At 38.7% G+C, this 60,948-nt stretch overlaps 1 protein-coding gene and 2 long non-coding RNA genes across 10 annotated transcripts; 2 read left to right on the plus strand and 1 right to left on the minus strand.

The window, feature by feature from the left end:
* The first annotated feature begins 6,658 nt into the window (after nucleotides 1-6,658).
* Nucleotides 6,659-18,276, plus strand: LOC120434686 (Fc receptor-like B). Of its 2 annotated transcripts, XM_039602945.1 has the most exons (4): nucleotides 6,659-7,084; nucleotides 16,459-16,719; nucleotides 16,798-17,043; nucleotides 17,605-18,276. In XM_039602945.1, the coding sequence occupies exons 1-4, from the start codon at nucleotides 7,054-7,056 to the stop codon at nucleotides 17,748-17,750; spliced, it is 684 nt and encodes a 227-aa protein (XP_039458879.1). In that variant the 5' UTR covers nucleotides 6,659-7,053; the 3' UTR covers nucleotides 17,751-18,276. The 2 variants fall into 2 exon arrangements, with proteins under 2 accessions (XP_039458879.1, XP_039458875.1); XM_039602941.1 differs by having other exon boundaries at nucleotides 16,459-17,043.
* Nucleotides 18,277-25,684: 7,408 nt separating this feature from the next.
* On the plus strand, nucleotides 25,685-29,401 carry LOC120439048. Of its 4 annotated transcripts, none has more exons than XR_005612343.1 (5): nucleotides 25,685-25,740; nucleotides 26,897-27,008; nucleotides 27,748-27,905; nucleotides 28,350-28,405; nucleotides 29,363-29,401. It is a non-coding gene; the product is annotated as an uncharacterized LOC120439048 (long non-coding RNA). The 4 variants fall into 4 exon arrangements; XR_005612342.1 differs by lacking the exon at nucleotides 25,685-25,740 and adding an exon at nucleotides 26,661-26,799; XR_005612340.1 differs by lacking the exon at nucleotides 25,685-25,740 and having other exon boundaries at nucleotides 26,852-27,008.
* Nucleotides 29,402-32,252: 2,851 nt separating this feature from the next.
* LOC120436487 lies at nucleotides 32,253-37,322 on the minus strand. 4 transcript variants are annotated; one of them, XR_005610486.1, is made up of 8 exons: nucleotides 37,135-37,322; nucleotides 35,112-35,306; nucleotides 34,900-35,013; nucleotides 34,540-34,745; nucleotides 34,298-34,422; nucleotides 33,880-34,015; nucleotides 33,519-33,627; nucleotides 32,528-33,414 (listed from the first exon to the last, which is right to left on the minus strand). It is a non-coding gene; the product is annotated as an uncharacterized LOC120436487 (long non-coding RNA). The 4 variants fall into 4 exon arrangements; XR_005610485.1 differs by lacking the exons at nucleotides 34,900-35,013; nucleotides 35,112-35,306; nucleotides 37,135-37,322 and having other exon boundaries at nucleotides 32,254-33,150; nucleotides 33,270-33,414; nucleotides 34,540-34,893; XR_005610487.1 differs by lacking the exons at nucleotides 34,900-35,013; nucleotides 35,112-35,306; nucleotides 37,135-37,322 and having other exon boundaries at nucleotides 32,253-33,414; nucleotides 33,589-33,627; nucleotides 34,540-34,893.
* Nucleotides 37,323-60,948: the final 23,626 nt, after the last annotated feature.

Raw genomic sequence — 60,948 nt, forward strand, 5'->3', positions numbered from 1 at the left:
GTTACCCAGCAGCAGGGGGCAGGGATACTGGTCCCTATATTAGGGGACCAGAGGACGCCCGTAGTACGGTGTACATTTTAGGACATCGTCAGGTCTCAGGAAAAAAGTTGTCAGGTCTCAGGAAAAAAGTTGTCAGGTATCAGTCTCACACGAAAAATTGTCAGGTCTCAGGAAAAAAGTTGTCAGGTCTCAGGAAAAAAGTTGTCAGGTATCAGTCTCACACGAAAAATTGTCAGGTCTCAGAATCACACGAAAAAATGTCAGGTATCAGACTCACACGAAAAATTGTCAGGTCTCAGGAAAAAAGTTGTCAGGTCTCAGGAAAAAAGTTGTCAGGTATCAGTCTCACACGAAAAATTGTCAGGTCTCAGAATCACACGAAAAAATGTCAGGTATCAGAATCACACGAAAAAATGTCAGGTCTCAGACTCACACGAAAAATTGTCAGGTCTCAGAATCACACGAAAAAATGTCAGGTCTCAGACTCATACGAAAAATTGTCAGGTCTCAGAATCACACGAAAAAATGTCAGGTCTCAGACTCATACGAAAAATTGTCAGGTCTCAGAATCACACGAAAAAATGTCAGGTCTCAGACTCACACGAAAAATTGTCAGGTCTCAGGAAAAAAGTTGTCAAGTATCAGACTCACACGAAAAAATGTCAGGTCTCAGACTCACATGAAAAAACGTCAGGTATCAGACTCACACGAAAAATTGTCAGGTCTCAGGAAAAAAGTTGTCAAGTATCAGACTCACATGAAAAAACGTCAGGTATCAGACTCACATGAAAAAACGTCAGGTATCAGACTCACATGAAAAAACGTCAGGTCTCAGACTCACATGAAAAAACGTCAGGTATCAGACTCACATGAAAAAAACGTCAGGTATCAGACTCACATGAAAAACGTCAGGTATCAGACTCACATGAAAAAACGTCAGGTATCAGACTCACATGAAAAAACGTCAGGTCTCAGACTCACATGAAAAAACGTCAGGTATCAGACTCACATGAAAAAACGTCAGGTATCAGACTCACATGAAAAAACGTCAGGTATCAGACTCACATGAAAAAACGTCAGGTCTCAGACTCACATGAAAAAAAACGTCAGGTATCAGACTCACATGAAAAACGTCCAGGTATCAGACTCACATGAAAAAACGTCAGGTATCAGACTCACACGAAAAATTGTCAGGTCTCAGACTCACACGAAAAATTGTCAGGTCTCAGACTCACATGAAAAATTGTCAGGTATCAGACTCACATGAAAAAACGTCAGGTATCAGACTCACATGAAAAATTGTCAGGTATCAGACTCACATGAAAAAACGTCAGGTATCAGACTCACATGAAAAATTGTCAGGTCTCAGACTCACATGAAAAATTGTCAGGTATCAGACTCACACGGAAAATTGTCAGGTATCAGACTCACACGAAAAAACGTCAGGTCTCAGTCTCAGATGGAGGCTGCCATCTTGCAAATTTGGAGTAGTGACACCCGCTGGTGACCGCAAACACGCCCCCCTACACTTTTTACGTAGCCCGGCTGCTCGAGTGTTTTTGCTGGTTTACCACGACTGACAACTCGTTTAATTAAGGTAAATACAACCATGTCACTGTTATAAAAAAGACACACAGTTTATCGTCTTATAGTTCTAAAATCGCTCTGTTGTTAATTCGTTAGCTAGATTAGCCGCTAGCATACGCACTGTGTTGGAGGCTTGTTGCTAGCTAGTTAGCGATGCTACACACCTGCTACTCTAATAGTCTGTGTTATTGAAGCATTCAACACTCCTTAGGTTTTGTTATCCATTTTTAGACAGCGATGAGATCATCTGCACAGTCTACAGAGGCCCAGAGTTACTGTTAATATCAAAAATATAATGCTGTTCTTTGAGATTTTAACATAAGACTGTGAGTGTAATGGATCTAAGACTGTTTAAATCTTCAGAGCCCTCTACAGCCTGCTAACATGGAGACTTTAAAAACATCAGCAGAAGGTTTCAGTATTGTAATTTGTTCTTTTCATTTAATAATAGAGTCCATATTATATCAACAGCTACATTCACCCTGGAGAGAAACTAGTGAGGGAGACCATCAGGACCAAGCTGGGTTTCCTGGGTCCAGAGGTTTGGAGAAACTTCTTCCCTTTCTTTCATCACAGCTGTCCTGTGCCAGAAGTTCTGTTGACCCGCTGTAAGAGGCATCATTTAAGAAACACCAGGAAGACTGAAGCTCATCGCATTGATCAAGCAGGACTCATGATCTTCACCAGCAGCTCCCTCACAGGGAAATCTTCAGCACTCCTCCATAGGCCCGATCCAGGAGATGGATAAACCCAGCATTTCATGAACACTGTGATGGAGACCTTTGCTTTGTGTAATGTTATAAATACTCGGATTCTCCCCAGAGGCTCCAGACTTTTATATAAAGATATTATATTCAGTCCTGTAGAAAGTTATATATTTAAAAATATGTGATCCTCTCTGGTCACTCTGTTATGAATAACTCTGAATCACTTTATAGTAAATAACACACTATCTGCAAAAACTGTGAAAGAATTCCAGATGACAAGTTTGTAGTTCAACATACAAGTGACGACCTTACATTTTAGGACATCGTCAGGTCTCAGGAAAAAAGTTGTCAGGTCTCAGGAAAAAAGTTGTCAGGTATCAGTCTCACACGAAAAATTGTCAGGTCTCAGGAAAAAAGTTGTCAGGTATCAGTCTCACACGAAAAATTGTCAGGTCTCAGAATCACACGAAAAATTGTCAGGTCTCAGAATCACATGAAAAAATGTCAGGTCTCAGAATCACATGAAAAAATGTCAGGTCTCAGAATCACATGAAAAAATGTCAGGTCTCAGAATCACATGAAAAAATGTCAGGTATCAGACTCACACGAAAAATTGTCAGGTCTCAGGAAAAAAGTTGTCAGGTATCAGACTCACACGAAAAATTGTCAGGTCTCAGAATCACACGAAAAAATCTCAGGTCTCAGAATCACACGAAAAAACGTCAGGTCTCAGAATCACACGAAAAAACGTCAGGTATCAGACTCACACGGAAAATTGTCAGGTCTCAGAACACAAGCTATCAGACAGAGAGAAAATCTTCCTGCAGGTGGCGCTGTTGTCACGTCCCACCAATGACTGTAGTGACAGCTGCAGTCACGGAGAAACTTGCGTATCTCTGTTCGGGAATAGCAGATAGAACGTAGGCTCTGAGAGGAGGACCAGCGTTTACGCTTCGAAAACACGACCGAGTGTTTTAACCTGACAGCCTGAAGTGTTCTTCAGTAAACTGGACTACCCGACAGAAGGACCCGAGGCCCCGCTGCACTGTTTCGGTAAGTTAAACGTGTTTGTAAGCTACTCCGTAACTACCGTCCTTAGCTATGTCCAGAGACCTAGCTAGCTAAGATGTCAGGGTTCGTTTAGCTAATCTGGGTTCGTCAGCTCCTGTGCAGAGCTGAATATTAAAGATGTGCAAACAACAGCATGTTTTCAGGCTCTTGCCACATCTGTAAAGACAGTAACATTTTTTTAAAAGCTTGTACTTCAGTAACTCCTCATTAATCAGGAACTATGGATTAAAGTACTGTAGTGTACTGTAATACTGAAAAAATGTAAGAGAAGAACTTCAGATCCTGAGTGTGTGAGGACAGAAGAATCAGCTTTATTTTAATTTTGAGGGATACAATTCATATTTGAGTTTGTGATGGTTCTGTTCTCTTTGTGATTACAGGAGCTGCCCTCAGATTCAGACCTCAGCACCATCCAGTGACAGCAGACAGATCATCCAACATGTTCACATGTTAACTGCAAAATGAACTGATGAAAACAGTGCGAAGGTTACCACAATGTACCACACGTGCTGTAGTGAAAACTGCAGCTTTATTGATAAAGTTAAAGACAAAAAAACAAAAGGATTAATCACTCATGTAACTGTGTCACTATACATCAGTATTGACAGGACCTTAGTTTGTATCTCAGACCTGCACAGCTTCCGTTTTAAACACTTGATGTACTCAGCTGCATGAAGAGCATATGAGATTTTGTCTAACACACTTAAATAAAACCTGATGAAGGTCAAAGGTCGTCACTTGTATGTTGAACTACAAACTTGTCATCTGGAATTCTTTCACAGTTTTTGCAGATAGTGTGTTATTTACTATAAAGTGATTCAGAGTTATTCATAACAGAGTGACCAGAGAGGATCACATATTTTTAAATATATAACTTTCTACAGGACTGAATATAATATCTTTATATAAAAGTCTGGAGCCTCTGGGGAGAATCCGAGTATTTATAACATTACACAAAGCAAAGGTCTCCATCACAGTGTTCATGAAATGCTGGGTTTATCCATCTCCTGGATCGGGCCTATGGAGGAGTGCTGAAGATTTCCCTGTGAGGGAGCTGCTGGTGAAGATCATGAGTCCTGCTTGATCAATGCCATGAGCTTCAGTCTTCCTGGTGTTTCTTAAATGATGCCTCTTACAGCGGGTCAACAGAACTTCTGGCACAGGACAGCTGTGATGAAAGAAAGGGAAGAAGTTTCTCCCAACGTCTGGACCCAGGAAACCCAGCTTGGTCCTGATGGTCTCCCTCACTAGTTTCTCTCCAGGGTGAATGTAGCTGTTGATATAATATGGACTCTATTATTAAATGAAAAGAACAAATTACAATACTGAAACCTTCTGCTGATGTTTTTAAAGTCTCCATGTTAGCAGGCTGTAGAGGGCTCTGAAGATTTAAACAGTCTTAGATCCATTACACTCACAGTCTTATGTTAAAATCTCAAAGGACAGCATTATATTTTTGATATTAACAGTAACTCTGGGCCTCTGTAGACTGTGCAGATGATCTCATCGCTGTCTAAAATGGATAACAAAACCTAAGGAGTGTTGAATGCTTCAATAACACAGACTATTAGAGTAGCAGGTGTGTAGCATCGCTAACTAGCTAGCAACAAGCCTCCAACACAGTGCGTATGCTAGCGGCTAATCTAGCTAACGAATTAACAACAGAGCGATTTTAGAACTATAAGACGATAAACTGTGTGTCTTTTTTATAACAGTGACATGGTTGTATTTACCTTAATTAAACGAGTTGTCAGTCGTGGTAAACCAGCAAAACACTCGAGCAGCCGGGCTACGTAAAAGTGTAGGGGGCGTGTTTGCGGTCACCAGCGGGTGTCACTACTCCAAATTTGCAAGATGGCAGCCTCCATCTGAGACTGAGACCTGACGTTTTTTCGTGTGAGTCTGATACCTGACAATTTTTCGTGTGAGTCTGAGACCTGACAATTTTTCGTGTGAGTCTGAGACCTGACAATTTTTCGTGTGAGTCTGATACCTGACAATTTTTCATGTGAGTCTGATACCTGACGTTTTTTCATGTGAGTCTGATACCTGACGTTTTTTCATGTGAGTCTGAGACCTGACATCTTTTTTCCTGAGACCTGACGATGTCCTAAAATGTACACCGTACCCCAGAGCTCTTTTCCTCCTGCTGCTGCTTCCTGTCCGTCTCTGTGTCGCTCTGTTGTCTGTGCTTAAGGCTGTACACCCCGGGGTTTTGCTTAGCTTGCTTTCTGCTTTGTAATTTTCTTGCTAAATGTCTGTATGTATTTTTCCTGCTGTTCATATGATTCAGTGTATTAAACTCTGTTCCAAGACTTCTACTCTTTTACAGAGCATCTTTTTGAGTTTCTTGATTTTAATTGGATTTGGATCTCCACATCGTTGGTGGGAGAAGGTTATCAGAATGGCTTCAAAATTTGCGACCACAAAACCTTCCCTACGTAGTGTTGTCACAGTTTGTTAGTAAGGTCCAGTACCAGCAACGGGCAATATTTTATTTCAAGCCAACATGAAAACAAACGTTTAAAGAGACACTACGAACACATTTACTTCTAGGTTAATCGTTTCTGTGGCTTGCACCTCGCAGTGAATCCTTTGCATTTATCTTCACGTAGTCTTCTCTTTATTGTCCACTTGGATATCAATACACCTCCTGGAGAGTGTTGTTCACTTGGTTCGCCCTTGAAAAGTGGTTTCTCTGCACCATGGAAATTAATCTGTGATTAGACCTACTGTGAGGTCTTTTTGTCTTATTAAGTTCACCAGTGCTTACTTCCTCAGGATGTACATAACTGTAGATTTTGCCACTCCTAATATTGTAGCATTTTTGGATGGGTTTTTCCTGTTTCACAGCTTAAGGATGACTTATTTCACCTGCATGGAGAGCTCCGCATATTTTCGGTTCACAGCAAAATCTTCCAAATGCAAGGACTACACCTCAAATCAACTCCAGGCCTGTCATCAGCTTAAAAGAAAGTGACGTAGTGAAGGAATTGTTCACTCCTGCCCATGATATACGCTTTGAGTCAGCAGCCCGATTACTTTTGGTCCCATTAAAAATGGGGTGGCACATGTTAAGGAGCTGAAACTGCTAAACCCTTCATCCAGTTTGAATGGGGACATCATATTCAAATGAAAGCTGAGAGTCTACACATTATGTCCATGTCCATTATATAACTATGACTGGAATATGTTTAAGTGAACAGGTTAAAAAACAACTTGTGTCCGTGTCAAAACATATATTCACCTAAGTATATATCTTCAAAATAAGAGGTAAATCTGCGTAAAAATCATTATTTGAAATAAAAGTCCAGAATGTATTCTGCTACAAAGTTCTGGTTTACATTTGTATCTCTGTTTGATGTACTCACAGTCTCATACTTGCAAATCTTAGCTTCATTTTAAAACAGGTAAATTCACTGATAAGTGCAAGCACCTTCATCATATACAATGAACCCATTAGCAGTGCAATTTGTTTTTCCAGTGTTCAGACAATAGTGTCACTCTGGGTTTTGTGAAGCATTAGTTTGTTTTTTCCCTCCAGTGAGTGTGAACTGAAACACTGAGGCTTGACAACAACATCAGCGTCACTGCTTCTTTGAAAGCTATTTTTAAATGCTAAATATTGTTTCAGCAGCAGAAATGAGCCACACAGGAAGAGACTGTTGTTCACAATCAGCAAGACATTATGGAGGTCAGAGCCCTCTGCATCAAACTCAGTGAGTACTTTTTTTCATTCCCGCATTAAAACTAAAATATAAGGAATCTGTTTAAGATAGTAAAATTGTTAAACTACTGTGTTGTTTTAAAAGTTTCATGTCGGGAACCATAACAAACTGCCAAACAACAAATACATTTATCAGTAGGTTTACAAGTTTAGCCCTTTTTTGTCTTTTCAGTAATGAGTGTGATGATCCCATTTTGTGCACATGATCAGAGCGTTGGTGTAAGGAGTAAATATTTAAACAAGACATTCTTCAGGCGAAATAAAGACACTCAAGACAGTTTAGATGGTAACAACGTGCGCACGCTGGGTGAGCGCTGCTGTCTCAGGCTCACCACCAGCGTATGTGGCAGTTCTTTATTTATAGCGTTTCAGAGTATGTGTGTGTGTGTGAAGTTTATGATCTCAGAGTGTGTGTGTGTGATTCTGAAGAATGGGCCCCTCTTTGTATTTGGGAGTGTATAGATAAGAACGTCCTGCTCTCCCCTTCCTGGGAGTGAAACGGCTCGTAGAGAACCAGGTGCAGAGGAAATATACTGGGTGAATCATATCTGAGAACACTATGCTTTTGTCTTTCATTTAAGCTTCACTTCAGCGAAACAGTAAAACCATAAAATACGATTAAATGGAAAGAATAAATGGGTAAACAACTATTAACACTAAAATTAAAGATAAACTTTCAATAACGTACAAATGGCAGTGGAATAATACTTGAAACATTTGAAAATCTCTTAACATATCCCTCCTGTTGTTAATTTGTTTTACACATTTTAACTTTTATCAGCATACAGTCTCTGGACAGTGCATTTTTAACTGTTGCTTCATTATTAACAGGAGTGTCTTTTTCCTTTTAGTTACAGGTTGTTTCTTCATCTTCGTCGTCGGTGTTTGAGTTAGTGTCGGCGTGCTCCAGCAGTGTCATAATTTCTTTTTGGCCGACAGGGTCCGGTGTAATAGCTGTGGCTATCAGTCTGTTGATCATGGATCTTATGCAGGGAATACAGCAACAGCCACATAGGGTCAATATGGCTGCAAGAACAGCTATTGACACTAGGATTGATGACACTAGGCTGCGGTACTTTCCAAACATGTCCATCCAGCTGTCCCACATGGAAGTGTCCACTCCAGAATGTTCTTTCATTCTCTCGTTCAGGGTCTTCAGTCTTTCCAGGGCTCTGGTCAGACTGCCGTCAGCTGCAGTGTTGTTAGGTATGAAGGTCCAGCATTGTTCTCCACTTCTTTGTTTCTCGTTGCGTTGCGCGTTCTTCTGGGCATAGGCTGCAGCTTAAAAATGGTTCCCCTTTCAGGACACGTCACATTTGGAGCCTGCCGGTAAATCCTCGGGCAGTGTGGGTCACATGGGTTGCTGGTGCAGGCCGTGTTCATGCCTACCAGGGCCAGTGATAAGAATACTGTGAACACGAGCATGGAACACATCGTTGTGACAGTGGTCAGTTGGCATCCTCTTGTCCAGCATCGACGTCGTCTGTGCGGTTTCTCACCCTCAGGGGCATCCTGGTTTGCATTTAGTATTTCCATCTCCATCAGGTCTCCCTCTGTGAGCGTTTCTCCTCTTCTCGACCGTGGACACACCCTTGGCCTCCAATGAGTAGACACCCAGCAAGAGGAGCGAGTGTCTCAGTGTTGCCACTGATAGCCCTTCTCCCCACCGAGTGAACACCAGAGGTTAGAGCGGTCTGCAGTCTAGACTTTACTGCTCACTTTTCTATTCGGGAGATTGTGGTTCTCGGATTGGTTCATTAACATATGACATCTTATATAGGTATGCATGTGAACAAAGAATACCCTGAGTGTGTGTATCTATGTGTGTATGGGGTCAAGATGTAACCCCAGGCAGACTCCCCAAAGCTGGTGCCAGGAGTCTAGCGGTACATCTGAACAAAAGGCTCTTAGACTCAAACAGATATACGTGTGTTTGCTATACCATATATCAGCAGGAGAAGATACGACCTCTCCTAGGAGGTGTGTGATCTATGCCAGAACACTCTGAAGAGGAGTGAACGCACTCCCCTCTTCATGCTACACAGAGTTGTTACAGACCTCCTAGGATGAGACATTCTTTCAATCTACAAATGATTATATACTTCTAAGCATAAATGACAATCACAATACAAATCTAACATTTCCCCCCTTTTGGCAATTATGCTAGAAAAGTACCCAGTTATGATCCCGTCATGTCTGACAGTGTCAATGCAAACATTTTTATACTCAGCATATGTAAACGTACACAGTTTGACAAATATATTAGCAGTTATCCAAGTTCTCATTGATCTCATTCAATGGTAAACTGCATCCTACAAGCAAACAAATGAATTGTTAATGGTCATAAGAGAAATTAACATTTTCAAGATCACTCCAGCTTGGTGGTGCTCCTCTGCAAGACATGTAAATCACACGCCTCTGCAGAGTGGTTTAAGTTCTGCAGGGCGTCATAAATGTCTCTTCCAGTTGTTTCCATCACTGTTCATAGAACCAGAGTCCAAATGTATGTAGAATAGACATTCAGACATACCAGTTGAGTTTGCCGTTTGTCAACATGGGTCTCAGCTATTGTGAGAGCTGCAGACCTCTTCAGCACTCTAGTTTTATGGCCTCTGCCAACCCCCATCACCTCACTTCAGGCCTCTGTACTGTGGGGGATACATATGACTCCTCCATTGTCCATCCTCTGCAGGAAAACCCTCTGTGGAAAGGGTGCTGGATCCAGTTATCTTACTGCTGTTATGATCCCAGCAGTCTTCAGAGTGTCATCGTATGCACAGTACAGTGACACAGCATTAGGTGATGTTCATAGGAAACTGCTGTCATCACCACCATAGCTTCTGGCTCCTGTGCTTCTCACAGAATCATGATGCCATCCTTGAACTCTGCCTGCGTTGTCACTTTTGGAGCTTGGCACGCTCCCCTCATCCTTCAGGTGCCCGTCTGTTGTCCACAATCTCCTCTGTTGGCCTCTGAAAGGCCCCCTTGGCACAGCTCTCATTCCAACGCAGCTTCATGGTCCTTGCTGTGGCTCCAAAATCTGATCCCATGGTGGGCCCCAAACAGCTCGACCTTTGACCTCAGCCACTGCCTGGGCTGTCAGCTCTGCCTGGAATGGGTTCTCGCTTCTCACTGGGCCTCTGAAGATTTCTCAGGAGATTCCTTTCAGCAATACTCTGACTGCTGCACCTGTATTTCCTTGCTAGGAGGAGAAACTTCTATTTGGAGAGCATGTAAAGCATCATCAAACCACATTCTTTAGTTCAGTGAGCTTCATTTATGGACCATCAAAGCCTCATCTGAACACAGATGCACCACTTGCATAGGTTTAATACCCGTCTGAACTGTTAATCACAAAGATCACACAAAAATCATAAAAACATAGTTCAGAAAACATGGAAAAGATGGTTTCATGTAACTGTGTAATTCTGGACCCCTCCTCTTGACGCATGGACACTCCCATGAGTCAACTCATCAAAACCAGATTCCTGTCTGAAAGAAAAAGGTTAGCTAGATCATGTCCCAGGCAACATCAGGGCGTCTCCCCCTCTGGAGCAGCACCACCCCCGGACCTATAACCCTGCAATAAAAGCTGTTAGTGTGTTTTGCATAATAAGTTTGCTTCACATCTGGCTCCGCCTGGAGCCTGCATACACACCATCATGGCCTGGAAAACAAGATCTGGAAGTGAAATCAACCTTCACACTTATAAACAATTGTATCATAAGTAGCAATAAACTACTCAGCATCAACAGGACAAGTATCATGTGCAGGTTTCTCAAATCAGTAAACTACAATTATTGGCATAATTTGGCTCAGACATGGATCATCCCATGTCTCAGTTAACATTAGTGTAATCGGTGACTTCCCTTAAGCAAAGTCACTCCATGTATTTAACACTAGGAGCTCAGTAGTGGCCAGCTAATGAGCCCCATATTAAACTATTCCATAAACACTGCATCTCTTAGTTGCTTTCTCATGTTACTTGTCCGTCTCTGCTGAATCCTCTACATGCACTCTTAGACAAACAAACATTAGCAACACACATGGACAATCCTGGAGGTCAGGCACAAATTGACAGGTTCCAGAGGTGCTATAAAAAGACCATAAAGACCATAGCTGTGGACAAAAGTGACACTAGTTTCAACACAGGGAATGTTTTACATGTTATTCACATCGTCAAAGTAACCTTCACATGTCTCCAACAACACAGTGTAACAGCATCACCAACTCATAACCTGTAAACGCAGTTTTCTTCACACGTAAACCCAGAAATCCTGTAGTAGAAGACATCAACCAGCTATCCTGGTATAAATCACATGATCAAATCACATGAAGAACTGTAATGCTGTAGAAATGTTAGCGCTGCGCAGGTGTATACACACTTTCTCACAGCTACCTCTGTGAACAACACAAGGTAGTGAATGACACCCCCTGGTAGATGCACAGACACAGAGAGTGGCATTTAAAAGGTTAAATCATCACGCAACCTCGAATGTTGCTGTCCTCTTTCTGCTCCTGTAAAAAGAAACACACATAGATTCATCTGCACCTTTGTCAGGTGGGGTTAACCGCACAGTGATGTCAGTTAGTCTGTCAGCTTCTGTCCGCTTTTACCAGTCAGTCAGTTTTATTTTCTCTCAGTTATTCATTCATGCATTCATTCATTCTTTCTTTGCTGACAGTGGGAATTACCGTCGCATTTTCATTTCCACTTCTCAGCAAAATGACGTCATTTCAAAAAGAAAAGAATTTAGACTGGATTTTCTCGTTGAATCCTTTTGGACAGGAACTTATTTCCTAATTGTCCCAGATAAGTGACTTCCTCCTGAGCCCATTTTAATGTGGAGAAACTCACTTGCAACAATTTTCTCGACGTGTCGTATAGCGCTTCTGTTCTAATCGTGCAGATCTGCTCAAACAGAGATCATCAAACAAAACTTTCAGTGCACTATGAAAGTATCAAAATAAAAAAGGCCTCGTTAAGTCATGACACATGCTCCTCATCTCAGGAGGGTAAATCATGGCTAGCATGGTTTATCATACCATCATACTAATTGGCAGGCTCAACTTCACAACAAAAGAAAAATCATCAGCTAGATTAATTCAAAACCAACCATCAGCCGCACAACACACAACATAAGCCTCATGTCTCATTAGCTATGAATTTTAATCCCCAGGACTGTACTTTTCACTCATTTAGGCCACAGATTTTATTTAGTTTTCCTTTTTCCCGTCATCATAAAACATGTGACATGTCATCAGGTATTTCACAAAAAAAAACGTTTGTTCTTATGTATTCAAAGTTTTGTATTTGGGTGCAGGATTCACTCGCACATCACAACAGGAAACTCAGTGTTTTAGAGTCTCCACTCCAACACATCCCATTCACTCGTATTACTAGAATTCAGTCACCTTTCATTAATCTAAGAACCATCAACTAATTTGCATATCAGCTATTAACCCACTAAGATGACAGGACAACAGAAATGCATGTTCAAAATATTATCACAAAAATAGAATTTCCCTCATACAGTAAATTACTTGTGCTGCATCAATCAGGCAGAAAGCATCTCCCAATTTACTATATTAACAACTAAATTTATTGTCTGATCACTGGTTGGTCAAACCAGAATCTTTTTTTTTTTTTTTTTTCCCACAAAAGTTAAACTGTTGTCCTGCAACCTAGAGAGTTAACTGTCAGCACTGGATAAATTCAGCATTTGATAACAAGTCTCTGTTAAATTTACACTATTTTAGCACTGATGAGAGATAACAAGCTGATTTTCATTGCATGTGAGTTTGTGTTATTAGGCAGGTTTAATCAATGTCTCTGGAGTTGCATCTCCAGCAGGGCATGTTCTTAAAGCTGCCTTTCCTACACGCTTCTCTGCTATTAATTGATCATTTTTAACCAATGTGCTGTGAGTCCACTGGTCTTTGCATCACACTAAGTGACTTGGACAAAATGATAAACAGACTCACATGCATAAGATGTTGTCTAATCTTCATGGGCTCTCTTGTGTTTGTGTTAGTAGGGTTAATGCATGTTCTGCTTGTGTGTGTGATTTTGTATATGTTTCTTTTTGCAGTGTTTCAGATTCCTTCACAATTTTCCACTTAAGCAGTCAGTTTTCTTTTCCCCAGGTTTGCTAACCCAAATTTTGATTTCCCACATTAAACAACAGCTTTCCTCTGTGTTCTCACCTACTCTCACTCTGTTGTCCTCTCCCACTTAAACAGTCCAATAGCCGGCAGTTCTTCTTCAGCTTTGTCCTGTGTTCCACTGTCTCTTCTTGCCATTTTGCTCGAAAGTGGCAAATGTCAACCTCAACAGTCTCCTCAGTTCTCCTCAAACGTCCTTTTCACAAGCACAGTGACTTTGCAGCTTGTTGGAAACACAGTGTCATTCATCCAATCAGTCAGGATGATGGTTTGCTCTTCTTCTCCGATGCTGTTTGTCCACACTGCTGCTGCTTGCTGGGTCTCTTTGCTCAGGACTTCGCTGCTGTCTCTTTATCTGCCATGTTATTGCTCTTTGGAACTGCATTCCTTGTCTTCAGGGAGGAGTGAGAGCTCACTTGTGAGGATGAGGGACACATGGAGCTGTAAATAAGTTAGCCAAAAACTTGGCCTGAACATTTCCAATAGTGTTAAACTATAACTTTTTTCCGACCGCTGCATATGGGAAATTGATCCAGGTCTGCGTTTCATCTGAAAATGACAAAACTAGGACATTTCCATTATTATTCTCATTACTTAACCGACACACAGAACTCTCTCTCTGTTTTTTGTGCTCTCCTTTCTTGAAAGCAGAAAATGAGATTGTAGTTGTTCTTGGCTAATAAACACAAAACCTTTTTCCTATGATTTTTCATCTACAATGTAGATTTTGTCTCTTTTCTACTCTTTTTTCTCTTTACACTAGCTGGTGACCTGCAGAATCACCGCTCTCACAATTGGAGGCAATTACATTTACACAACGCACACACACACTGCGACGTCAGACACATTCACACTCACTTTTTTCATCTGCATAAATAAAACATATGGCTGATGATATGTGCCATGGTGATCCATAAGTATGATCACAAGTTTTATTTAATTATTTTTCAACCCAACAAAGCAAATAAACAAAAACATGATGCTGATGCTATGAACACTCTACACACATGAATCAAGATCCAGGAAAACTGCTGCGCATCTGAAAGAAGAAGCTGAACTCACGGATACGCTACATACTCGAGTTATCATAGTTCTCTTCCCTTTCTTTGATGAGTTCTCAGCCAGCTCCTGATCTGATAATGTGTAGCTTGCTCATCAGCTCAGAAGAGACAGCAACACAACCTCACACAGTGGTTGTGTGCTTTGCCCACAGTGGCAAAGACTTACATTTTCATATTCACTCAGCTTCTCCATCATGTAGTTTTCAGCTGTTTCACACAGGGTTCAGCATAATAGTTGTTTTCATAGGCGTATTCTATATCTCAACAATGGCTCATAATAAGATGACAGTTTTCAAACAGGTCAAGTGCCTCCATGCACGTCATTAGTTAAAATATTTGCCTATTTTTGGGCTTAGAGTTATCAATAATATTTTATTGTAAATTGCTTATAATTTTATTTTTCCTATATTTTATTTTGATTTATTGTATTTGGAAACACCTTGTTTTGCTTTTATTTATTAATACTGCCAACATACACTCTGTGTGACCTTCGCTGATATTAGAGTCGGGGGAGGTTATTAAGGCAGCCTTCTACCCTGGTCTAGACCCAGGGCGGCCTTAATTTTATGTGTTGATGCGCAACCTTTGACCCCTTCTCACCAGTACATCGGTCAACACAGGAAACAGTAAGAGTGGTGCAGAAACCTGTTGTTTCTATTCAAAAGGTCACTCACTCTTCAACAACACATAAACTTCACACGCGGTACTATAATCCTATTTTAGTTGACACGTTCTTTATTTTCATTCACTCGTGAGAGTGAGATCCCTTTATTTCATTCACTCGTGAGAGTGAGATCCCTTTATTTTCATTCACTCGTGAGAGTGAGATCCCTTTATTTTCATTCACTCGTGAGAGTGAGATCCCTTTATTTCATTCACTCGTGAGAGTGAGATCCCTTTATTTTCATTCACTCGTGAGAGTGAGATCCCTTTATTTCATTCACTCGTAAGAGTGAGATCCCTTTATTTTCATTCACTCGTAAGAGTGAGATCCCTTTATTTTCATTCACTCGTGAGAGTGAGATCCCTTTATTTTCATTCACTCGTGAGAGTGAGATCCCTTTATTTTCATTCACTCGTAAGAGTGAGATCCCTGACTTCCAACCTTTTAAACTGCGGAGTGACCCCACACAGGACCGTCAAACTCCGTCTTACAGGCGAGTCCTTTCACTCGTAAGAGTGAGATCCCTGACTTCCAGTCCTTAAAGGACGAGTCTTTTAAGAACCGTGTCAATCTAAAAACCGATTTTAGCCGCAATGTGTTCTTGAGTGTTTATATTCACCTGCTTCGGATGAAAATGCCGGTCAGAGAGAATCCTCCTCGCTCCCTGGGATCGTGGACCTCTTGCTAAAACGCTGGCCAACGGCGAATTCACGTAGTTGGTCTTTACTGTTTCACTAGAAACAGGCTGACAGACTTTGCAGCGTGGGTTCACGAATCCAGGAAACGACGAGGTCACTCTGTTGGCTCGAAGGACCAAATAAATGTGAGGAGTAAATATTTAAACAAGACATTCTTCAGGCGAAATAAAGACACTCAAGACAGTTTAGATGGTAACAACGTGCGCACGCTGGGTGAGCGCTGCTGTCTCAGGCTCACCACCAGCGTATGTGGCAGTTCTTTATTTATAGCGTTTCAGAGTATGTGTGTGTGTGTGAAGTTTATGATCTCAGAGTGTGTGTGTGTGATTCTGAAGAATGGGCCCCTCTTTGTATTTGGGAGTGTATAGATAAGAACGTCCTGCTCTCCCCTTCCTGGGAGTGAAACGGCTCGTAGAGAACCAGGTGCAGAGGAAATATACTGGGTGAATCATATCTGAGAACACTATGCTTTTGTCTTTCATTTAAGCTTCACTTCAGCGAAACAGTAAAACCATAAAATACGATTAAATGGAAAGAATAAATGGGTAAACAACTATTAACACTAAAATTAAAGATAAACTTTCAATAACGTACAAATGGCAGTGGGAATAATACTTGAAACATTTGAAAATCTCTTAACAGTTGGTAAGTACTGACTAGTTAAACTGACATTAACATTTATCAGTTATATCAGTTTGAGATTTCTTATTTTACCCTGTGCTCCCACATTTCAGTTATTGAAAAATAAAACTAATGTGAATCTTTTATTTTGTCTCAGGTGCAGTTTTTCTTCATGTTGTTCCAAACAGATCACAGTTCTTTGAATATGAGCCAGTAACTTTTTACTGTGAGGGCGTCTCTCATTATAATGTTGTACATAAGTTGAGAGGGAAAATAAAATCATGCAGCTACACTAATGAGAAAACAGCAACAGGATCGTCCTGCTCTATAAAAAATATTTATACAGAAGACAGTGGAGAGTTCATATGTGAGACTGGAGGAGGGGAGAAAAGCAACATTATCAACATCAGTGTTACTGGTAAGTTTCCATTTAGTAAGCAATATGCTGTCATAATCAAACACATCATTGAATCGATTTATACAAGTTGGTTCTCAGCTGGTTCTGTGATCCTGGAGAGTCCTGCTGTTCCTGTGATGGAGGGAGAAGATGTGACTATGAGCTGCAGAAACAAGACAACTTTCTCGAGCTTCACAGCTGAGTTCTACAAAGATGGACTCCCCATAAGGAACAGCTCCACAGGATACATGACCATCGGCAGAGTTTCAAAGTCTGATGAAGGACTTTACAAATGCAGCATTTCAGGAGCTGGAGAGTCACCAGAGAGCTGGCTGACTGTCACAGGTGAGACACTGAGGAAGTCAAAACTTTTTTTTTTCTTTTTTAATGCCAGGAGTATTGAAACTGCATCACTAAACACGCTCTTTCATTGTGAAATAATTCAGTATATTTTTGTCATTCACACATTTTTCTCTTCACATCAGACGCCAAAAGCCACCAAAAACACCCCAATTCTGTCATTGATAGTAAACACTAAACAGGCTAACAACATGATTATATCCCCCTCTCGCCTGTGGATTCAGTTATGAAAATACATAAAATAACCAGAGTTGATCTCAGAAACTGAAGGAAATTCTAAAAAAAAAAAAAAGAAGAAGAAGAAGCTAGAAACAACATTTTTATTCAAGTCCATAAAAATATTTCTTTAGTTGGCCATTAGTTCGGCATTTTAACAGTTTGGCAGTCTGTGGGGGTTTGTTCACCTTTGAACAACTCAAGTGGGAAATAGAGGAACTTTAGGTTCTGGCAGTTGTTGAGCCCTTTGCCTGTATGAAATGTAGATATTAATTAATTAAGTAATTAACCAAGGTGAACACAGCTAATTCATTTTTATCATCTATGCAGCCAATCACACAGAAAGTGAGACAGACCCCTCCTCACAGCCTGGATGTCATATTTACCTCATCTTACGGACCGTGTTCACCATCATGATGTTGGTTCTGCTGCTGCTGCTGGTGGGACTTCTTCACTGTGGGAAAATCAGCAACTAATTGTTAACCCAGATGTAAATGTAACTGTCATGATACTGGAAACTGTGCAGGATATGTGTAGCACAAATAGACAATAGAAGGTTTTAAGAAATAGACATTCTGGAAAAAATGCCTGTAAAATCCCACCATAACTCTGATAAACATCTCTGAAGTACCCACAACACTGCTTTTCTGTATAAAAGACTGTGGTGTATTTGAAGAAAAAAAAATATTGTAAATATCTGCAAACATCTGCAAATTCCACCACTTTGTATTGCATTTGTGGTTGTAGGTGACCTGCAACTTAATTGTACTGAAATATTTCCTTCAAACATCAAGTGTATTTTTTTATTATAATTTATTTCTTACAAATTTCCTGTTGTGGTGAGCAGGATATGTGTTGTAAATATTAATATTCAATAGTCATAGACTGCAAAGCTATTCATCTCTAAAATTTAGTTGTGTTATTTGTATCCTGTAAAAAAAAAAAAAAAAAACACTATCTGTAGGACAGTAAAAGTTTGAAAACAAGTAAATATGTGTAAAAATGTTCACTGCAAATAAAAAATTTAGGACTGCTGCCTGATCTGAAGTATTGGTTTGCATTTGTACCTCTGTTTCATGAACTCACATCACCACAAACAGTTGTGTTGTTGTTATTCTTGTCTTCAGTTTAAAATAAGTGTATTCACTGGTAACCACAAAGAGCGTCATTGCAGGTGTGTAGCTATATTCAGTTTTTTTTTCTTTAGCTTTATTGTTCCTGTTGTATATACTCCCTCTTCAGCACTTATTGAGCCCTTTTAAGGACATTTCTTATCACTGCTATGCAGATGATATTCAGTTTTATATCTCCTTTAAGCCTCAAGATTTTTCCAAACTACAGATTTTCCATAGGTGCATGGACTCCATTAGAGGTTGGATGGCTGGTAACTTTCTTGAAGTCCTTGTTTGTGCTCCTAACTTTTTTTTTTTACCTTGGGCTATGGAAAACTTAGGGCCAGTTGCTACATTTGCCAAATCTTCTATCAGGAACCTTGGTGTAACTTTTGACTCAGCTCTGACTTCGGACCATCATGCTAAATCTCTCGTCTGCTCCTGTTTTTATCACTTGAGAAATGCAATAGAATAGAATAGAATAGAATAGAATAGAATAGCTTTTTATTGTCACTGTTACAAGAAGAAGGAAAGGCTGTTTGGCATCTCTCCATGTGTGTGAAGTACACAATAGCGTAAGTATTTACACAATAACAGACAAATTTAGATTTACACAAGAAAGATATGTACAAGTTATACATACACCTGCAAAACATACACACACATACATACATATATGTATATATACATATATGCACCCATACATACATACACACACGTATTTCCACATACACGCTGGAAATATTGCTAAGCAGAGTTCCATTGTATCAGCTGCATTGTATTGGAAATTGTCATACAAGCATTTGTCTCATCTCGTCTGGATTATTGTAATTCTTTGTTCACTTGTTTATGTAAAGCCTCTTTGGAGCATCTGCAAGTTGTTCAGAACACTGCTGCAAAGCTTCTGCCCAAGTCTTCTATGTACTCCCATGCCTTATGACTCTGACATTCAGGGCTCTGCATGGACAAGCACCAACATATATCAGTGAGCTTTTCCATCCTGGTCCCTGAGGTCATGTGATCAGGGCTTGCTGGTTGTCCATCATATGAGGCTGAAAACAAAAGGCGACAGAGCTTTTGTAACAGTGGCCCGCAGACTGTGGAACTCTCTCCCTTTGAGCCTGAGATCTGTGGACTCAGTGGTCTCTTTAAAGAAACAGCTAAAAACTCATCTTTTTAAACTTGCTTTTGATTGATTTTGATTTTTACGTTTTAGCTTCTCTGTGAAGCACTTTGTGATTTTTAATTTGAAATGCTCCATACATACATTCTCCATACTTACTTAACATTTTTTTTCTGTTTGTGTAATTTTTATGCACACATGTGAACTGTGACCTCAGTTTCATGTAATTGATTGATTATTAAAAATGATGAAGAAAATGAAATGGTAATGTTATTTTTTACTTTTATTTAGTTAATTTTGCTGATTATTTTTTGTGTGTGTAATGTGAAATAAGACAGCATCTTCTAAAACTATTTTTAAATGTTTAGCGTCACTATATTTGCTGAAAAAAGCCACACAGGAAAAACCGCCATGCTCACTTTACACTTCAGTCTATAGCGAGACATCATGGAGGTCACAGCTCTGTGTAAAAGACTGTGTAACTACCTTTTCCATTTTATATTACAAAGAACTATAACTAGTTCAGTGAATTTAGTAATGAAGTTTAAACTGTAGAAATTTTGTTTGTTTGACATTTCATAATATTATTGTTTTTTTTTTTTGCAGATTTACTATTAGATGTAAAATTCTGTGGCAGCAGCTGTAGGAATCAACAACGTGGTTGTGTGATTTAGCTCTTTTTTTGTCTCTTCAGTGATGACTCTTGTGATCCTGCTGTGTGCACATGATCTGAAAGTTGGTGAGTTTCTGCCATTCCTGTAATAGAGGAAGGAAATGTGACTCTGTGGTGCAGAAACAAGACAGCTTCTTCCAACTTCACAACTGATTTCTATAAATATGGATGTCACATCCATAAAAGCTCAACTGGAAACATGACCATCCACAGAGTTTCTGATGAAGGACTTTACAAGTGCAGCATCTCAGGAGGTGGAGAATCACCACAGAGCTGACTCAGTGTCAGAGGTGATTTGCAGCTTTTATATTGTCTGATATAAGCAAATGAACCAGGTACACAAACTGTCCCCTCACAGTTTTAGAACCTTTTAATGCCAGTTGTGTAACATTTTAAACATTGGCTCAGTATAAAAGAGTTTGAAATAACATTTAGATATGTTTTCTTACCATTACAATTTTAAGATTTTAACACAACCTTTCAGCAACTAATCCAGACAGTTATAACGAGACGGGCCTTTTCTCCTCTGGTGCCACTGCTTGGATCATTTCCACTACTGTATTAAGTGTTTTGTTGTTGGTGGGACTGTATTACTTTGACAAAGCCTGCTGGGACAGAGGTAAAGAAAACCGTACACTTAATTTTGTGTTCATTGCTTTTGCCTTGCTGCATGACATGATCTGTTTTATTTAGCTGTAGAAAACTGTAATTATTACTACTTAAATATTGTTACGTAGAAAATGTGCTAATTCAATATATTTAGTGCATAATGTTTGAGCCAATTTCTCTTTCGCTGGCTACTTTTATTGTTTTCTTCTTCTCTTTGTGCTGCAGCATTGCCCTGTCTGTCAAAAAAGGTAGACAGTTCAGGTTCAACTGAGGATCAAACAGGTCAGAGCACAGACCCTCTGTCAGTATTGTTATCATATAATAAATTAGAAAAAACCTATTTGATCATTCTAATATTTAATCAAATTAAACTAATTTAATTTAAAAAAAAAAACAAAATTAAAAATTAATGGTTTACTGTATTTTCCAGCAGTAAGTAAGTAAGTAAAATTGTATTTATATAGCACATTTCTAGATAGAGATCACAAAGTGCTTTACAAGATATAACAGATTAAAAAAGACAAAATACAAACAAAGTTAGCAAAAGGCAATTTTAAAAAGATGTGTTTTTAGCTGTTTTTTAAAAGTAATCAATGAATCAGCGGATCGTAAGTCCTGAGGAAGGGAATTCCACAGTCTGGCGGCCACAGTAGCAAAAGCTCTATCACCCCTAGTTTTCAGTCTCGTATACTGGATGACAAGTAGGCCCTGACTACTCGACCTCAGAGACCTACTAGGGGCATAGGGCTGTAAAAGTTCAATAATATATGGTGGTGCTTGTTGTTGAAGAGCCTTAAAAGTTAAAACCAAAATCTTAAAATGGACTCTAAATTCGACGGGAAGCCAATGTAACTGCATAAGCAACGGTGTTATATGTGAATATTTAGAAGCTTTCGTCAAAAGTCTTGCTGCAGCATTCTGAACGATCTGCAGACGCTCCAAAGAACCTTTGTTTAGACAAGTATTTTCCAGCCTACATACAACTTTGTAAATCCAGGCAGAGAAATGTTCAATTCAATTCAGTTTTATTTATATAGCACAAAATCACAAAAACAGTTGCCTCAAGGTGCTTTATATTGTGAGATAAACATGATATACAATAATACAAAGCATACATTATTTTAAATAAAACAGGAAGAAAAAATATATTTTATAAACCCTTTTTGTCTCTTCTAAAGAGCTCAAAAATGATATCTTTGAATTCAGAGGCAGAAAAATGTGTTTCCTTTTCTTGTTGGTGTTGCCTGAACCTTCGTTTGTGTATGTGTGATACATAAATGTGATTACACTATTGTTGACTTAAGTGTCCTGAACATAACGCTTCCAACAATAAACACAAATAAAAACCACTTCTTCTTTAGAGATGCAACATGAGGTGAGTCTATCTATCTAATGCAAAGGTTTTGAGTTACAATGGTTAACTTCAGACATGCATATTCAGCTTCAAAATAAAATTTATATTGAAAATAACCATTTTCAAAAACAAAAACCACATATAAAAAGTTATCTAATCAATGATGTTGGTATTTCACAGTAAACAGAACAAATGAATCAAACTGAATAGAATAGAAAAGCCACTTTTTATACCATTTGTGTATGCCATTCAGAAAATATACCAGTTAGTGCACATCAGAACAAAATTTATGGCACTATTACTCATCATAGAAATACACAAAATACGAAGAAGAAAAAAAACTGAGAGGAAAAACAAAAATTATCTATAAAGTACTACAGGGTGGGCCATTTATATGGATACACCGTAATAAAATGGGAATGGTTGGTGATATTAAAGTCCTGTTTGTGGCACATTAGTATATGTGAGGGGGCAAACTCCTCAAGATGGGTGGTGACCATGGTGGCCATTTAGAAGTCGGCCATCTTGGATACAACTTTTGTTTTTTCAATAGGAAGAGGGTCATGTGACACATCAAACTTATTGGTAATGTCACAAGAAAAACAATGGTGTGCTTGGTTTCAACGTAACTTTATTCTTTCATGAGTTATGTACAAGTTTCTCTTTGTTCACAGCCATTGACATGTCGAAGAGGTTAACACGTGAGGAGCGGATCGAAATTGTTTTGATATCTGGTGAACGCAGTAACCGGGTCATTGCAGCAGATTTCAATGCAAGACACCCTATGAAACCACCCATCTCCCATGCTACAGTTACCTACAGTACCTACAGATACTGTAGGTTCAGTGAATGCTTAAATTGCACTGATTAGAATATTCTGGACATTCAAAGCTAAGATTCAGCGCACTGTGTTAGAGGCTGGGATTTGATGAATTCATCATATATACAACCTTTGATCATCGTTTATGTCCAGTTGAGAATGAATCTGTGCATTCACATATTAAATGAACTGAAATCAGTAGTGTGATCTCCAGTCTTGATATAAGGAATGAGAGAACTGATAGCTGTTATTTTAATCAGCCTGTCTCAGTTGTTTTAACTCTTAGTATCACAAAGTAATGTGGTAACATCTGGACTGACGAGTTTACTGTCAGCATTTTAATCGCTAGTTTAAAGGCTGTAGGTTGCAGCCATTGCTCTAACACTGTATAAATGTAACAGGCCTCAGTGCTGGTTCTAATAGTCTGAGCTGCTTCCAGCTTTACTTGTGAAGAGCACAGCAGCTTACAAAACACGTAGCTAGCTCGTACAGCTGCGACGTAAAATGTTCATAAGCTAAGATGACCTTAAAATAACGGGGCTACGTGCGGTGATGCTAGCGTTAGCCACGTTAGCCCCGTTACCTTCAACAGGTGGTCAGACTGCGTAAACAGGCACTCAGTCAGAGGTTGGGCTCTCCGTTTCGCTGCAGGGTCCCTTCATTCTTCACATATCCGTGTCGAGCCGAGTGTAAATCCCGAGGCTGAACGGCCTTTGTACAAGCACACACGCTTCTTAGCAGGGCGAAGCTATGAGCTAGAAAAATCCAGGCAGACAGCCTGTGTCTTTCCAACCAATCAGAGAGCTCCTTACATCCCATGGTGTGGCTAATTTGAATAGCCACACGATTTTTAAAATGAAGTTGTTAATCCAACTGCTAATCCATCAGCTAATCCAGAAGTTAATCCCTGAGCGAACAGGAAAGGGAAATGGATTTTGAAATGCAGTTTATTAAAGTGGAATTCGAAAAAGATTTTTGAAATGAAGATTTAAAAAGCATTTTAAAATCAGTTTATTAAATTGGAATTCAAAAATGAATTTACAAATGCAGATTTTATTCTACAATTCATTATTTAAGAACAGAATTGTTTATTTCGATGCGCGTGGCTCTTGTGGTCCTCCATAGTCCAAAGCCCTATCGTTGAGTCACTTCCGGTATTTCAGACAATCCCTTTCCGTCAAGAGCCAGTTGTTAATTTGTTGCAGAGTTGTTAATTTGTTGCGGACCTGTTGAAGTGTTTTCTGAAATGTTATTTTGTTGTCAAAATTTTTTTTTTTTTTTGTATGTAAAATGTTGTGGGCGATCGTGGCTCAAGAGTTGGCAGCTCGTCTTGTAATCAGAAGGTTGCCGGTTCAAACCCCGGCTCGGACAGTCTTGGTCGTTGTGTCCTTGGGAAAGACACTTCACCCATTGTGTCTTGCCCTACCAACACGTTCTCACTCCCAACTCGTCAAATGTGTGACGCATGGTCAGGCTTCCCCTGCTTCACTTATCGACGCGCAGGGTACCCCCCTCGCGTCGAGAATTGACGTGCAGGGTCCTCCTATTGAATACTATAGAGCTCCCTAAACGTTGTTTATTGACGACAAGAGATTGCCGCGGAAGAGCCTGTTGTTCGTATATTTATATATTTCCGAAATCACATAGTGACGTGTACTGAACACAATATATTATATAATGTAAACAACTACCTGAGAAACAGCAGATACAGCAGATAAATTAATTATAGGCCATTACTTTTGTATCGTTTATTGCATTTATGGAGGGAGAGGTGTATGCTGGGTAATGGCACAGCTAGCGACACGGTTGGCGTTTATCAATATGCGTACTTGTGCGTACTTGCGTTCTCGTGTACTCGTGATACGTCATCAGTTGGAGACCAAGTACTGTTCCAATTCGAAGTACGCATCACACCGAGAACGCGAAAAAGTCCCGGATGTGTTCTCGATCCGCCCATTTTATCGAGCATGCATCGGTGTAGACTTGGGACAGCTATATATCCCAGAATGCATTTCGTCCAAAACTCAACAGCGGACTCCCGGCACATCGCCCCCCCTCCCTCCCGCCCGCTCGCGGTCTTCTCACTACTCAGGTTAAAGAAACCCCAGCAGCTGTCTATAGTATTGAGTGTCCACTAGAATAGAAATAAAAGCGTTCTAACATCTCACCTGCTTGTTTTTATTAAAGGTATGTACACGTATGTACATGTACACTATTTTTATTAATAGAGGTTTCACTACTGAGGTTAAAATGATATATAAGTCACTTAGATCACTTCTAAATGTTAATGTTTGGTTTATTTCAGTGTTTTATTTGTTCCTGAGTAAACCGGTTTGGCTGTGATTAAAGTTAAGCTTCATAACATGTTACTCACAGTTAAATTAAGAGGGGACGGCAGTAAAAACTCCGGACCTGTGACATCATCACGTGCGCAGGTGTTCCAATTGTACAAATCACGAGTCCGTGCTCGCGTTCTCAGCGGTGCGTACTCCCGTGCGTTCTCGGCGCGACGCGTACTCACCGAGAACGCGAGTACGCATCGCGTGCCGAGAATTGAGAAACGGCGGTGACTTTATTCACCCGCTTCGGCTGTTATCAGTCCATACAATGGGCGTTATTAGCAGAAATCAGTCCCATAGATATGGGCCATCTCCACCTGCTAGATTGTTCAGAAGGTTGTTCTCATCCATCCAGATGGAGGATCAGTAACAGGAGCGTGGGAAGACTCCAGAATCCACTCTGGCTGGAATCCGGTGGATACAGCAGTGTTTACAGGTAAGACCATTTAAACGGACAGCATTTATAGAATGACTATTAAAAGTCAGCGACTGTCAATAATGTTAATGTGGTTATGTTAGTAATACAGCGAGTGCTAATATAACAGCTTTAAGATGCATTTGTAGATATTATTACGTGTTTTACCGTCTTTATGGTGCTAGCTTAAAGTTACGGTGTAAACGTTAGCTTATATTGTAGTAAAGCTGTTACTGTTTAAACGATGTTAGGACAGAAATATTAGCTTCTGTCATGACTGATGAAGTTACTAGTTAATAAAGTTTCCAGTAAAGTGATTAATCGCAGCCACAGATTGACAGTAAATATGCCGATTAGCTTCAATGCATCTGTAATAAATATGTGCAAGTTTCAGTGCTTCGTTTAAACTGTATGATACTTATACTGACCCAGGGTCAGTGTAAAATACAATCCTAGCTGTGTGAACAAAGCCTGGCTCCTTTAATCCTGCATGACAAAAATCAGGATGCAGGTTATTATTACTCTTTCCTGCTGGCACACCTGTCACACCTGAGAGTCAGCTAGAAACTTACAGTGATGTGGAAAATCATGCAAAGACTGCCAGACTCTGTAATACTGTAAATGATCAGTGACTCAGGTTAACACTAAACTTTAAACAGTACCTCTGTGTCTCTGTGTGTGCTGAACATCTGGAATCAGGATTTCATTCAGGCTGCATTGACTGTGGGACTTTTCTCTGTTAAAAACAGGTTGAAGACGGCTCAGAAACATTTGAAGATTAAAATTTAGCGTTATGGCTGCTCGTGGTGTGTAAAGCTTCTACTCAGTTGTATTTTTGTTACTAATTTATGTTTGTTGTTGCTTAACACAGATTTCAGAAGAGCAAATATGAGCACTGTTGCTTAATCCTTAATAGTTTAAAGCAGGACTGGATTGGAAATTTTAAAAAAAATCCAGATTCTTCTTCCACAGAAGTTTCATTTGTCAGTGTGGATCTGCTGAGTCACCTGAAGAACTCATTTCATTCTCCATGATGTTCATTTACAGAAATGTTTCACAGGAACTGATTCCTCCCAAAGGGTGAACTAGTGTGTTTCCATAATGATATGTTTTTCATATCTCTGTATGAATGTACTTCTTAAATGAAGGCAAGTGTTTGTCCTGTTTTGTTCCTCAGGTACAGTACGTGATATTAAGGGCAGGCGGTCATCACTGGGGGAAGACAAGAAGCAGACGTACTTCCAAGAGGGAGCTGCAGTGAGGACACAGCCTGGTCACTGAGGTCAGAGGTCAGAATCTGAAACAGCTCAGGTTTATATTCTAGGGGTTATAAAAAATTCTAAATGTATTTATAAAGAAACCTTTAAATAATATTTTAAATAATAATCATAATTATGATTATTATTAGAAATATCAAACATTTAAGTGGATTTTCTGTCACACGTATTGTGTTAGCCCTGCGATAAACTGGCAGCCTGTCCTGTCTTTGTCCTGTATCAGCTGGGATAGGCTTCATCCTCCCGTGACCTTGAATTGGATACATTGTATTCCAATTATGTAATCTCATAATTTACAAACTCAAGGTATCCAATCAAAATGTAAGCATTAATGTTAAAAATGGGAAAGCAGAAATAAGTGTGACATGAATGTAAATGTGTTAGCTGACATAGAGGACAGCTACATGTAGTCTGAAAAATCTTTGTTGTCAAGTTTGCAGGTCTATCACGAGACATTCTTACACAGAAGAGACTGTTAAAGTCTCTAACTCAGTGAAGCATTATTGGTCCCGTCTGTTTGGATAAATATAGTAAGCTGATGTTTGTGCATTTATTGACACATTTTCTTAAGTGCTTATCCAGTTCAGGATCACAGTGGAGCTGCAGCTGGATGTGTTCAGTAAAGAAACCTTACAAAAGTTAACATAAACCTGCATCTCTGTACGTTGTTGTCCACAGGATGAGAAAATCAAACTGGAAGACTGTGGAACATGTTAATAAATGTTTGTGTTTATGCCTGTGTCTTTCACAGGAGGCGCTGAAAGGTTTCCCTAATAGTTCCTGGTGAATCAAAGCAGGACCATAAAGGTTGCTGGACTGCATGATGGCCTTACCCCTGACCAGTCATCCTGTTAAAGGAGGAACCAGTTAGAAGCTGTTTTCAAAGTAGCTGAGCAGATTTCATCTCAAGTAAGCGATTAACTGTTTGTTTGTTTGTTTGTTTGTTCTGCCACTTAAAGAGCATTTAAGGACGTCTTTTGAGTGTCCAGTTGAATTAATTCTACTGGCTCTCATGGTCATTTGTGATTATGGACATATTTTTCATGTACATCAACCATTTAGTAAATTCTATCTATTTAGTAATATCTGTCAGCTATAAAATATAATATAAATATAAAAATATCTAAATATCTCCTGCCCGTTATATTTTAATGATGTAAGACCAGATGTCTGTTATCGTGTTACATTAGCATTCCTCACATATGAATGAGATGCTGTACAGTACAATCCTACTGACACAGCAGAGGGATAACAGCGGCTATTCAACATCGTTACACAACACATTCGAGCTGCATGATGCAGACAAAGTGACTAAATCATCTTTTTTGTGGTTTATTGTCTTCAAACCAGCAGACAAAGCCGATGGCAGAAGATGTTTGGAGAAGAACTTCAGGCCGTGGACTGAAAAGGTATTTTTTTCTTGTTATCAAAAGACATTTGGAGTGACGGCTTCTACAGCTGTGCTGATGTAAAGCTTACAGCCTAAGAAGTCACAGTGTTGATATTCAGCACAAAGAGAAAAGCTCACTAGTTTGAATTTATTTACAATAGTTTTTATAAATTCTGACTGTAAACAGATTTTACAGCTTTGATATTGTTTGACACTCGATGTCAGGTGATGGTATTTAATTTAAAGGTTTCTATGTCCCAATGAGCCATTTACACTGACCAGTGTCAGTTTAACTGTAACACATTCATTATTTAGATCCAACATTTCTAAGAGAAACAACTGAATGTAAAAAATGGCAGCACTCAGACCAGGTTTACTTGATAGAGATATATGCATGCATTATGAAATTTATGTATCCCAGATCATTTTTAGTCATCTAGTCATGGCAGACCCACCCCTTCCTCCCAAGTTAACTGCAACCCAAAAGAACTAGTGGGGCTATTTACACATTCACAACCAGTGTGGGGTAAAAAGAGCCACCAAAAACCTGTCAGCCTGCACAGCTACAGATGTGCTAAAAGCTATAAGAGTTAGAAGCTCTGCTTATGGAGAAACTTTCTAAGCCTAACAGGGGACAGGTACTCCTGCCCAAATAACATGATATAACCCCACATACAGCCCAGACATGAAGTGAACCAAGTCATTTAGTTAAAGACAGCATGGGAGCAAATGCATGTAACCAGCCTGCACCAACCTGACATTTCTTCCTCCTGAATTAAATGAATGAATGGATGAAAGTTAAATGACTACAAACCTAAAGCCGCTAGTTCCCACACTGGAGTTCCCCGACACTGTGTGTTAACTGTACTGAGCTTGTATCAACAGTTGTAACAGGCTAAGTTACCTGAGAGACTGCATTGAACGATTGTTTCTATCTTAATGGTTTCAGCTCAGATGTTCTGCTTTTTCCTTTCAGTAGATCAAAGCAGCTCGTGCTCTGTCTGCTTCCATTCTGATGGCAAGAAGAAGAAAAAGGAGAAGACTTCAGCGAAGTGGCGTTCATGGTCTCAGTGGACAGTCATGGTCACACACTGCATGTGGTTTTAAAAGCAACATTAAGCAAAGATTAATCTGATCCCATTTCTACCTGTCTCTACTGTTTCAACTGTAACTGTCAGGATATATATTTATTCCAGCTAGGGATGGGTATCGAAAACCGGTTCTTGTTGAGAACCGGTTCCCACTGTTTCAATTCCTTGGAATCGTTTGCCATTTTGCAAACAATTCCTTTATCGATTCAGTCGCCCGAATGACGTCACCACGTTGCGGAGCGTCGGAGCGTACCTGGCAGGAAACACGGCGCCTAAGCGGCTCAAACGCTTAAAAGTTTGTTTATACTTTACGAGAACGGATGACAACAGGGCAACTTGCAATACTTGCAAAGTAGATATTTCATTAAGGGAGGAAACACTACGAATATTCAAAAGCATTTGCTCACAAAACACGCGATGAACTTAAATGAATGTCTTTAATTCCGCTCCGGACTCGTGCAGCAGCGGCAGCGGTAACGCGTTTACGTCATCTCCCGTTAATCACGGCAGGTAAATAATCAACTAACAGTGCATGTTATGTTAGCGCGATCTGCTTTATTACAAAACCTGCCATTGTGCATTTAGGTGACCATGATGAGAGAGACAGACAGAGTCTGGCTGGCGCTCGCTGGCAGTTGTCGCTGCAGTCTACCGGTAGCGTCTCTTTTCAGGCCCGAATGTCACCGAGCAGTGACTAGTTTGTGGTCAAAACCTTGCAGCCATTTGCCACAGCAGATGGTAAGTGAATGTGTTTAATTGTAGGCAGGGACATTACTGGATATTCTTGTGTAATTGCTACAGAATAATTTATGTTATACTTTGTTATTGCTACAGAAGAATATTTATTTTATTATTTTACGTTTACAATTTTCCCGGGGGCCCTGTGACACCCCATTGAAAAGGCCGTAGGCTGTGGATCTCTTAAGATCTCACTGTTGGGTTTGTAAGGCCATGTTACTCCTAAATTTCTATCTTGTTGAAAGAGAAGATATAAAACAGTTCTAAGCTAATCGACCTTAGTGTTCTCCTTTTTAAAAACAACAATCGATAAGAGAATCGATAAAGAATCGAATCGTTAAACAGAATCGAAAATGGAATCGGAATCGTTAAAATCTTATCAATACCCATCCCTAATTCCAGCTCTCATAGGGCAAAGAAATGACTCAGACTTGTCAAATGTTCTTTGACTTGATACACAATATGAAGTTCATAATTTTCTTACAAATAAAACTATAATGACAAACATGAACAGCTGTGCTTATTTCTGAGACATGATTTTTTTTGAACGTGTTCACATTTAGACAGTGTGCATTTGTATGCTGAAACTGTAATGGTGAACCTGAGGTGATGGTCAGCAGAAGGCAAATATATATAAATATAAAACAATATTGAAGTAATGTCTTTACCCTCTGCAGCGTGTGGACGCTGTGCACACAATCACCTTAATCACTGTAGTAAACGTGCACCGCTAGCTCACGTGACTGACTGTCTCCATGGTTACATCGTATATTATTAGCCATGTAAGCAGCTTCCACAGATACCGCCATAGCTCTCTGCAACACTTTCACGCTTTGCAAATCATTTCACGTTTTTGATAGTTATGGATAAAGAATGTGTTTTAAAGACATGCTAGGCGGTTGCTATGGTGGTTGCTGTGGACTAGGGTGGACCGCGTCCGATTCCTGTTGTTAGCTGTCCGCCGTAGGAAGGCTGCGTTCCGTTTAGAAGTAGCGACAGTCTGCCGTAACTCGAACTCAAACCCCGCTTTGTTCTGTAATTAAAGGGCTTTTACAGCCGTTCATGACACACACGCACACACACATAAAGCACTTTGCCTCACCATGAGAATGCAACTTTACTAAAACCTTTAAAGTATCTGATATAGGATAGAAAAATGAAGCAACCACAGATTTAATGATAAAGACTCTGGGTTCTGTAGTTCACGTTTTACAGTCCTGAATGACTCTCTGCACATCCATATAATTTATTGAAGAGGAGTTTAGAATGCACTTTAAATTTACACTGTTGCTGTTTAATTTTTTACATTGTTACTGTGTTATGTCATGAATAAGGTTCACCTGCTGGGGTTTGATGGATCAGCTGGACAATACAGTCAAAGACAGACTTCATTCATCATACGCAAGAATCCTAGTTGGATTTTTGTTTTCACTCATATTTTAGAACCAAATATTGAAAACAACTGTGACAGACTGGATACCTGGTCAGGGTGTACATTACCTTTCACTCAAGCATCCCAGGACAGAGCCCTGCCCCACCATGAGCCTGGGTGGATACGTGGTTATAATATAAAATGACTGATACTGAATATGAATATTTCATGAAAATCAAATTATAATATGAATTCCTAGGTGTTTGTTATATCCAGCAAGAGATTGATTACATATGTCTGAAATGCTAACCCTAACCCTAGCTCAACAGACCACAATGCCCTGGACTGTCACTATTATTACATGCTGTGAACATAAGTAGCTTTGATCACAGTTTATGTTGTAAAAGAGAAGGAATATTGAAAAAAAGATCAACATTGTGATATTATTTCTTCCAAACTGACCAGAAACATGCTTGTCAGACTCTCACAGCACAGGATCAGACTCACTGTGCATGACGGCTCAGGCCAATAATGTTTGTTAGATTGTCAGTTGTTTAGTGCTTCTGTACAGTTATGGTCACCGTCTCTATTTCAGTATAATTAATATGCAGAAAACACTAAAAGTTGATTGTCTTCCAATATTCTAGCATAATTAAAAAACTTTGACTTTGTTAGTACATATTGTTACAGTCCTAATGCCAATATGATTCTTCATAACGCCTGCTTTGAAATACTGAACTTTAAAATTGACCTGATGAAAGATAATTTACAGTGGCAGTCTGTCAGGATAATTCTGACTATAAGATCACTGTATTAATCTGAATCCTTCTGAAATGTGCTGTGAATGAATGCTGATGCAACTGACTGTGGGAAAGCTGTTAATAAAATGAATCTGTGACACATGCAACACATTCACAGAGGAAGAGGACACAAAGGGAGGACACGCAGAGGCTGTGTTAAAGTCAGAAATCCAAATCTTTAGTCAAAAACAGGCAGTGGTTACAAACAGGAAGACAAGCAGTCCATTAAACAGTCTACAGGGTCAAACATACAGAGAATTCAAACAGCAGTAAAAAAATAACTGGACACTGAAAAACTTAAAGCAATGTGTGACGCAATAAAAGGAAGCAGCGCAGTATATTCACTGAATTATCATCAATTACAAAAGAGAAAAACGACGATTTCTAAGGATTATTTGCTTAATTGCAGTTAAGAGTGTGGCTGGTAAAGATGGAAACATACAGAATGTAAACTGTGTGAGTTTGGTGAACTTTGTTAGTAACAAATGAGGTAAAAAAACCAAAACAAAACAGACAAAACACAGAAAGAGGCTCTCAGTATTCATTAATAATTAGAAAGCATCTAAACATTCTGGTCGTGGATTTTTACAGTCTTAGTTCCGCTCGCTGTCATTATTATAATCATCATGATCAATGGCGAGGTCCTGAGGTGGGCGGGGCTGTCTCTGGTGATGAAACCATGAAGGAACAGCATCTGGCACGTGTTGCTGAAACATCCCAGTACACTGGTGTAGTTTCCTCTCCAGCTGGTTGACATTTGACACTTCAACATTAAGGGGAAGAAGAAGAAACAGTGTTAGGTCAGGTGACCACATGGTTTCTAAAATAACTGACAGGAAGTAACCAGGCCGTTAGAAATGGATGGCATGTGTTTAGAGTTACTGTAGTTAGATAGCTCTACTTATCAAAAGCAGAAGCACACAGATGGCAGATCAGATGCTGAATGTTGCAGGAACATGCTCATGTGTGGTGATCATTCAGTGCTGCTCCGGCAGGTTAGACAGTCCAAGACTGATATCCTGCCCATCTGAGAGTTTGAAAACACACATGCAAAGATTTAATTGTATTACAGTCAAAGTTGGATGTTCGATTTTGTCCTTTAAAAATGTTTGTGTATTTGAAAGCACTAACATTTAAGGATGACTCGGATCGTCTCCTTTAAAGGGGAGACAAGTGTATCCACTGATCCATGTCACTTTACCTGGATGATGACTCCTCTCTCCCTCACTCAGAAACACTCCTAATATAACCAAGCAAATAAATAATATTGAAGGTTTACTTACAACATTACAAAAACATCAAAAACATCTCCCTTTGATTCCATTCCTCCATTCCTGCTGAACATCAGGCAACAGATATCCCAGTAAATCACAGTAAAATGTAAAGCACATATTTTCTCTGCTTTGTCTAACCTCTGCAGAGCCTCTGTCAAGAAAAACATATCTGTAAGCATAAAACAAATATACATTTCATAACACGTCACTGGACAAACCTCGGTTAGTTGATTTCCTCTGTGCAGTGCAGACGAACATCTGTCAGTAAGTCAAGGTGGTGAGATGGACTCGTGCCCTTTGTGACTCTGCTGGTTCTTCTGAGGAAACACCACCGTCTCTCCACACCGTCACCATCTGTGAGCATAGATCAGAATATATATATATATATATATATATATATATATATATATATATATATATATATTTCATTTAACAATTGCAACTGAAAGAAATTAAATATTGTTAAATATTGAACAAAAATATATTGTCACATTCTGCATTCTCAAATACAAATTTCACAAAGTAAATTTTTAATTAACAGAAAAAATATGAATTACAAAAAATAATTGTATATTATTAAAATATTATGCAACCATGACCAAAGTCAGAATCATCATTACAGTACTGTGGACTTACTGCTTGTATAATAGTGATAAACTTCAGGGGAGATCATGATGACAGAAAACTGTAAACAACACTCTGAAGTCTGAAGCTGCTTTTCTTGTTTCTGTGACCTCAGCACGCTGACAGACTTGAAGTTGCTAAAGATTTTAAAAAGTGACAGTTATAGGGAAGAAACTTCTCTTTTTCATCGCTTTAATCAAACATTTGATGCCTCAGCTGTCTCAGTCCTAAAGCATTCTGCAACTACAACTAACCTGAGGAGGCTTGGATTTGGCTGCAGGTGCCCCTGTACATCCTTCTCAGCAGCACACATGTGGGTACCATTTAATCACACTTCTTCCTGAGCTTTGCTTCATCACAAGACTAAAGGTGGCATCCCGTGTCACAGTCTTATCATCATCCAATTGGAGAAGAAACATTTACAGGCCTCCTGGTTTTGTTTTCTGATCCTGCAAAAAGACTGAGGACAACAAAGCCCAGAGAACACGAGATACACAACATCCAACATTCAGACTCAACAGCCTCCATAAATGAAGAGCACCAGGTTGGTCCAGTTATACTAGATATGAGCATGCTTCACATTACTGTGTATGAATAATAATCAAGAGACAAACTTTGAAGATGCAGAGCATGATGTCCCATCATCAGACTGTAAACAAACATCCACCAGGCTTCTTTGTTGGCAGAGGTGATGATTCTCCCATCAGGGATCAGTAGCGTGTATTAACCTGTGATATAAGCAGCAGCCACTGAAATATTACTGTTTCAGATATGAAATCTGCCACATGAAAGCCAGGGTGGGAGGGATCTCTGCAAACTGACTTACCTCTGCAAGTGTGAGGCTGTTCCTCCAGCCTCAACAAAAATCTGACTCTCCAGTCACAGACAAACAAAAAAACTCCAGCTGGGAGATAGAAAACACTGCCTGGGTCTTGCTGGATGTTGCTGGTCAGAGTCTCACATTAGCAGAGTGCTTCTTGGTCCCACTGACCCATGTGGACAGTGACTGTGGAGAACTGTTCTGGAAAACAGAAAAGAGAATTAAAATGACAAAAAGCCAAATTTCCACAAAGACTCTCTTGGAATCAGCAATCAGAAAATCATTGGTTCATATTACAATTAAATATGACCAGGCTCCTTAAATGTAAGCAGTTAAGATCTGATTTGATTTACATCCTTCACACAGCACATTTGTCCAGGCTGTCAGGTAAACATAGAATTAATCTCAGGTAACATGACTCACAGTAGAGATTCAGTAGGAAAGATTGCCAGCTCTAATATTATTACCACACCAACAGCTCAGATTTCTAGAACTATTTAAACAAATGTCTTCTGAATATTCAATTCATGTTCACAGTGGGAGGGTGGGGAGGTATCATGGAATTTTGTAAATAAAGTCTGCAACACAGAAAGAGCTGTGATCAAGCTATTTATTACTGCGCGCAGGAGAGCCAACACACATCAAACATCACAGTTCACAGTCATGTCAGCTCTGCCACAGAAGTCGTGCTCCTACTCCTTTATGAATTCCAAGAAAGAGGGAGGAAGTTACAAACTGATCATACCACACTGCACACGCCTCGCTATGAAACCTAACAGATCAATGGTTATGCTGTTTTGTGCCCTTGGCCTTATCAGCACCTGTAAAGGGAGTTGTTTTCTCAAACTGCTGATGCTGAAGTAAGTTCATCTAGTTTTAGAAACTTTCACTGAACAGTCTATAACAGTGTCAAAACTAAGCATATGCATAAGCACTTAAATACCTTAAATGAGAATAATAGAAACTTTCTATTAGAGCCTGTCCCAGTAGTCACAGGTAGAGCACACCTGGACAGGTCACCAGTCTGTCAGAGGACTAACAGAGAGACAGACATCAGAGTAACAAATCGATTTAAAATTAATGTAAGCTTGCTGCAGCTGTATGTATGAACATGTGTTCCTGTGCTCACAGTCCACCTCTCAGGAACCTGCAGTTCATTTTTAGTCTACTTTAAACAGACCTCACAAAAGACTGATGTGGCTGGATCAGTAGTCTGATTTAAGTACGATACCCTTGGCCAGGGATTAATCTGGTACATCTCTTCACTGCAGTCTTACATATTATCCCCACACCTGAATAAAAAATATTGATATTTACAAATAACAGATTCAGCTGATGCAGCCTGACTCAATCTGATTCCAGATGTTCAGCACACACAGAGACACAGAGGTACTGTTTAAAGTTTAGTGTTAACCTGAGTCACTGATCATTTACAGTATTACAGAGTCTGGCAGTCTTTGCATGATGTCCACGTCACTGTAAGTTTCTAGCTGACTCTCAGGTGTGACAGGTGTGCCAGCAGGAAAGAGTAATAATAACCTGCATCCTGAGGTTTGTCATGCAGGATTAAAGGAGCCAGGCTTTGTTCACACAGCTAGGATTGTATTTTACACTGACCCTGGGTCAGTATAAGTATCATACAGTTTAAACGAAGCACTGAAACTTGCACATATTTATTACAGATGCATTGAAGCTAATCGGGATATTTACTGTTAATCTGTGGCTGCGATTAATCACTTTACTGGAAACTTTATTAACTAGTAACTTCATCAGTCATGACAGAAGCTAATATTTCTGTGCTAACATCGTTTAAACAGTAACAGCTTTACTACAATATAAGCTAACGTTTACACCGTAACTTTAAGCTAGCACCATAAAGACGGTAAAACACGTAATAATATCTACAAATGCATCTTAAAGCTGTTATATTAGCACTCGCTGTATTACTAACATAACCACATTAACATTATTGACAGTCGCTGACTTTTAATAGTCATTCTATAAATGCTGTCCGTTTAAATGGTCTTACCTGTAACACTGCTGTATCCACCGGATTCCAGCCAGAGTGGATCCTGGAGTCTTCCCACGTTCCTGTTACTGATCCTCCATCTGGATGGATGATAACAACCTTCTGAACAATCTAGCAGGTGGAGATGGCCCATATCTATGGGACTGATTTCTGCTAATAACGCCCATTGTATGGACTGATAACAGCCGAAGCGGGTGAATAAAGTCACCGTGTCGCTAGCTGTGCCATTACCCAGCATACACCTCTCCCTCCATAAATGCAATAAACGATACAAAAGTAATGGCCTATAATTAATTTATCTGCTGTATCTCAGGTAGTTGTTTACATTATATAATATATTGTGTTCTGTACACGTCACTACAATGTGATTTCGGAAATGTATAAATATACGAACAACAGGCTCTTCCGCGGCAATCTCTTGTCGTCAATAAACAACGTTTAGGGAGCTCTATAGTATTCAATAGGAGGACCCTGCACGTCAATTCTCGACGCGAGGGCGGTACCCTGCGCGTCGATAAGTGAAGCAGAGGGAACCTGACCATGCGTCACACATTTGACGAGTTGGGAGTGAGAACGTGTTGGCCCTACTGGTGGTGGTCAGAGGGCCCGGTGGCGCCAGTGTCCGGCAGCCTCGCCTCTGTCAGTGTGCCCCAGGGCGGCTGTGGCTACAATGTAGCTTGCCATCACCAGTGTGTGGATGTGTGTGTGAATGGGTGGATGACTGAATGTGTAAAGCGCTTTGGGGTCCTTAGGGACTAGTAAAGCGCTATACAAATACAGGCCATTTAAAAGTGTTTTCTGAAATGTTATTTTGTTGTTGATGTTGTAAATGTGATTTTCACTTCCCAGCCACCGTACTATACCTTTCTAATGTAATGATGTTGTCTCTTGTTGTTGCCCATGTCTCTCTTTCTCTCTCTCCTTCCTGCTCTGTTCCTGTGCTACTGCTGCTGCGAGTCCAAATACCACCCCGCCACCCACCCCCATCCCCCTCTGCTCGGTGCAAACACAAGGCTCACATGCAGCTTGGAGCCAAAAAAAGTTTGTGAGAGAGAGAGTGAGAGGAAAAAACAAAACAAAGCACGGCTCCCAATAAGGAGTCCTTCATTTCAGCCAGCTCTAAGGCTACGTCTACACTAATCTGGATAAATTTGAAAACAGCATACCCAGACAGAATAAATTGTTTGTTGTTTCATGCTGCAGCAACATCTGATCAAACTGTGTGAATGCAGAAGTTATAAGCTAAGTAAATACTGGCACTGTCATTTCTGATATTTTTCACACTTCCACTTTGCACTGTGGGTGTAACCCTGATAAACAAATGCAAAGTAGCCACAGTACTGCTACTTGTCTATTAACAGACTCTGTGGGCAGTTTGTGAACACATGTCCTGTGACTTAGTTTCCACCATAAAGCATTGTGTTTATCTTCTGTGTTAGAAAACACCAACTATCTTCATATTCAAAGAATTATGACATGGCCACAAACAGTTAATTACAGTTAGAGAAAGAAGGTGAAGTTTAAAAGACAAACAGTATTGAAAGCAAAATCAGTCTTTCTGATAATCAGCTGAATCACTGACATTTGACCTACCTTAGCAGCAGCTCTGCTTCTCTGAAAACTATTTAGAGATGTTACTAATTCACGAGTCTTGGTCAGTCTGCAGCAACACATCATGGAGATCACAGCTCTCTGCATCAGACTGTGTGAGTACTGTCTCCATTTATACATTAAATCTAAACTGTAAAGACTTTGTTTTTGTTGCTGTTAAAATGCTGTGACTCTTTTACCAACTAAACTGTGTGTATTTTTTAACGTTTCAATTAATCCTTGTTTTTAGTCTGAAAACCAACACACACAAACAGCATCACAACAATCATCTATGAAAAAATTGCAATCAGACAAAATTCACACTAATAACAACTGCTGTCTTCACGCTCTTGCTCTGTGTGATCACAGACACGACGTTTGCTGCAAATCAGTTTAAAAGGGTGTGATTTACACACTCTGCTGCCATTTCCCTTTTTTCATTAGACAACAGAACAAGTTTGAATAAAAGACTTTAATAATGGCCAATAAATATCAAGTATTTCTTAACATAATTATTTTAATCGTGTGACACAAATCACAATAAACCCATATTTTAAAAGTTGCAGTGACAGCATCAGGCACGTGTTCACCTGTTAACCTTTTTGTCCCTTAAAAAAATAAATGTTGCAGTGTGTCATGATGCACTGCAGGTAGCACAATTAGACTGCAATGAACACATGTGGTCATCAGTTCAAAGGGACTCACAGTGGTGTTTCTGTGTAGCTTATCTGTGTGTCTTATCTGTGTATCCAATTTAAATAAAAGCTTAGAGATGACGTCTTATTTCATAGTATAATTTTCAAGTGCTTAATCCAAAGCACACTGTCTGTTGATTCACCGGCTAATTATATTCACTGTATTCACTTGTTACGTCTTTAGGGATTTGTTAGCTTAGCTCATAGCCAACCTGCTAGCAGGATGTCCCTTAGAGTCAAGCAATCTTCTCGAATAATGAATCTGTAAGATTTGTAAAAATAGCACTCACTGGAAAACTAAATATTACAAGGTGAACACTGACTGATTGATAGTCATTATCGTCTTAACCACATGATAAAAATCACATTAAATTCATATTTTTAAGATTTTAGTGGGAGTATCAGGCACATGTACACAATGTAAAACTGCATGTAGGCTTTTTGTGCCCGAAGTAAAAAAAAAATGTTGCAATGTTTCATGATGCACTGCAGGTGGCAGAATTGAACAGAAATGAATACATGCTGTCATTACTGTAAACTTAAAACTAAATACAATACACTTACTGGCCTGTTTATACAGTGTTCATAGCCAGTTGGACACAATTTTCCCTCCAGAACTAGTTTAGTTCTTTGTTGCATAGACTCAACAAGGTGCTGGAAACATTCCACTGAAATGAAATTTTGATATATTGAGATGATGGCATCACACCTGCTGCACATTTGTTGAGGTTTCAGACTAATTTCAATTTTTTTTTTTTTTTTTGTGGAGCTGTTATTAGATGTAATAATCCCCCAAATGTAAGAATAAACTAAATTTTTTGTAATCTTGCTCTTTTTTGTCTCTTCAGTGACGACTCTTGTAATCCTCTTTTGCGCACATGATCATAAAGTTAGTGAGTATCAAAAATTTGCTCATTGATTGGAGGTTTTGTTTTTTGTGTGTTTGGTGAACAAAATGTATAAAAGTAGGAAAAAAGACTGTTTTGTGATGTTAGTGAACTGTTTCCTCAGGTACATGTGAGGAGCTGTGATGCAGTTTTTTGATTATTTTGCTTCCATTTCTTGAAATGTTGGGTTTTTTTTCATTGTTTAGATAAAGTTCATCAGTTTTAGTAGTAAAAGTCTAAACTGAGTCTCTTCCTTTCTTCTTTTCTCAGATGCAGTGTCCTTTCGAATCAGTCCAAACAGATTGCAGTTCTTTGAATATGAAAAAGTCACATTTGACTGTGAGGGGGTTGTTTATTGTCAAGTTGTGCATGAAGTCAAAGGGAAAATAAAAGTTTGTAACCGCACTAACAAGAGAACACCAACAGGATCATCCTGCACCATTTCAAATGTTTATCTAGATGATTGTGGAGAGTACTGGTATGAGACTGAAGGAGGAACGAGAAGCAACATTATCAACATCACTGTCACTGGTATGTTTACAACAGATTAATGTTACGTGTATGGTGTTGCAGCACCTGAGGACAGCTATATATGTGTCCTATTAACAGGAAATGAAAGATTAGACAGGGAATCAGAAAATGTAATAAGCACAGTGTTGATATGTGCACTGAATCTGAGTAAACACTTTATGGCAGATTACAAGCAACGAAAACAATGCACAATAAATTTGGAGTGAGCCAGTAACATTAAGAATGTTGGAGATGAGTGATCCCAACTAACATGCTACCAATAACATACAGCTAAAGTCATGAACAAACATTTATGGAAAATTCAATTACAACAATAAACTAGGTTGTGTCCTTCCAGTTTCCGATCCTAACTGACTAAGCTACACAAAATTTCAGGCCCCTTTAATTTTCTATTTCGGACACAGTTCTAACCCTATAAACAGGAAAGTAACGATTGGACAGGGAGACGTGGCGTGTTGTTCTTGATTACTCTGCTATTATGAGAAAACAGTGGGGAGCGTGTGCTTCGGCAGCCACAGCGTCCCTGACTGGATGCCAGGTCTCTAGGCGAAATTAGTTGATTGTGGGCACTTTCAAATGAAAATATCACTTACATTAAAAAGAAAATAAACAAAATTTAAATTAATTCACATAAATGTGATGACACGTTCTTCTCATACATTTTAAATGATTTTAATATCACATTGATCAAACACTTGTGTTATACAGCTGGTTCTGTGATTCTGGAGAGTCCTGCCATTCCTGTAATAGAGGAAGGAAATGTGACTCTATGCTGCAGAAACAAGGTGGCTTCTTCCAACTTCATGACTGAGTTCTATAAATATGGCCGTCACATCCATAGCAGCTCCACTGGAAACATGACCATCCACAGAGTTTCCAAGTCTGATGAAGCACTTTACAAGTGTAGCATCTCAGGAGGTGGAGAATCACCAGAGAGCTGGCTGAAAGTCACAGGTGAGACACTGAGATGTTTTAAGATAAGTATATACGTACATGCCATATTGATTACTGCTGATGTTCTTTTTAGTAAATCTGTTGTTTGTAGATGGATAGATCAATTTTAGAATCCTTAGAAATTTCCATTGTACAAACTGGAATGGCAGATTTAGATAACTAAACCTTCCCTGGTCATTTAGAACATGGTAATATGATTGGAATTACTTATTTTAATGGATTTGGATGGTTTATTTTCTTTTCCTGTTACTTCATATTTTGAGTATTTTTTTAACTATTGTTTACACTCTCAAAATGTAAATTCCACAGCTAACTCAGACAGTCACCAAGAGGGGAGACATTTCTTCTCTGCTGCATCACCTTGGTTTGGTGCCATCATTTTGCTGACTGCTCTGTTGGTGGTGATAGTGGCACTCTATTACTTTGGCAAAGGTTACTGGGACAGAGGTAAAGAAAATAACATAATTATATTTTATGCATAACTTTGGATTCATTGTTTCATTTTTCCTGCAGTGGACACTCACGATATGTGCTGTTAAGTCAAAAGTGTATGTTTTCAAAGAAGCAGCAGTAAATGGATTTATAATTTTCTCATAATACATTCTTCTGTAAGAGAAGAAAATGCAGAATATAACCATAAATTATGAGATTTGACAACCACATCCAGACAAAGTAATAAATGACAGAAATCAGAGAAAGACAGAATCTGAGATTTTTACTCTTTCACGTGTTGAACAGGAACCAGGGAATAATAATATAATTATTTATTTAATTTTAGCCAAGCACAATAACAAAGTAATAAACTGTGAGGCACAAATCACAATAGCTGCCACTGTATATTGTAAGGTAAAGACCCTATAGTAATCAAGATCATTATCAGTAATGTTACTGTATATATATTTCCTCTCACTCTGACTTTTTCTCCATCAGATGAAGATATTTTATATTCTACAGCCAATTACTACACTTTAGCCCTGGGTGATACTCGGCCCAAAGGTGAGACTAATTGTAATTATTGATGCCTTATTTGCTGCATTCTGATAATACATTATGGGTAGTAAATATGAAAGACAAGTCATGATAGGAGAGCTAATGTTTCATAACTGTCTATTTTTCCTGTATATCTTACAGGTTGCAGAAAGAGAGCTGACTGAAGACATAATCACATTTAATAGAGAAAACAATGCGGTATCACAGATTTATCAGCAAAGTTGGAGTTGTTATTCAAACAAGTATTCTATTACACATTACTTGTTACTTTAATTAAAAGTAATTCAATATGTAAGTTAATTACTCTCTGGAGACATTAATTCGATTCACTATTTATTTTATAACTTTCTTGTTACTCTGTAAAATTACAGATAAAATGAAACAGTAAAATATCAATTGATGTTTTGTTTATCCTGGTGTCTAAATAACCACATAATTGTGATGTAATTAATGATTTTAGTACAGTGATGTGTTACATAACTGCGTTATTGAAAAATCGAATGTGGTTACGTCAATGTAAATACTCTATAATGCATTACACCCAACACTGTTTATTTAGAATTACATTGGCATCTGAGTTTGGTGTGCATGTCTAAAATTGTTATAAAGTTCAAATGCTAATTAAAAACACATTTCTGTTATTTAGAAGTTCAATGTAAAGCACATTGTTCCATTAGTGCTGTCCTTCTTGCATGTGCACTTGCTCGTAAACAATTCACGTGCATGAAAGTTGATAAGTGCTAATCTGAAAGTGTCGCCTCTCTTTTCTTTTTTTCGAAAACATATGCACCAAGTTTGTGGTCATCAGTGAAATACAGCTGCAAAGTTTGATACTGAGCATGTCTTTAACTGAAATGTGGTCCAGTATCTTATGGAACTCCAAAGTGTTCAAAATTAAATTAATAAATAAATAGGACATGATGAAATAAATAACTACGTGAATAAATAAGACAGAGTAATGTGATGTGAGAATGATATTGTGAAATAATGGAACACATTTTGAAAAAAAAGCTCATTATTGTGAATTATATTGCAGTATATTTTATTACTACCTGTAATTTATTGCCGTTTACTTGTATTTGCGTAATTGTTTACTAAATGTTTGAGGTGTGAAATAAACCGCAATGGTTAGGTGGGGGGGTTAGGTGGTGGGGGGGGCGCGAACATTTTTCTTGTAAAACAAAGGGGGGCCTGGCAAAAAAAGTTTGGGAACCACTGGTTTAGGCTTTTCTGACTCTGAACTTTATCAAGTTCAAATGTAGCCTACTTTTGACACAGTGCATGTGAAAATAGTAGAAAATTTATTTAGTGTTAATTTTAAGAGTTTAGTGGACAAGTTCACCTTCACAAATTTTAAATATTATGGTTGGCGGCATTTTAGTCGTGAAATAACTTACCTTTTCAATGCTGCACTGCACCAAACCTAAACGTTTCTGACTCTGTACTTTACAAGGGTTAGCCTATTGTGTACTTCACTTGTGTAAAATTGCTTTATTATTTTATAACGTATAGAGTAGTTGACCAACCTGAATTGAAAATGAACTGTAGTGCAAGAATAAATCTTACTGTTTTCAAAGCTTGTGTTATCCAGATTGACTGTTTTTAAGTGAAGTAAAAGTGTAAAAGTAAAAACTGTTCTGCTAGCTTTCTGTTCTCATGGCTTTTGTTTTATTACAGTCTGACGATTGAAGGAGCAGTAGCATGCCGAGAGATCATCCAGCACTGCACTAAAGACAGCCAGTAAAGGTGATTTTAAAACGATTTGGCATCAAAATGTGGAATTGCAAGTTGTGTAGTTTTTCTACTGCCATAAAAGTCATGTTGTTGAAGCATTATCGGCTCAACCATGGTCAGTACTCCACAATTTCACCCTTACCCTGTCTCTACAACACCTGCATGTGTACATTTAGTACATTTAATTCATTAAAGATACACATGTCAAGAATGCACACTCCCACGCAAAGAAAAGACGGTTCTTATCTAGATTAGAATAATTGTGGATTTTGTTGCCCTGTGTGTAATTTTAAGCAGCCATTTATTGAAAGCCAAATGTTTATCCATCTGAGGGGGCATTTAAAACGAAAAGAAACTGTTCCATGTCCTTTCAAGAACTGCAATTTTAAAACCAATGTATACTCAACCTTCAATGCCCACAAATGCAGAGACCACCAAAATTCAACAAGTTACGACGAAGGCATTGTGCAGTGTTAGAAATGTAGAACAAAAAGCTGTAACTTGATTCAATAGAGTCATCAGATGACAATCAAGTGGCATCCACCAGTGAAATCAGTGGAATTGAGGGTTTAGAAGAGCAGTTGCAATACAATCTGGCTGGATTTTTCTTGAAAATGCAGACCATTCTCCATGTGTCCCAGAGAGCAACACAGGAGATTATACAACTGATTATATCTGATTATATCTAATCAGTTGTAGATATACTGAAAAAGCACAACTGTACATATACGGACAAACTGGTGGATGAGATTTGTCAGGCAGTTTCTGATAGTAATGTTTTACATAAATGTGTCACATCTAACGGACCACTATCTACAGCAAAGAGGAGGAAATCATATTACGAAGCATAATTTCCATATGTCAAACCTGTGGAGTATTTAATTGAATCGTCAAAGCACACTTATATGTATGTGCCTATTCTCACATCTTTGCAATTGTTGTTGAAAAAAAAATGATGTGCTTGAAGAAATTAAACAAGCACCCACACAGATTCCTGGAGATTTCATGTCATTTTGTGATGGATCCTACTACCAGGAAAATGTTCTACTGTCACAAGAGGGACAGAAATTGTCAATACTTTATGTGGATGATTTTGAAATCGCAAACCCACTTGGTACCTCAAAGAAAATACATAAAGTCTTTGCAGTTTATTGGACACTGGCAAACTTTCCAGTTAAATCTCGTTCTGCTCTACACTGCACTCAGCTTGCTCTGCTGTGCAATTCCAATGATGTACACCAGTTTGGGTATAAGGAAATGTTGTCACCACTCTTAAATGATCTGAAAACTCTTGAAGAAGTAGGTGTCTACATTGAGACTCTTGGTGAATGTCTTAAAGGCACTGTCTACTCTGTTGTGGCAGACAACCTTGCTGCCCATGGACTTGCTGGTTTCAATGAGAGTTTCAGATCTACATATTTCTGTAGGTTTTGTCATGCCGCCCAAACTAAAAAGTTAAAAATATGACTTAATTTTAGTAAAATTTAGTAAAATTCATATTTTTCACCCAGTGCTTTAAAACACAGTTTTATAGTGAGTCAAACATGACTTGAGATGGCATTGTATTTACATGGTCAAAAACCATAAAAGTCAGGAAAATAGTTTAAAATATAACATCTGTATCAGTGAGAAAACTGCAATATTTAGTTTATTTGCAAAATGATTAAGTGATGTTTGGAGAATGTTAAATAAACAGATTGCAGTTGTTAAAAAAAAATCAATATAGAGATATTCTTAATAAGACAGAATAGGACAGATAATATGCGTTGTCCTGCTATTATACTGTCAATCTGTGGGACCACCTCACCAAAACAAGAAGTCTGGATTGGATCCTAACATCTGATTCTATTTGTCTTACCCAGTAGTGCCGAGGTTAGATGGAGCAGATGGGTGAAGGGACTCACCCAGTTTGAATTACCTCTCTCCTCTGGGCGTCCACCCTGCTTAGCTCAAAGGACCCCTTAACCCCTAGTAGCCTTAGTAGAGGTCAAGAGAGATTCTTTAGGTACACCTATGGTGGATTTTTTTTAAAGATAGGTAACTTAGGTCTGTTCATTTCTAGAATGTTTTGTTTGTTGTTTTGGCCATATCCATCCTGAGGTTTCCGAACTTCATGTATAAATAAATGTTTTGGTTGTTGGGAAACTGCAAACTTTGTTGCACAAATATTTTCCAACCACAGGGAATTTATTTTGAGCGTCTTCATAGTTTTAGTTTTGAGATACACCAATTTTTCAACACTGCAGGAAAAACGAAAATTAATATTATATAGGGCTTTGGAGTTGACGTCACGCCGCAGTGCATTGTGGGATCGCGGCGCCATGTCAGTAGGCTAGAAAGCAAAACAAGCGCACAGTGTTGGATTGTTGGAATCGGGACTGCCAGATTCCAACAATCTAAAACAACAGTTTTAGATCTCACCCAAGGTGAGATCTAAAACCTGCAGGGACACCGGCCCTCGTGGACTGAGATTGCCCACCGCTGCTTTAAAGCGATGATTGCCAGTCATCCACTGCATGCCCATCTGATATCAGAGCCAGACCTTGGGGTCCGTAAAGAGGGTCTGCTGATGTGTTGATTTAAGACAGGAAGGAGCCACTGCCTTAAATGCCTACAAATATTTCATTAGGAAGACTGTATTTGATGACTTTTTCAAATATATGTGTTATTTATACATGAAAGCCCTACACATCAGTGTTTTACCTGCATTCTGCACAGTTAATACTTATTTTTGAATTAACTTCAACCACTTTAAACACTCTCACTTCACAAGTATTTTGGGGAAAGGCAAAACTGGCATTTGTGAATATGAATAGTTTTTACCCTCATTGTGTTACGGTTCTGGGTCATTTTGACCCAGCATTTTGATTTCTTATGTTTTGGTTTGATTTTGTATTATGGGTTGTATTCTGATTCTCTTGTTGTGCTTTGTTGATCATTATTATAGCTCTATGTTTCAGTTTATTTTGGTTCAGGGTTTAGTTCTTGTGCCCTCGTGTTTAGTATAGGTTTAGTTCAGTGTCAAGTCTGCGTCTTTGTGAACTGTTTCTTGTTTCCTGTTTTATTTTGAAGGTTTATGTCTTATGTAAGTGTTTCTAGTTCAGCTTTCTCTGTCTTGTTAGGTCTAATTATTCCCGGTTGTGTTCCCACCTATTCCTCATTCCCTCATGTATATTCAGAGATTGTGTCCTCCAGTCTTCAGCGTCGCGTTGTATCCTCAACAAGCTGTTTTCAAGCACTGTGAGTCAAGCGTTTGGGTCCTCTTCTCCTGCCTGCAAACAGCACACCGTGACACAGTGAAAAAGTTTGATGGACTATTGCTATCACCAGGCAGGACTGGCAGAGAGCATGGACACTCAAGTTTGTGAAGCTTATAACTTGAGAATGAGGCAATGTAGAATTGAAATTGATATCATAGGCACAGCTATTAAAAAATTTGGACAAGTTAAAATCTCAGTGACCTCGACCTTAAGGTCAGAGGACATTTCCTAAAAATTTTGTGAAATAAATAACTTGAGAAAGAAGCAATGTAGGATTTTCAAATCGATACCATAGGTACTTATACTAAGAGACTGAAGGTTAGCACTGGGGACTGTCAATATATTCAATGTCTGTCAGAATGATTAAGACTTGGGAAAACAATAAGAGGAAAAAAAAAAAATTTACATTTTTTATGGGTTACAGGTTGAGTCATGAAGTGATTTAAAAAGTCCATTCAGTTCTCATATCACCTTTCAGACAGCAAGTTAACTGTTTCACTGCATCACATAAAATACTGTGCAAAAGGGGGGAAACTGAAATTGATTTGAAATGAATTTATTGAATTTACACAATTTACCTTTTTTCAGACAACTGAAAAAAAATGTGAATAGGGGACTTTAACAATGCCCAGTAATGCCAAGCAGTATTTTGTAATCATTATCGCTTTAACCACATCACAAAAATGACATTAAATTCATATTTTTAAAGTTTTAGTGGCAGTATCAGGCACACGGTCACACTGCTTGTAGTCTTTTTGTGCCTGAAGAAAAAATGCACTGCAGATTGCAGTGCAGAATTGGACAGAAATGAAAACATGCTGTCATCACTGTAAACTGACTGACTGGAAAACTAAATACTTACAATAAACTTACTGGCTTATTCATACAGTGCACATTATTCATAGCAGGCTCGACCTTATTTTGCCTTCAGAAGTAGTTTAGTTCTTTTTCTTTTTTTGTTGATTGGTGGGTAAATATCCATCATGTGAATTTCCTGTTTCACCACATCCATAAGTTGATCTATTGGATTGAGATCAGGTGACTGTCGAGGCCTTTTGAGTACAACAAAATCACTGCTATGCTCAAGAAACCGGTTTGAGATGATTTGAGCTTTTATGTGTTTACCTGCTGAAAGCAGCCATCAGAAGTGTCATGATTCAGCTGTGTGCAGGCAGGAGAGGACCCAAACGCAAACTCACGGGGACACGGGGAATAAACTCAAAAAGCACAGCTTTATTGCTGGAAAAACAGATCACAAGTAATACCAAACTAAACTGGGAAAAACTAAATATAATGTTCACCAGGAAACAGGGAGAATCACACACAGCATGAGGGTGAACGCGACACAGAACTGAGGGAGACGCGGACATAAATACACAGAGGGTTAACGAGGGAAGTGGGAGCACACGGGGAACACAGCTGACACAGATAATCTTAACGAGACAGGGCAGGAGTGAACACAACATGACGCATACTGACGAGAGACTGTCAAAGTAAAACAGGAAGTACACAGAGGTTCAGACAGAGAGAGAGAGCACGGGGAGAGCACGGACATAACGGGCTGGGGAAAACATGGGCTGTATCCCAATTCAGGGTGTGCAGCCTCAACGGTCCTCAAGGGCCGCGTACTCAAAGACCGCTAAGGCCAGAAGTGCGTGGCTTGTGAAATGGGACGGTCTAGCCTCCGTCGCGCTGCCCAGGTTGCCTAGCAACCATGATAGCTGGAAACGTGTGGTTGACAGAAATGAAGGAGAACATATTTTGTTCATTTGTTTGTTTGTTTCTACATGAGCTTTGTGTGATTTAATAAGTATCTGAGGCTGAGACCACAGGACTGTAAAACATGATTGTTGGGCTTCATATCTGTACTGAACAGTCGTTTTAAGATTAGCTAGTAAATAAGAATTAGTTAATGTTGTTCATGAGACTAAAGTCAGTGTAAATATGATATGACCAATATTATAGTTATTATATTAATCATTATAAGTTATTACAGCAGTGAGTTTGAACTCTCAAATCAAATCACTTTTATTGTCAAATCACATGTGCAGGTACACTGGTACAGCACATGTGAGTGAACTCTGTGTTAAATACTGAGCTTCAGTAAAGATTCAAGTTGCAGTTATTTATATTTTCTATCACCTTAAATCTTCACTCAAAGACAAGTATCTCTGACAGTGTATATACAGATGTATTATATATAAGAGACAAATGTTGTTCCTTCAGTATGTTGGCATCACTAAATTTGGCTCAATGCTTACATATATGTGTAAAAAGGAAAATGTACGAGCTGTGAAAACTGTTTCTGATAGAATGAAGAGTAGACTGATATATTGAATATTCCTTTATTGGGTGAGAAAATCAGACCATGTCATAACTGCTTTAAGTCATACAGAATAGATATCAGAGCCTTAAACAGGCTGACTTCTGCTAAATGGGTCAAACTGGGCAGAAAGTATACAAACACATAACATCCTTATAGAATATGATGTAACACTATAGATCAACTTACCTCAGAATATATAAAGCATATAAACAATTACAGCAATATGATGCAACAAACACAGCAGTGCTACTAATCCAAAATACTCAAAGCTTCATAGAACTGAAACAAACATTTATTTTTAGCTCCATTCTGCTGCTGATACATACTTTAGGTTTCTGAATATTAAACTTGTTGCTGCCTTTCATAGTGTGTAACTTGAAGGCCCTGAGTACTTTCTCCCACACTGAAAACACTGGAATGATAACATTATTTGAACATTACCTAATAAGACTGATTCAGGACAGACAATTAGTTATTTTAAACTTTTCTAGCAGTCCTTCACAAACAGGGAACAGTCTGTCTATTCTCTCCATCTGTCAGCTGCTGCTGGCTCTTCCTCCTCCTCTTCCTCACACACTGCTGAGTTTGTCCTGGTGGATCATCAGGGGTGCAAAGCCTCACAGATGATGTGCAGCAGTGGGTCCCTCAGTCTGTCCTCACTCTGGACACTTGCAGTCGTCACACATGGAAATCAAATGTGTGATAAGCTGCAGGATTCAAACACAAGTGTAACTTATAAATACATGTTCATACTTTTATTCCACAATCAGAGAGAAAGAAACAGAGAGAGAGTGCAGGACAGACAGGTGACAGTCTCAGGTGTACACACTGCTACAAAACAGCACAAGAGAAGGAGGATTTAGTGTTTGTGTTATTACGAGTGCTAAACAAGACGAGTTCCAGATGGTCCAGTGGACACATGTGTGACTCCTGTGATTAAAGCATCTTTCTTTCAGCTCAACGAGTGAACCGTCAGCTCGTTCAAACACACGTTAAAGTCCGTTTGGCTCGACACCACCGAACAGAGGCAGCAATATAACATAGCTAACATTAACAGTGCAGTGAATCCTGCTTGTGCCGTCATATTCAGGACTGCAAACCGAGCAGCATCACTGACTTTCAGCTTGTTGTGTTTGTGGATATATGACTGACTTTAATTATCTTTAAAATCATCACATTCTGTGTAAGATTAAGGTCAACTATTGAACGGCGTAGATTTTGAAGTAAAGGCTTTAAAACCAAGTTAGTACAAACATCGCTAATGGCACATAACTTTCCCGACATGTGGCCAACAGTAATGTTTTAATGTTGTTCATTATTAAACATTTGCACATAAATAAGTGACATAATACTCAGTACTTACTTTTGAAAGTACTCTTCGGCCGCTTCGCTTCCACGGTTTTTTTCGGCAAAATTATCCACACCACCGCCGCGCTATGAAGTCTGGGATATGTTGGGCCATGAAGGCTACACTGACCCATCCTTAAAATTCAGGGAAATGAAGGACGCATTTGAGGGCCGCATTTCGAGCAGCCTTTGAATTGGGACAGCCTTTGGCCTTAAAATGCGGCCTTTAAGGCTGCAGACCCCTTGACTGTATGTCTAAAATGAGATACATAAAGTGAGGAAAAAAAGGCTGCAGACCCTGAATTGGGATACAGCCCAAATCCGGTCATTGGTACTTCCTGGCTTGTGTAGTTACTAGGTAACAAAAGCTCAACACTGCCCCTAGCGTCCTGGAGCACTTCCGTTGTGCTTTGGAGTTTGCATGTGTTTTGTATTTTGCATGTGTTTTGTATTTTGCATGTGTTTTGGAGTTTGTGCGTGCTATTTGGAATTTGTAAGTGTTTTGGAGTTTGTACATGCTTTGTCTCTAGGGGCCACCGTAAGGAACATCTTAACAGAACAATCTAGGAACCAAGGCATAAATAAAGAACAAAATACAAAACACACAAAAACTAAAAATACTGGGCCAACATGGCCCAGGACCATGCCAAGAAGATGGGTACACAGTAATCATTTGGCACTAAGGAGGTCAAAGTGTGCAGAGAGAATGTTCCCCACACCACTGCATCAGCAGCAGCAGCCTGAACCACTCACACAAGGCAGGATGGAGCCAAACATTTATATTATTTATGCCAAATTCTGATCCTGGAATTTCTGTCACTGCAGAAATCAAGACTTACAAGAGCAGAAAACATGTTTCCACTTTGTGTCATTTTTATAGACCATGGTGAAGTGGGACATCAGTTTCCCATATTATATTGTAAATTCAGGCACAGAAATGCACTCTATTGTAAGAAAAAAACAGATGAAGAAAGGTTTTTTCTAAGATCTTTTTTTTCTGTTCCAGAAGCATAAAAATTATGTAATCGAATTCAGAGGCAGAAAAATGTGTTTAGTTTTCTTGTTGATATTGCCTCAATCATTCTTTATGTTTATGTTTAAAAAGTGAATATTTTAGCAATTATTTAGGTTTCCTGAACTTTCGTTTCCAATAAAAAGTTTAAAAGAATAAAAATCATGGCTCAAAGAGTTGGCAGTTCATCTTGTAACCGGAAGGTTGCCGGTTTGAGCCCCAGCTCGGACAGTCTCGGTCGTTGTGTCCTTGGGCAAGACACTTCACCTACCGCCTACTGGTGTTGGCCAGAGGGGCCGATGGCGCGATATGGCAGCCTCGCTTCTGTCAGTCTGCCCCAAGGCAGCTGTGGCTACAACTGTAGCTTGCCTCCACCAGTGTGTGAATGTGAGAGTGAATGAATAGTGGAATTGTAAAGTGCTTTGAGGGCCCCGAAAAGTGCTATGTAAATGCAATCCATTATTATTATTATTACACTTTACCTTTGTATTGTCAATAATATTGAAATGGTTTCAGATTTTGCTTCTTTTCTTGGTGTCACTCATTTTCATTATTATACCTTTCTAATGTGACGATGTTGTCTCTTGTTGTTGCCCCTGGCTCTCTTTCTCCCTCCTGCTCTGTTCGTGTGCTACTGCTGCTGCGAGTGTAACTACCACCCTGCCCCCTCTGCTCAGTGCAAACACAAGGCTCACATGCAGCTTTGAGCGAAAAAAAGTGTGTGAGAGAGAGTGAGAGGAAAAAACAAAACAAAGCACGGCTCCCAATAAGGAGTCTTTCATTTCAGCAGCTGTAAGGCTACGTCTACACTAATCTGGATAAATTTGAAAACAGCATACCCAGACAGAATAAATTGTTTGTTGTTTCATGCTGCAGCAACATCTGATCAAACTGTGTGAATGCAGAAGTTATAAGCTAAGTAAATACTGGCACTGTCATTTCTGATATTTTTCACACTTCCACTTTGCACTGTGGGTGTAACCCTGACAAACAAATGCAAAGTAGCCACAGTACTGCTACTTGTCTATTAACAGACTCTGTGGGCAGTTTGTGAACACACGTCCTGTGACTTAGTTTCCACCATAAAGCATTGTGTTTATCTTCTGTGTTAGAAAACACCAACTATCTTCATATTCAAAGAATTCTGACATGGCCACAAACAGTTATGCGTGTCTGATTTTTGGTATTTCCATCTTCAGTTTAAAACTGGTGTGTTTAATGGGGTCTACAACAAGCATCACCACAAAGCATGGATGAACTGTTTAATTAGAGAAAGAAGGTGAAGTTTAAAAGAAAAATAGTATTGAAAGCAAAATCAGTCTTTCTGATAATCAGCTGAATCACTGACATTTGACCTACCTTAGCAGCAGCTCTGCTTCTCTGAAAACTATTTAGAGATGTTACTAATTCACGAGTCTTGGTCAGTCTGCAGCAACACATCATGGAGATCACAGCTCTCTGCATCAGACTGTGTGAGTACTGTCTCCATTTATACATTAAATCTAAACTGTAAAGACTTTGTTTTTGTTGCTGTTAAAATGCTGTGACTCTTTTACCAACTAAACTGTGTGTATTTTTTAACGTTTCAATTAATCCTTGTTTTTAGTCTGAAAACCAACACACACAAACAGCATCACAACAATCATCTATGAAAAAATTGCAGTCAGACAAAATTCACACTAATAACAACTGCTGTCTTCACGCTCTTGCTCTGTGTGATCACAGACACGTTTGCTGCAAATCAATTTAAAAGGGTGTGATTTACACACTCTGCTGCCATTTCCCTTTTTTCATTAGACAACAGAACAAGTTTGAATAAAAGACTTTAATAATGGCCAATAAATATCAAGTATTTCTTAACATAATTATTTTAATCATGTGACAGAAATCACAATAAACCCATATTTTAAAAGTTGCCGTGACAGCATCAGGCACGTCTTCACCTGTTAACCTTTTTGGCCCGAAGTAAAAAAAAAATGTTACAGTGTCACATGATGCACTGCAGGTAGCACAATTAGACTGCAATGAACACATGTGGTCATCAGTTCAAAGGGACTCACAGTGGTGTTTCTGTGTAGCTTATCTGTGTATCTTATCTGTGTATCCAATTTAAATAAAAGCTTAGAGATGACGTCTTATTTCATAGTATAATCTTCAAGTGCTTAATCCAAAGCACACTGTCTGTTGATTGACCCACTAATTATATTCACTGTATTTACTTGTATCGTCTTTAGGGATTCGTTAGCTTAGCTCATAGCCAACGTGCTAGCAGGATGTCCCTTAGAGTCAAGCAATCTTCTCGAATAATGAATCTGTAAGATTTGTAAAAATAGCACTCACTGGAAAACTAAATATTACAAGGTGAACACTGACTGATTGATAGTCATTATCGTTTTAACCACATGATAAAAATCACGTTAAATTCATATTTTTAAAGTTTTAGTGGGAGTATCAGGCACATGTACACAATGTAAAACTGCATGTAGGCTTTTTGTGCCCGAAGTAAAAAAAAAAAATGTTGCAATGTTTCATGATGCACTGCAGGTGGCAGAATTGAACAGAAATGAACACATGCTGTCATTACTGTAAACTTAAAACTAAATACTTACAATACACTTAATGGCCTGTTTATACAGTGCACAATGTTCATAGCCAGTTGGACACAATTTTCCCTCGAGAACTAGTTTAGTTCTTCACGGCATAGACTCAACAAGGCGCTGGAAACATTCCTCTGAAATTTTCATCTATATTGACATGATAGCGTCACACCTGCTGCAGATTTGTTGAAGTTTCAGACTATTTTCAGAGTAATTTCTATTTTTTGTGGAGCTGTTATTAGATGTAATAATCCCTTTGCAAGCAATTATAAGAATCAACTACATTATAATATGTATAAATAAATAAATATAAATAAATAAAAATAAATAATTAGTGCTTATTTTCTGATTATATTGTTTTATGTATTTTAATAATAAATGCTTGTAAAGCAAGGCCACTTTTGACTCACAAACTAAGTGCTCAGCCAGACTGAAAAACAGGAAGTTAGTGTAGAGCTATACAAGCATATAAATAAATACAGGAAACCAGACACAAAAAAAGAGGGACTAGTAACATATAAGGAGTTGTTTGTATCGAAACTATGTGTGACGTGTAAAGTACCAAAATAACACCTATATGAGACACATTTTTAGCTTCTAATGTTAGAGATTCTGCAACTGGCTTTGGGCTGTGCAGGGCTCTCTCTTCCGGAAGATGATTGAATAAAGAATTATAAATGTTTTGACCACTCCTGAGTCGGGTTTTCTCTGTTCTATCATGGGGATAAAAGAATCGGGTTTAATAATACTTACAATACACTTAATGGCCTGTTTATACAGTGTTCATAGCCAGTTGGACACAATTTTCCCTACAGAACCAGTTTAGTTCTTCGTTGCATAGACTCAACAAGGTGCTGGAAACATTCCTGAAATTTTGATATATTGAGAAGATAGCATCACACCTACTGCACATTTGTTGAGGTTTCAGACTACATTCGGAATATTTTCTATTTTTTTATGGAGCTGTTAGATGTAATAATCCCTTTGTTAGTAAATGTAAGAATAAACTACATTTTTTGTAATCTTGCTCCTTTTTGTTTCTTCAGTGACAACTCTTGTAATCCTGCTGTGCGCACATGATCAGAAAGTTAGTGAGTATCAAAAATTTTCTCATTGATATAGAGGTTTTGTTTTTTGTGTGTTTGGTGAACAAAATGTATAAAAGTATGAAAAAAGACTGTTTTATGATGTTAGTGAACTGTTTCCTCAGGTACATGTGAGGAGCTGTGATGCAGTTTTTTGATTATTTTGTATCCATTTCCATTCCATGATGCATGTGATAGTTTTTCTATTATTTTGCTTTCATTTCCTGAAATGTTTTATTTTTCATTGTTTAGATCAAGTTCATCAGTTAAAGTCTAAACTGAGTGTTTTCCTTTCTTCTTTTCTCAGATGCAGTGTCCTTTCTAATCAGTCCAAACAGATTGCAGTTCTTTGAATTTGAAAAAGTCACATTTGACTGCGAGGGGGTTGTTTATTGTCAAGTTGTACATGAAGTCAAAGGGAAAATAAAATCATGTAACCGCACTAACAAGAGAACACCAACAGGATCATCCTGCACCATTTCAAATGTTTATCTAGATGATTGTGGAGAGTACTGGTATGAGACTGAAGGAGGAACGAGAAGCAACATTATCAACATCACTGTCACTGGTATGTTTACAACAAATTAATGTTGCGTGTATGGTGTTGCAGCACCTGTGGACACCTATATATGTGTCCTATATAATATTAATGAGCAGAATGTTGATATGTGCACTGAATCTGAGTAAACACTTTATGGCAGATTACATCCAACAAAAACAATACCCGATAAATTTGGAGTGAGCCAGTAACATTAAGAAAGTTGGAGATGAGTGATCCAAACTAACATGCTACCAATAACATACAGCTAAAGTCGTGAACAAACATTTATGAAAAACTCATTTACAACAATAAACTAGGTTGTGTCCTTCCAGTTTCCGATCCAAATTGACTAAGCTACACAAAATACCAGGCCTCTTTAATTTTCTATTTCGAACACGATACTAACCTATAAACAGTAAAGTAGCGATTGGACAGGGAGACGTGGCGTGTTGTTCTTGATTACTCTGCTATTATGAGAAAACAGTGGGGAGCGTGTGCTTCGGCAGCCACAGCGTCCCTGACTGGATGCCAGGTCTCTAGGTGAAATTAGTTGATTGAGGGCATTTTCAAATGAAAATATCACTTATATTAAAAAGAAAATAACCAAAATTTAACTGAATTCACATAAATGTGATGACACGTTAGTGTTCTTGTCATACATTTTAAATGATTTTAATATCACATTGATCAAACACTTGTGTTATACAGCTGGTTCTGTGATTCTGGAGAGTCCTGCCATTCCTGTAATAGAGGAAGGAAATGTGACTCTGTGGTGCAGAAACAAGAAGGCTTCTTCCAACTTCATGGCTGAGTTCTACAAATATGGCCGTCACATCCATAGCAGCTCCACTGGAAACATGACCATCCACAGAGTTTCCAAGTCTGATGAAGCACTTTACAAGTGCAGCATCTCAGGAGGTGGAGAATCACCAGAGAGCTGGCTCAGTGTTAAAGGTGATTTGCAGCTTTTATATTGTCTGACATAAGCAAATGAACCAGGTACACAAACTGTCCCCTCATTGAGATGTTTTAAGATAAGTATATACGTACATGCCACATGAATTACTGCTGATGTTCTTTTTAGTACATCTGTTGTTTGTAGATTGATAGATAGATCAATTTTAGAATCATTAGAAATTTCCATTGTACAAACTGGAATGGCAGATTTAGATAACTAAACCTTCATTTAAAACATTTTGCTATTATTGGAAACACTTGATTTTAATGGACTTGGATAGTTTATTTTTTTTCTATTACTTCATATTTTTAGTATTTTTTTAACTATTGTTTACACTCTCAAAATGTAAATTTCACAACTAACCCAGACAGTCGCGAAGAGGGGAGACATTTCTTCTCTGCTGCATCACCTTGGATTATTGCCGTCATTTTGCTGACTGCTCTGTTGGTGGTGGTCGTGGCACTCTGTTACTTTGGCAAAGGTTACTGGGACAGAGGTAAAGAAAATAACATAATTAGACCTTATGCATAACTTTGGGTTCATTGTTTCATTTTTTCTGAACTGCACACTAACAATATGTGCTGTTAAGTCAAAAGTGTATGTTTTCAAAGAAGCAGTAAACTGGGCTAATAATACTAATATTTAATTATCTTTATAATTGTCTCATAATGCATTCTTCTACAAGAAAAGAAAATGTAGAATACAACCATAAATGATGAGATTTGACTTCTGTCATTTATTACTTTGTCTGGATGGGGTTGTCAAAGGCAGAATCTGAGATTTTTACTCTTTCATGTGTTGAACAGGAGCCAGAAAATAATATTTTAGGCAAGCACAATAACAGAGTAATAATAAGTATAACAAAAAAAAATTGTTAGGAGCAGCTGATATCAAAGAACTGTGAAGCACAAATCACAATAGCTGCCACTGTATATTGTAAGGTAAAGACCCCACAGTAATACAAGGTTATTATCAGTGATGTTACTGTATATATATCTTTCCTCTCTCTCACTTTGACTGTGTTTCTCCATCAGATGAAGATATTTTATATTCTACAGCCATTTACTACACTTTAGCCCTGGGTGACACTCAGCCCAAAGGTGAGACTAATTGTAATTATTGATGCCTTATTTGCTGCATTCTGATAATATGTGATGGGTAGTGAATATGAAAGACAAGTCATGATAGGAGAGCTAATGTTTCATAACTAAAATGTTCATAGTTTTTTGGAGCTGCTGAAAGAAGTTATTATTGGTGTGTAATGTGTACAAAAGCAAATGGTTGCCATTGTGTTTTGACATTTTTTGTTTTTGTTTTTTGTCTTTTTGGGGGAAGGGGGGGATGTCTATTTTTCCTGTATATCTTACACGTTGCACAAAGAGAGCTGACTGAAGACATAATGACATTTAATAGAGGAAACAATGAGGTATCACAGATGTTTCAGCAAAGTTGGAGTTGTTATTTAAATAAGTATTCTATTACACATTGCTTGTTACGTTTCTTAAAAGTAATTCAATATGTAATTTAATTACTCTCTGGAGACATTAATTTGGTCCACTACTTATTTTATCTGTAAAATTACAGATAAAATGAAACACATAGTAAAATGTCTGTTGATGTAGTTTTTCTTTCTACGTTTTATCTTGGTGTCTAAATACCCACGTAATTGTAATTGTGATGTAATTAATGATTTTGGTACAGTGATGTGTTACATAACTGCGTTATTGAAAAATCGAATGTGGTTACGTCAATGTAAATACTTTATAATGCATTATACCCAACACGTATTGTTCAAGTGCTAATAAAAACATATTTCTGTTATTTCGAAGTTCAATGTAAAGCACATTGTTACATTAGTGCTGTTACAATTGTAGTGCATGAATGTGGTCAACTGCTAAACTGAAAGTGTCACCTCTCTTTTTTTTTTTTTGAAAACATATGCACCAGGTTTGTGGTCATCAGTGAAATACAGCTGTAAAATTTGATACTGAGCATGTCTTTGACTGAAATGTGGTCTAGTATCTAGGACAAATATGCTGCAGCAACAGCTGCTCAGCAAAGCCACAGATAATGATTTGATTTTCTACACTGATTTGGTTAAACTTTGTCATAGCAGAAGCTGGCTTCCATGTTATCTTTGAAATGTCTTTAAAGGGGTAATGCATTGTGGATTGCGTGTACTCTTAAGGACGGACGTTTTGTGTCTCTCGCTGTTTTATTTCCTGGTGTTTTTCTTTCTTTTCTTTTTTTTAAAATGTCACATTTGCATAAGGCCAGTCTCATGGTGAGATTGGCTCTGTGGTTTGGTTTTCAACAAAAAGAAAGACCAAAGTATGAGACGTTTGAGTTTCCATCTGAAGCAGAGGTTGCCACACTGCTTTCTGTTGTGTTGGTTTGTATTTGTACCTCTGATGTACTCATATGCCCATAAACACTCTCATAATTACATAGCTTGAGTTTCTAACACGTATAGGTGCAGCTTCATCGCATTTGTATGTTCCGTTTTTTTTTACAACTTACTGCAATCTTCCACTTCAGCTTGTTTGCCAAAGATCAGACAGAGTTTTAATTCATTTGAAAGCGTAATGCTTAGCCTTGTCCTATGATGGACAAAGCTAAGCATAAGCATCAGTGTCAGGATTATATTGTTGATTGTCATTTATGCTTAGAAATATTTACTCATATATGCTTAGAGTTTTATAATCGATTGCATAATAATGGAGGTTTGATCCGTAGTAGTCTGTAGAGACTCTGTGTGCCGTCCAGAGCACTCTGGCATGCACACACACCTTAAGGTCATGAGAGAGGTTGTACCTTCTCTTACTGATTTATGGTATAGGAGGACACCTATTCTGTATCTGGTTTAGTATAAGAGCCCTTTGCTTAGATGGACCGGTAGACTCCTGGCACCAGCTTTGGGGAGTCTTCACAGGGTCAAATCTTGACCACACACACACACACACACACACACACACACACACACACACACACACACATACCTACACAACACACAGACAAGTTACTCTTTGTTCATATGTATACCTATGTAAGATGTCATATGTTAATGAACTTATGCATATTCATGTAACCTCAATAAAGAGCAGTGTTACGAGGGAGCAGATGAGAGCGACTGGGGTCAAGCGAAGGAACGGCGCTTGTCATAGTTCTCTCCCTCATGCACAAGACCAAAGAGCTCTGCTTGGTGTTCAATGCTTTTTGCTGTTGTAGTAAAATTGTCTCGTTCCGGCGGTGGGTTTGTGCTAGACAGACCCATCAATCAGGCTTTTCAAATGCATCTCCTGTGCTT

This window comes from Oreochromis aureus, linkage group 3 (assembly GCF_013358895.1).
Source record: "Oreochromis aureus strain Israel breed Guangdong linkage group 3, ZZ_aureus, whole genome shotgun sequence".
Classification (NCBI taxonomy): Eukaryota; Metazoa; Chordata; class Actinopteri; order Cichliformes; family Cichlidae; genus Oreochromis; species Oreochromis aureus.

Excerpts from the sequence above, each read along its gene's own strand:
- LOC120434686 (XM_039602941.1), top strand. The coding sequence starts at position 7,054 with ATGGAGGTCAGAGCCCTCTGCATCAAACTCA. Across the intron at positions 7,085-16,458 it reads AGCCCTCTGCATCAAACTCA|GTGCAGTTTTTCTTCATGTT; the intron begins GTGAGTACTTTT and ends ATTTTGTCTCAG. Across the intron at positions 17,044-17,604 it reads GAGCTGGCTGACTGTCACAG|CCAATCACACAGAAAGTGAG; the intron begins GTGAGACACTGA and ends TCATCTATGCAG.